At 47.3% G+C, this 71221-nt stretch overlaps 1 protein-coding gene across 1 annotated transcript; it reads left to right on the top strand.

Annotated features, from left to right (window-relative positions):
• The first annotated feature begins 41979 nt into the window (after nucleotides 1-41979).
• On the top strand, nucleotides 41980-48810 carry LOC136996727 (ankyrin repeat domain-containing protein 7-like). The gene is made up of 11 exons (XM_067317561.1): nucleotides 41980-42194; nucleotides 43552-43666; nucleotides 43913-44086; nucleotides 44179-44285; nucleotides 45032-45169; nucleotides 45466-45722; nucleotides 46771-46789; nucleotides 46965-47037; nucleotides 47625-47708; nucleotides 48203-48287; nucleotides 48731-48810. The coding sequence occupies exons 1-11, from the start codon at nucleotides 41980-41982 to the stop codon at nucleotides 48808-48810; spliced, it is 1347 nt and encodes a 448-aa protein (XP_067173662.1).
• Nucleotides 48811-71221: the final 22411 nt, after the last annotated feature.

The following is a 71221-nucleotide window of genomic DNA, read 5'->3' as shown; positions in this document are numbered from 1 at the left end:
TGTCATATTTTGCCCTGATATCCCATATACACTGATAGTCAATTTTGGGATCTTAGACTTTACTACACCGTATCAGGCTTAGCTCTAAGGGATGTGGCACAAAATGCGGACGTGCACAAGACACACAATCCTTTTGCGCCTGAGGTGCAAGTAAGCAAATCAGCTGATCCTACTACAGAATATTTTCAAATGGAAATCAAAATGTTTAGGTTTTCAAGCCAATTCCTATACTGCAGAATTGGAGCAAACCACTAGAAGTTGGTAAACTAGTAATCACAGAGCCAGAAGGGAAGAAAATAAGGGGGAGCAGGGGACAACACAAAATATCTAAGTGGGGATATACAACAGAATTTTTTTTTTCCCCTCCTTTTCACTACTCAGTGCTACTACTGCTACTCAGATTGGAAGAATGCTGTAGGAGAATTCCTCTAAGGTAAGACAAGCAAGCTGGAAGGAAAAGATAAATGAAGATCTGAATAATCATTCCTTAATAAAAACTGGAGAAAAGTGAAAACTGAAGCTCAGCACATATCTTGGTTAACAGCTAACTTTCTAAAAGATGCAACATCAGGAAAACCAAAGCTATCCCAGACTCAGGTCAAATAAGATGAAATTAAAACATTTTGTTTCACACCTTTGAAACAAAGAGTTATTATTTTGGAATTATGTTTTTGATTTGAAAACTGCCATGCAATTAAAAGCAAATGGTCCAATGAGCATCAGAACTAATGAAGCTTCGAAATACCGGATTTTATATTTGGTGCCGAATAAAAACACAATACAAAGACGAGAGGTCTTGCTGATGATACATAATAAAAAGAATCTTGTGATCAAGGCAATTCTCTGCCCCCGCAATCATTCTTTAAGAAAGTCCAACTGATCATTTTCAAGTTACAACTATTCATATACATATATACCTACTTATATATGACTATTATATATAAGTATACATATATTTATATACTTGTAAAAGTACAAAAGTGCATACATACCACATACAGAATACAATTCCATTTTCACAACAGAAGCATATTATAATTACAAATTAAAATGAATCATTATCTTAACTAATATACTGTAATATAATAAAAAATACTGTTATCAGTTTTATAGAAGGGTTTGTTATTCAGTAATTTAAACGCTTGCACAAGATGGTATTGTTCAGTTCATTAACGCATGGATAAGTGTGTAGCTGCTGTTTCTTGAATGCAGATTATCTACGAAAAACTTTAATATTAATATGTTCATGTAGGCTGGAAGAAATGTCTCTAATTCTTCATTATCAACTGTAAGAACCTGCTATTAAAAATACATGCTTTTAGACATTACGCATTATGAGATGTTTATTCCTTTTATAGCTTCATGGTGGTACATTGCTTCCTCTATAAAAATCACAGGCCTCAGTGAAAAGCATTCTACTTGATTTTTTTGTGTGTCTGATGAGGTGAACTGTTCCCTACGTTTTGGCCAAAAGATAAGATACGTGTGTTTGCTAGTAACATTAAATATTCCTTAGAGTACGGGGAAAAAAAGTTCAATCTCCTCACTTTCAGCACGCAGTGAAAGACACGCAGCAATTTCTTTGAAGTAAAGGTAACCTAGTAAAGCTAAGTAAATGATGAGAACACCAAAAAAGCTGCTATTCTAAGGAGACAATATTGGCTAAATTTCACAAGCTCTGTGTATTGAACTGCTGTTATTTTACTTCATACTTAAGAATAACATGAAAAAGTCGCTCCTTCTCTTACACGTGCCCTCCCGTAACACAACGTTAGCAGAACAAAATGACAAGATTATTACACTAGATAATTAAAGCATAGTCCGCCCTCAGCCAACCATAATTATTGTCTGTTTATTAATCTTTAGCAGAGGATGACGACTAATTAATCTAGCAGATAGGACACTCACCGGACAGTAGAGTGTCCGCGGTTCTGCTCCTCGCCTACAGGTCTCCGCCGTACGTCACGTGAAATGCGCCGGGCCAAGCACCGAGTGCCCGATCCTTCCGCCTCCCCAGCCGTAACTGACTCCCTCCAGCCTTCTGAATTCCCACGTCTTTGCATCACAGCAGCCAGGTTCCGAGGGGGAGCCCAAGGGCAGCCATGGGCAGGCGGGAGCAGTGCCGGCGGGCGGGGGCACCTCTAGCCGGGAAACTTTGTCCTGCGCGATGTTTTAGAAGAAGGACCCCCCCACACATAAAGGCACTGAAATAATGAGCGCAAATGCCCGTTCTCAAGAGCATCCCACCAGCCCTTTCGGGCCCGGAAGGAGAGCGGACCATAGGCACACCCCTGTTTTCAGCCTGTCCAGCAGCTGCCCGTTGCTCGGGGAACACGATGCTTTCCAGGGTGTCTGGCTCTGCTGCTGGACGGCAGAAGGGAACCTAGAGAACCAAGAAGTCTGGGTTGTCCGTTGGGAGCCAACTAACTTAGATCTTTTCCTTCCTAGCTTCAGTGCCGGATTCGGCAACTTCAGAATTACACTTATCCTTACGATATATGAGATTCCCCCCATTTGTAAAAAAACACTGCAACTCAAATTCAATTCAACAGAACTACTACATATATACTACTCCAAAACGGAGCCTTAAAATGCATTTATTAGAGCCAATGTTTGCTTTCTGCTCAGTTCAATGGGATAGTGACTTGACTTTAATTATTGTAGAAGATCTCCTCAAAAAAACCCCAAACAATGCAAGTAATTTTTCTGGACTTCCTGGTATTGTTATTAACATCCTTATTTTCTATTTAAGTATCCTTTTATTATTGAAAACCTCATCACCATACTCATTACGATCATACTCACAATCTTTAGAATAAGCAAATAACTAGAAAGGGTCACTGTCAGTGTACTGCACTTCTGCCTGAAACATCTTCACCGACTAATGCTACAAAGTAACACCTAAAGCTATTATAACACATAGAAATAATAATAATAAAAAAAATCTGTATTATTTGTTTTGTACACCTCACCGCTTTGTATATATTCAGTCAGATATCCTTACAAATTGTGATTTTTTTTTTCCCCTAGAGAAACATTTTTTAAAAGGGTTGTGAAGTTACTTGAACTTGAGAGGTTGAGGTAGCAGGTTAAGGAAGTTAAGTCTGGTACCTGAAACCACCTTAATTAAAAAAGAAGAGAAAATAATATTTGATTTCCAATCGACTGTGCATCTTAAGAAACTCTGAAATAAGAATGTTGCTTCAGTTGTCTGAACAAAGAGCAAAATGCAAGAAGACAGCACGAAGAATAGCACAAAAAGCATGTTTTCTATTCTATCAATCAATTTTAATACAGCAGGGTGCTGCTAGCGACCCAGCAATGGAGTTTTTGAATAAAATTTATTCTTGATATTCAGTATTGATATTCAAAATACTAAATAACTTAGAAAACATTACAACCAAGTAACAACTATAAACACATGTATAACACAAGTTTTTAAAGTATGAAAAAAATATTTTTAAAAGAACCAGTAGATGTTGTTGGAAGCATTACCCCTATGGACAGAAAAATCCCTATACTTAACATAGTTCGAAAACCTCCTTTGCTGCAATAAAACCTTGTTTTCCTTCAGTAAAGTAGAAGATGCATTCTACAATAATGAACTCCGGCTGAATGGAGAAAAACTATGGAAGAAAAGTAGAACTGTAAGACTTTTTGAAATTTTAATACTTCTAATACAGTGCAGGAAAATAGCCAAGGCGTGACCTCTTCTCACTCCTTTTACTTGGGTCAGAAGAGCTAGCCACTAAATCGCTCTTCAAAGGTGACTAGCATTGCTAAGACCACATCCAGCTCTGTGTGTGAGTGACAGTAGTTCCCCAGGTAAGACACTATTCCTAAGAGAGGAGACATGCGGTATTAGAGAGTAAAAACTAAGGGTGAAAGTGGAGAGAAGGCAGATGGCAGCAAGGACACAACTTTATTAGTTGCTGAAGGAAATTATAGTTGCGGTTGACGGAGCAGAAATCGTTAAATCTACGAAAGATACTGGTGGAGCAGGCACACGATTAAAGAAAAAGAATGTTTCGTGATAGAAAGGGAAACTGGGCTTGCTCAGGAAAGGTTATTGGATCTGTAATAGAGCAGGAAAGGAAGTGTTTGGAAGATGAGTCAGAGGGTAGGAGACGCAGCTGCTCATGCTGCTTCTCAGCGGAACTTCCCAGAAGGGCAACAAACGCAGTCCTACACACCCTCCGTGCGAGGGTGATCCAGTTCCTGTGGTCAGAGGGCAGCAGGAAGAGGAGCTTTAATTCCTGATCACTTCAAGCTGGGGCTAGTTTCTGAGAGGTATAGTGCTGTCTTTTGTGAACTTTGACAGGAGCATAAATAGTTGACCGGTACTCTGTTCTTTAAAATACTTTAAACTGTTTTTAAGCAAGGAGGGAGAATTTTGAATTTTGCTGTTTTATGTCTGTGCTGATACAAAAGAGGTTGGTAGGAAACGTCAGTCAGTACTATCTATCATAACTAAAAATTACTACATTACACCTTTTTCACAGAGTTAGGATTTGGTTCTTAGAGAGGAAGGGTAAAGACCTTGGCAGGGAGGGTCATGACGAGACATTTTATTGCTTAGTGCCTGGGCTTTCTTAGAAAATCCTAGCTGGAGGATCCATAACAGGACTAGCAGAGCCTTCCTTCCTCCTCTCCTGTGAGATAAGAATAATAAATGGAAAGAAAGGAGCAAAATTAAAATTGCACGAAAACTGTGGGAATTTGCTTTCCCCAGAAAATATTTATGATCGTTCATCTTCTCTCTCTGTTTCCAGGTGAAAATTGGTGACATGCTGGATCTTATAGCAGGTGAAGACAAAGAAACAGGAACTGCTGCAGTTATGCGTGTTGTCTTAAAAATATGTATCTAACAAGACTGAAAGTGAAAAATACCAAGTAATTTTGAGGCATTGGAAAAACTTAAAAGCGCCCAAACAGGATGTACTTAAGTAACAGGAGTTTGCATGTGGCAGCATGAGATGTTTTGTAGAAAACCATATCATTTGTTGTTAAATATGAATTTTGGTTAAACAGAATTACAGTACCCTTTTTAAGGGCTTGTGCTAGAATGTAATTTCCCTCTGCTGTGTGCATCAATATTCCTGTGCTAAGTCTGTCACTTTTTGCTGTTAGTTCTGTTTCATGGCATTGCAGGAGACAAGACCCAACTTTTACATTTCCAGGCAGTTTCTCCATACAGAAGTTATATATAATGAATGAATGAAGACTAATTTGATCACGGTTTAATTGCTGTCTGATTTTGTTAATTAACATTAAAGTTGGCATCATAACAAGTAGGATAAATTTCTTAGCTTTATCTCTAGACTCATAAAATACTTATGTAAAATTCTGATTATGTAAAACTACTTTTTCTTTTAATTATTAATTTGATCTTGGTTAACAATACCAACTGTGTGTTTATCTACACTGCTGCTGTAACAAAAATACAAAAAGATACTGGTTGCAGCTGTGCATTTCTAAGTGGGAAACAGTGACAGAGAATGAAGGCAGAGATACTCTCTCCTGTCATAGAGCGAGCACATCAGTGAGGACAAGTGTGCAGTATTGCTTTTTTTTACTGTTACTGAACAAAATCGAATCTCAGTTTCTGTCATAAATGCCACACTGAAATGAGTATAAGAGAATATTTAATACTTATGTTCAGTGGCTACAGAGATCTGAGCAAAGGTCAGGCAATACTGCCATAAAAAGCTCATGTCTGTATTACTACAAGAACAGGCATCTCGGGATTAATCACCCACACTTGTAGTATTGAACATATGCTTCTGCCAACACAAAAAACTTTTGGGGATGAATTGTGGTTCTACAGCATTTTTATTCTGCTCATGTGTATTTAAACAGCTGCACAGAGATGTGTGTATGGAGGAAAGCTGGCCAGTCGGAGCAGGTAGCGACTGTTCATCCAGTCTGTGGGCTGTTCCCTACCTGGCCTGAAGAGCCCGGAGGGAAGAAGACAGCCCGGAAGAGGCAGCAGCAGCATGCTCCAGACCACTTGTTCTTGCACGTTCCTCAAATCTAAGTGAGCAGGGAACTAGGCAAGAAATTACTGCTCATAAAGTGAACCTGACACTCTGGTGAAGTGCTGAACTGTCAGGTACACATAAAAGCTCTGGTCATATAACGACTGGGCTTTCACTGCAGAAATGTCCCTGACAGGAGAGGAAGCAATGGTGCGCACTTAGCGAAGAGTTAATGGGAACCATTGGTTTAAACTACCAATAGCTATACTATGGCTGTCTTCAGCCAAGCTACACCTGCCACTGCCCATTGCCTCCGAAGTGCTGCTGCTGACTGCGTTATTTAAAATGTTGAGGAGGGAAGGCAGGATTGAATATAGCATATTGAAACATAGCATATTGAATTCTTCTCAGAGGCTCAAGCTAGGAGAAACAATTTTAGCACTGCAGCTTTGGGTTTTTCTTTTTTTTAAAAAACCTCTTGATCAATATAGCTCTTGTTTGTGCTGCTTCTGCAAATGCATCTAAGGGGAAAAACATTCTGGAGGAGAGGACTTGCACAGAACTTAAACATGGTTATTATGGGTTTGTTTTATAGTTGCAGCTCAGGGCCCCATTATACCTAACTCTGTACAATGCCCTTGTCTTCTGATGCAACAGGCTTCCAGTGCAACAGGCAAAGGATTTCAGTGGGGCCTGTGTAAGACATTTTATTGTTGTCTGTGTGGACAGGAATTTCATCTACATGTTTTTTTGCTAACTTTCACTGTTACCTTTTGTTCAAGATATTTATTACACTTACCAGAACAAATGTGCAGACGTTAACAATTCAAACAGAGTGACCAGAAGGATTTATGATCTCATGTACAATGATATTGCAACAGAAAAAAATTAAAAAAAAAAAAAAAGGGAAAAGGATCATCATGCCTCCATTTTACAGAAACGGGTATTAAAGGCAATGTTCAGTTGCTGGAATAAAAGGGTTGAGTAGTTTCAAATCTCTGCACTGTAACACCCAATAACCCTCAGATGTGTGAGGCCAGAAGGCAGAACAGAGCCAGTGTGTTTTGTGTTGTCCATTATCTTTCTATATTTCAACCCTCTAAGCTCTCCTATTGTCATCTCTAAATTAAATAGCTTCGATTTCAAGGCTTTGAACAACTTCACCTCAGCTCACATCTGTGTTAGAAAATTAACTCCTCTGCTTCTCTAACTGGCAGTCTTATTTTTCTTTTCCCCCTATTTTTTAAAGTGGAAGTACCGCCTGCTTTTTCCTCAAAACCCACCCACAACTCTGATGTCTGCACTTTTTGCAGAACAGACTATCTTTGAAAACCTAAACGAGATGTAAATAGTTAGATGTAAAAGGACTCTAGTCCCATCCCGCCCCCATACTGCTAAAGGCTACTGTATTATGTTTACCCCCATATTTTGTGAGAAACAGAGCTACCATTACAGTGCAGAGATGTTGCAGATGTCATCCCCTGGAACAGATTTCAGCATCCCTTTCCAAGCATATGAAGGATAAGAAGGTGATCAGGAGTAGTCAGCATGGCTTCACCAAGGGGAAATCATGCCTAACCAATCTGATAGCCTTCTCTGGTGGAATGGCTGGCTGGGTAGATGAGGGGAGAGCAGTGGATGTTGTCTACCTTGACTTCAGCCAGGCTTTTGACACTGTCTCCCAGAACATCCTCATAGGCAAGCTCAGGAAGTGTGGGTTAGACGAACAGACAGTGAGGTGGTTTGAGAACTGGCTGAATGGCAGAGCTCAGAGGGTTGTGATCAGTGGCACAGAGCCTAGTCGGAGGCCTGTAGCTAGCGGTGTCCCCCAGGGGTCAGTACTGGGTCCAGTCTTGTTCAACTTCTTCATCAATGACCTGGATGAAGGGACAGAGTGCACCCTCAGCAAGTTTGCTGACAATACAAAACTGGGAGGAGTGGCCGATACACCAGAGGGCTGTGCTGCCATTCAGAAGGACCTGGACAGGCAGGAGAGGTGGGCGGAGAGGAACCTCAGAAGTTCAAAGAAGGGAAGCGCAGGGTCTTGCAGCAGCAGCGTGGCATTGCTGCAGCTCCTGGCTGACAAGGTAATCTCCTTGCAGGATACATCAGGAGCTGCAAAATATTGATCTGTAATTTAAAACTAAGACTAATGTTTGTTATTGGACACACGTGCTAAGGTCTGTAATTACATTATGTCTATTTTCAGATGATCGTTTCAGCTGTTTATCCTATTTTGCAAAACAGTATACAGTTTCTAATGCTACTTGCCGCCTTTGTTATTTTAGCATATAATTACACTGATCATAAACACTGCAAAACAGACGTGGGGTTTTGGTCTCTCCTCAGTATAGCTGGCACTGTACACGGTGTCTGTAAATAATGCCTACAGCAACTGTCTTCGCCTTCCAAGCCTTGACTTTAAGGTTGAAAAGATATGTTTAATCCCTAACCTCCTTCCATTTTCTAGCTGCTTTCTCTCACTGAAAGAATTTGCACAGCACATGAGATCTTCAGCCTTATGCATAGAAACACCCATTATGATTTGGAAGGGTTTTCCTAACATCATTTAAATTGTTTGCCTAGTCAAGTTTAGATTAAAACTATAATATACAAGTAGACACTGGGAAAAAGGTTCAGGGAGAAAAATGAGCCAGACCATTCCTGCCATGTAAACAGAGAGGAATTCTCAAAAGTTCACAAGATCCTGAAATTACAGGAGAGAGTCTTGCAAAGCATCAGATATTATAGCGCTTATTAAAACAAACAAACAAACCAAACAAAAAAAATCATGAAGTGATATACTGAGGACATTTAGAATATGAAACTGATTTCTGATTCAGCAGTATAAGAGATGGGAATAAATTAAAAGAGGGTGGTCGATCATCTTTTGCAGGAAAGATGCGATGGTGATGGAGTTGCATAATGAGATAGAGATTGAGTAATATGATTATAGGTATAATCCAGGTTAGGAACAGAACTCTTTTTCCTGCTCTGACACTGTGGGGCATCATTTTTCTTTGGAGCCTTTAATATTTTCAGAAGAGAAATGAACATTCAGAAATAAACTTCCAGCATTGAAATCCAACCATCATGCAAATTCTGCAAATCAAAAGCTGAGCTGGTAGCGTGTGCAGTCTGAAGTCACACACCCCTTTCAATTCTAACACTGAGTTCTCACATTGCTATTAGAACTTTACATATAATAATTGCCTACTTATACACATCGGTCATTTTTGCCTCCCATCACTCTGCATATGTTGTACTTTGAGAACCAACACACCGTAAGCTCAGACTTCTGGATATTGTGAATGAAATACCTGTAAATTAAGGCATTTTACCTCTATGCAAGACCTCATAAGTGCTTTGGGTGGTAAGCTCCATTATTTCTAGCTACTTTGCTACAAAAGCCACCTTCATGATTTCTTGCCAACTTCAGAAGTATACTAATAATGCAGAAACCTTACAAGGTATGGGATTGTCTTTGTATAAAAAGTTGAATTGATAGCAACATTGGTACCTTCCTGCAAACCAAAACCTTGAGCGTAGCAGAATGCTGGAATATGCAATCCAGGAAAACTTGATTTCCAAATGCTAAACGGTGCTGGGATTCCTTTGAAGGTGTCTTTCAAACTGCTGTCAGAGAAAAAAAGATGAAATCTTACTTTTAGAATATATTACATTTCCAGAATCGGGCTGAAAGGCGAGACAGGCACTGATTGCATTAGCAATTCTGTGTGATGGCAGCAGAGTCTTTCCAGGTCCAGCCTCTCCTTAAAAGCAAATGAGCCACTCTCTTCACACGTTGTTGCTCCTTACCCCCATGCTGACAAGAACGCTGTGAAATATTTGTGCTGATGAAATACAAAATCCACCTAAAATTTATTTTTGTCTCCCTTTACAACCTCTAAATGTGAACATTTCCGTAAACATCTTTACCAAGGTACACATAATTTCTAAAGGAAAGACCACCATTTTTGAAAAGAGGCATACTTTTACGCAAATATCTTTTGATGTGGAAATAGCCATTTAGAGTGACATTTTTGCTTAAAAGGCAATTTCAGCAGCAGCAGGAAGTCATATAAAATTGGGAAAATGGACATTTAGAGTCTGAGAAAATGGAAGAGTGGCACATACCACACTGATCTACAATAAGCTATGTACCTCTGGCCCTAGAAAAAGGTGACTACCATACTAGAAGATCACTGTTGTTCAGAGAGTTTTGGTTAAAACAAACAAGAAACAAACCCTTAGAAACCTTTTTCGCTAGCTGAGGATCACAATCACAGCTGAATTAGCAAAACATAATATTAAACAGTATTTTCTAGGCTGTAATTCCTTCATGTGCAAGAAAGAATACATTAAAAAAAAAAAAGAAAAAATCTCAGGAGAATGTTCTTGTTGCTTTGGCTAGTCCCTCTGAAGGACCTCAAATCCTCTTTGTGGAGAGTGGCAGAGCTCGTCCCACAAACCACACAGAGAAGGTAAGGATCACGGCAGGAACATGTATGGTCCTGACAAACCAACCAGCTACAGCTCCTGTAGCATGAAATATCTGTATGTGCACATCAACATTTCCTTCAGAGCAATAACATCACGATCAGGCAATGCTTGCCGTCGAGGAGCTTGCTCCTCCAGACATCCCTCTGCTCCAGGCTTGCTGCCAGAGGCTCCTCGGGGAATTTTCCAGGAGCATCCAGCAAAGCAGGTTGCCCCAGCACCCACCGAACAAAGGTACGAGCCCATGCCATTTTCTTCAGCCAGAGTTTCTCATCATCCCGTGCAGCCGTTTCACCAGCACTGCACGCCCACGTATCCCTAATGACATCCAGGGCGGCTCAGCTCAGGAAGCCACCGTAAAACTTTATTGCACGAGTGGAAGCGAGAGCAGATTCAAAGCACCCATTAACATTACCCTCTGCAGCAAACACACACTTCCAAATCCCCTAGTTGGTTCACAGCCAGTCCTGCGTGTCTGCTGTATTAGATGACGGGGAACTCATTTTCTGATAAAACAGAACTTGCCAGTTGTTTTTAAAAAGGGTAAGCGCAACAGCTTCATTAGAGCATCTGGCATTTTGATGCTACTTCTCATAGCTCACCTAGGCTGTCACATCCTCCCTCTGATAGGAAAAGGAACAGCAGCCATTTTATTTATTTATTTTGAGAGGCAGCATTTTTCTGTAATCAAGTATTACATTTTAAGAAGCTGATTTTCTGAAGCATGAAATGGGTATATAAATACAATTCCATGACCTGTAACATCCAATTTCAAAATCTTTTATCGAGCAGCAGCTATCTAACAGGAAACTAAAGATTCTCATTTCTTGGAAAGTTAACCGTAAATTATTCAAAAGCATTAATCATGCAAAGTGAATTTTGGAACCTTACATTTATTTCAGATGTTTTGGTTTACTTAAAAATCCAAAATGCATTTTTTTTTCCCAAAGCCAGGGCATGCATACCAAATCACTTTTTCACCCCTTTTCTTCATGTATCATACACAAACATAACAACAGATCAAAGACACAGCTGATAGCCTGCACCCATGGAGCACGCAGCCTGGCATTCCTGGCATCAAGCAAGAACAAGACAGACTCTGTGGCATTGCATGTCCTAAATCTTTGCTGAACTGCATCAGACCTTCCAGAAAACCATAGTCTATTTGAGGTGAATTCCTGCCTCTGCTGACACCATTGACAGAACTCCTGCTGGGTTCGGGGAGGCCGGGATCGTGCCAAGGGTGAGAGGTGCTGAGGCATGAGAGATGGATTTCAGTCTGTGCAGAGCCTGTGTGGGGACTTGGACGAAGCTCCAGATCCTAGCTGGCCTGGACTCCCAACATCCAGAGCTCTCTTTCCTACAGTCAGCTTATTGCTTCAGTCCTAGATGGAATATATCTTTGTTTTATATTTTTCACCAAAACTGCACATCTTTTTTCTCCAGCTAAATGGTGCATTGTTTTTTCTCCATCTTGAATCTCAAAAGAGCCTCCTTTTCTATGAGCAGACTGACTACCTGGGCCTTTACTGCTGGTGATTATTACTTGGATTACAGTGGCATGTAGCAGTCCCAGATGGCAATAAGGATCTCAGTGAACCGGGTTACTTTGCATCCTTAAATACAGGAGATAAAGCACTTGTTTCTGCATATTCTTCCTCATAAGCAGAGATGCACATTTGCTAACCCAAATCTTGGCAAGAGTTTCAGGTTTTAATGTTTCTCTTCACTGAACAGCACCATTGAAATTACTTTAACAACTAGTGGCATTTTCCAGCCCAGCTCTGCAGGGAAATCATTACTCTCCCATCCTGCCATGAGGCATCCTCCCCAAACCTAGCCATGAGGCAAGGGATGCGCCCAAGTGAGGGTCAACCATTTGATTATGAACAAAACTTCCCGTGAAGACAGGTGGTGGAGCATATTCCTCAGAAATATCTTTTTTACTTGCTGACGTCCAGCTCCCTGCCCCCGAGAGGAAGGATTCAGCCTTCCCACTGCCATCTTGGCCCTGGAAGAGGGGAGGGAAGAGAAGAACCCGTCAGGTTGCCTTCGGTTTTGGTTTCCAGAGCATTTCTGCTGGTAGCACAGCTTTTACCTCTGTACGCTCAACTATTTGTGCAGTCGCAGGATGAACTGGACTGCAAGACAGTTCTGGATTATACCAATCACTTTTCTTGGGTTAAAGCTGATCTCAGGTTGGTAGTTCCCCAATCTTGTTTATCTGCTGATACTACTGCTACTACCGGGTACTGCAAGAGAGGGAACAACAGGGAGGGGAGAAGGTCTTCATCTCCTCAAATCAGTTTTGTTGCTGAAGAAGCGTCTGCAAAACTACATCCTGTAGCCTCTTATGTAGCTTAATTGGCAAATGAGAGTTACAGAATACTGACCTAAGCATAGAAAGATAAAAACATCCACAAGGTATTGAGACGGGATTTGCTTTGTCACTCCTCAACAACACAGCACTTTGCATGAGGTCACATTTAAAAGGGAAAGGGTCATATTTTCTTCCTTTGGTTCTCCAGCATCTGTCCGTTTTTATAATTCAAGCCAAAATTAGCAAGGGAAATTTCTGGAAAGGTTAAGCTGGAGTTTAGTGTATTGTGGTCCCATTAAGAACTCAATGGCAATAATCCCACTGATTTCAATAGGCTCCAAATTTCACCCAGTTGATTACTTTATGCAAAGCCGAAAAAGTTTGGGCTGCTACCTGTGTGACTGCATTGGGCACCGGTGTGGTAAACACCCAGCCAGGTGCGAATGACTTCAGCCAGACGGGAAAAATATGTATGCTCTTTGCCCCCATGATAAAGCATCCAGTCCAAGTTCAACAAAGTGTGTTGTAGAAATGCATTCTTCAAAAATACCGGTGAGGATGCATGTATGACAGCCACGTTTCCAGAACACATGAAAAATCATCAAGCACCAGATGTTCTGCAACTCTGAGTATATTCCTTTTGGGTGAGCAAAACCAGAAGACCTGTTATAAGCATTCTTCGTGAGGCCTGCAGTAATGGGAGAAAATGCTAATTCGGCAGCTCATATTTCTGAAACGACTTGTCTTTTCCCCCCTGCCGCTTTAGTGTTGGATTTATGCAGTTCCCAGGAGAACAGGACTGTGCCTAGGAAAGACTGAATCATAACAGGAGATGCTTCCTTTGCATGACAATTTGAAGAACTTTCTTCCTTTCATAAACTCTCTGTGAAGAAAAAGCCTCCACATACGAAGGAATATTTTCATTGATTTTTCTGTAGGAGATACTGGGAAAACAGACACATAAAATCTCTTTTGCTTTGAAAAAGCAGGGAAAGAAATGTGTTTGTGCTCAGTTAAAATAAGTTGATATAGTAATCCCATATCCACATGGCAAGCTTTCTCCACAGAGCTCCTCTCTCTTGCTACCATGGAATAGGAATTGCTAGAATTAGATGCATGGGGTATATACAATCATTTTCTAATATTTTGGGTATTTTAGCCTATGATACTAGCACCCTAGCGCATAGTGGGGAACTAGAATGTTAACTTACACATTTACACAGTTTACACATCTAGTTTGCATTCAAGTAAATAGCTCATCAAGTCAGGAATCATCATCAGCGCCACTTTGCACAAGAAGAAACCATGGTAGTGAGGAGTCACGTCCCTGGTCTGAGCTCAGACAGGAGGGTGGTGGCACAAGTGGGAACATCACTCTGTCCTCCGACCCCTGGTGCAAAGCCTTCATCTCCTAGGTTAGAGTATGGACCACTTCCCTTGCTTCCCTTGCCAATCCAAAACTGTGTTCCAGAAAAGGAAATTACCATCTTTCATACGCAAAGATTTCAAGCATAACTATAGAAAAAGTGAAAATGTTTGAATCAAGTTTTTATCACTATCATAAAATGCCTTGTACTGGAAGGATTACACAGAAAAGGAGCTTCACATCTGCCCGCACTGCTGCTATAACAGGAAAAGGAAGGTTTTGTAGGAACCAGGCAGACCAATCAAATCTTTCCCTGAGAAAAATGTGATCTATGTCATGCTACTTTCTTTCCGTGCTAGCTTTCTTTCCGGCACTACCAGTCATCTTATCACACTGATGAGAGGAGGAGAGAAGAACATCAGGGACTGATTTCCAGACTGAAGTGGTGGTCCAGGAGAGACCCCAAGCGAGCCTGAGGAGGCTGCCTGATGGCATCCTTCTTCCAAGGGCTCTGCAGGAGGAAAGTTGAAGCCTGCTTGGAATCACTGCGGCACGAAATGAGCAGGCAAAATATTTTTGACAGGTAGCCAAACCAATCAGTAGTTGCAAGAAATTCAAAACCATGTTGGTGCAAAGTGTTTTTTTTGTTTGTTTGTTTTTAAATAACAACTGATGCCAAAACACAGAGGTCCAAGACTCTTTGGCAACTGAACTTCATTATAGTGAAACATTGTCCATTTTGATGGATGCTATATTTTATAGAGGACAGAAACTACAAGCTTTGGTAATTTGTATTTGCTGCTTGCGTGTGATGCACCTTAACCTTAAAAGTCTGAACAGCAACTGGGGATTTCAGAAGTGCTTTTCCCTCAACCAGCTCTACTTATACTCAGTCAAAGGCAAAAATTCCCGCAAAGATCCTACCTCTTATTCTGCAGCACTAATAAAACCACCTTAGCTAAGCAAACAGCACAGTGACCGGACTGTTTAAAATTCAAGCCACAGCTTAGTCAAAAAGCTGTTGATGGAGAAAAATTTTAGTGCAAGGTAATGAGGCATAAGGAGACACTCTCTTCCTCAACCCTATTCACACACTCTCTATTAAAAACTTACACTTTGAAGAAGTGGAAGACAGAGTAGCCTGGGACAGACTTTCTGTGATCACACCAGCTTGTAGAAAAGGCATATAGGTTTTATTTAAAACTAGGTTTTCAAAAAGGCTGAAAAATAATAATAATAAAAAAAACCCCAAACACTCCCATCATTTAAGCATGTGCAAATCAAGAGTAAGCCCTGCTGTTTCTTCATGCTCGCATTAATGTCGTACAGAATAGAATTTGATATGCAACTTATTATTGTTAAACAGGGAAACTAGAGAGCTTTAGAGGGGCCCTCCCATCACACGCAGTGCGGTACACATTGCGGCAGCGCAGAGGGTCACCACGACAAGGGGCATGCTGCTCCAGAAGCCCACAGCCTTTCGGCAGAGCCCTTTCTCTGCTGAAAGATGCCATTTTGACAAAATCCAGGTGTCTGTACAGAAGGCACAGACATCTGTTGATGGAAAGCAGGTATGGGATCTTTCCTGCTTGCTGCCAGCTCTTCCTGGGAATGCCCAGGGTCACTGCAAAGAAAGGAGCCTGTGCAGGGGCAGTTGCCCAAGGACACCACTAGCTCTGTGATTCCCGCAGAAGGAGATTGCAAACTTACAGGCCTCAGGCTGCAAGAAGCCCTTTCACTGATTTCAGAGCCCTTTTCCACTGATTTTCATAAACAAAAAAATTCCTCTTGCCCACCTGGGATAGCTAGAAGAACAGGTATCTGAAGGAAGACAACACTAGCCAGACAAATGCAAGAGGACCACTGATTACACAGATTCATAGACCATCAGGTCAAAAGAACTATTAAAATAACTGCATGACATGCCATAGAGTTGTAACATTTCACTATACATCCAAACTGTAGATTGAGAGCAGAGCAGTCTTAATGAGCTAGTCCAGGCATAGGAGAAACTTACCTTGGTGGCATCTCAGCCTGGGTAAACAGCTGCAGCACCTGCACCCCCAAAGTAATTTGCTTTGAATTAACTTAGGAATCTACATCACCTGCTACCAGCCTACCCTAAAGAAACCACCTGCAGTTGCAAGCATTAGTTTACTGGGGATGAGGAAGGTCTGGAAAGTCTGTTATCCTTTCTTCTGCACTTATGCTGAAGGCAGGTGTGCTCCCAGCCACCTGATTGTGAAGGGACTTTGCAGGCCTTGAGAGCCCCTTCCACTCCAATTGAGGCTGCATCTACCAAATTGAATTCATAATTCTGGGTTGAACAACATTTGGAGATAATGTCATCTGTGTGAGGGAGTCCTTTATGCACTTGAATGGGGCTGTTTATCTGATAAAATTAAACCAGACAATAAAAAATATATCTTGTTCAGTGTTTGCCTGAATGCCTGTAAGAGAAAAAGAGGAAAGGGGGAAAAAAAGGGAAGGGAGCTCTTTTCTCCCAGGGTACACAAAGTAAAATTCAGGAAAAACTAATGAATGGGAAATTAAAGCATTTTACAGTCAGATTACAGGATTTTATTGCCTGGCCAGAGACAATAATGATCTTAGGTAACACGGGGAGGGATCCTGCCAAAAGTATAATGAATCTAAGCCAAGACCCAGAATTTACAGGGCTGTCAGGATTATTGTTCTGCCTCGAATTTGCCAGTTATCTTAAAATAATACATTAGCTTTCTTCTGCATCACTACTAAGGCCTGATGCTGTTTTTTTCTTTCACTGATTTCAATAGCATTGAACTACTGCTTTACACCAATGTAAATGAAACTAGACTGAGGACCAAAGAATCTCATGGTACGAAATGTGTTTTTACGTGATAATAGTTGCTGAGAGAAAGATCTCTAATACCTGCTCAGGAAGTTGTTTTTTTTTTTTTTTAAATACTCAACCACAGTGCATGTTAAAATGTTGGAAATTTTTGGATTCATGTACAGGGAAGCAGGTTTTAATGTTGCAGAATTTCTCTACCCTTTCACATGGACTGTGATTCTCTCCTTTGGCCTAGAAGCACATAGTTGGGTTATTGAAAAGAGAAACATGAAGGCTATATTGCCCAAAATGCAGGGTGTCACCACCATTTCTGCACATCCTCTGTCTGATACGGATCTTGGATCAAGTATTCTTCTGTGGTCTAATCCTGATTTAAAAGAATCAGAAGGAATCAGAATTTATCCAAAAACACAAGCCTCATTTAAATGAAATTCAGGAGATTCTCTATTTTTGAAGGAAAGTATGCTCGACTGGTCTGTATTTTTCAGTTTGGAGATATATTTGTCAATAAAGAGAGTGGGGTTTTTTAAATTGTTTTATTCTTGAAGAATTTTTCTTCTCCAGTGTTTAAATACTTCTGAATGTCAACCCTGAATATTATATTAGACTGTTTATTAATAGGCATTTATCTTTAAGAGAAACACACATTGAAAACAACTCAAAGAACCTTTCATAGGTCTGAAACAGAAAGTGATGAATTAGGTAAGAATGGAAGAACGAACTGCCTCTGAGCACCTACGAAAGTGCATAATAGTGTCCGGCTGCCTGTAGAGCATTAATAACAAGGAAGAAGAGAGGGGCTGTTTCGTACGCAGGAATGTAACTCAGAAAGAATGAGTTGAAATAAGAGAGGGAGACCTGAGGCTGAATACCCTAAAAGCGCCAACCCTACCTTGGCAGAGGGAAGGACTGAACGAGCTGATGGGTCTGAGCCACATCTATCCACAATTACCCTGTAGCTTTAGATAAAGAGGGGACCAATTATTTTGCCTAGTTGAGGTGAAGCTTTGCTTTGCTTTGAAGCAATATGCACAATATTATGAACATCTGAGGAAATGCAAAGTTGTTCAGACTAAACTATTTCGCTTTGGTTTAAATATAGACTAAACCGTTTGGCTGAACTACGTTAGCTGCAATTAACATGGTATGGTAGAGCCTACCGGTATAAGTTATTACTTCATTTAGACAGAGAAGTCAACATGTCGGTTTTTATTAAAATAATAGCAACAAAACCAGTAACGGCTTCCTGGTGGCATTCATTTAACCCTGTCGCCAGTGCTCTGTAGCCAGGGTGTTTCAGAATGTGTCTGCTTTTGCACTCTTTGATCTGCAGCTATTGAAGAAGTCCAATTTTTTTTTACCAATCTGTTTCTTTTTCCCTTTTATTCCTTGATAATCAAGTGATCAAATGACTAACCGCCAGCCAAGACACGAGCAGATGAGAAGGGACGCATCGTACTGAAATAGGGAAGCCGGACTGGTAAACAGAGGCTTTCGACAACTGGGACTGGCCCAGAGGAGTGCCGGGGAGAAAATATTAACTAAGAACACACAAGCACTCATTCTTTGCTTCTGTCCATCATGGCAAATCCTCATCCCCAGCTTCATGTGCAAGTGGCACGCGAAGACGTTCCCGAGCGTTGTGCCTGTACAGGGGAAACTAAATGGCACAAATAAGTAACTTCCACGCGGCCCTCACTGAGTTGTTCCAGTAAGCGGATGGGCAACGGGACTGGGGTTTCGAGGCAGCAATAGCAGGCTGCTGGTGTGAGCGAGGATCGTGCACATGGAGGTAATGCATCTCTGCTGATGTGCAGCAGGAGGGGGATCGGGGCCCTTCGCTGCCAAAAGGCAGAATAAAGAGCACTAGATGCATCTAGTTTGCTGTTCCCGCTAGTCCTCCTTCCCCCCCAGCACCCAGGCTGGAGAAGCAACTCACATTTCCCTTTCAAATTTGGGCTGATTCCCCTGCGCAGGGCTCGAACACTGCGGTGCTCCTTCGCGACAGCTTGTGGAAGTCAATACCCTCCCACGACGGCGCTGACCTTCCTGGCATTCGGTGATTTGATTAGCTGACTATTCATGTTCTGCTCTTTCACAACCTTGATATCCCTCTTTGGAACAAAACGGGGAGAGGCAGGAAAATGCAGCATGGGCAGCTAGTTAAAAGGCACAGAGAAAAGGTCAGGAGAGCCGCGCTGCTGAGTTTCAGGTGCCCCCTTGTAACACCTGTGCGCTCCACATGCAGCGGCTCCATGCACCCATTAAACAGCTCTTACAGCCAAGACTTTTTTTCTCTTCCAAGAAGTGGCCAGCACAGTAATCGCTGGTTTATTGCAGTTTAATCATTGTAGGGTTCAGCCTCCTTGAGATCAATGCATATATCCAAATGCATTTTAGATTTCTCATATATTATATTTGTATATGGGTAGAATTTGGGTCCAGTCTTGCCATTTACTTGGACTGAAGCACATTGTACTATATACAGACATTATTATTAATATTATATACATTATTATATATTATTATATACAGACAGCCCAATATGGCAAATGTCTCTTTGCCTATAAAGTATCATTAATATATTCTCTGGTAATATATTGGCATGGCAGTACACACAAGTTACATGTCATTTATTATAAGAATTCAGGATGAGAGTCTAAACAGAAAGTGTTAAAAGAATCATGCAGTAGCCATATTGAGAAGGCTGTTGGGAAAATTGTCATTAAAGGAATCTCCCAAGGGGCAGCTTTATCTCATTGAAGTTCATTTGGTCTCTGTTAACCCTACCTAATTTCAGATATCTAGTGCTATGCTTTATTTCAGAGCACAGTCACCCATGTACAGTAAGCGGGGAGAGCTGATGATTCCAGAGTGACTCAAATCTTAGGTGGCCTGAACTTAAATGTGCCTGCTGCTGACAATTTTCAGTGTACAAAGATGGCCACAGTCCTACATCCTGGTCCTCAGCAAGGTGCTGGAAGGTAGGTGTGGTGGAGCTGGACCTTGACATTGCAGAAAGGTTTCACAGATCAATAGTTTTTTCAGCCAGAACTAGAGTTCTTGGCTCCATGGCAAAAACCTGGAAAACCAGATAGGAATCTGGGAGCTCTGGTGCACTTAGTGCCATTGCAACTGGGAGGAGGAAGTTGCTTCCAAGCCAGTGGGCAGGGATGTAACAGTAACAGACAGCAAATTGAAGTAACAGACAGCAAATTACCTCCCAGCAGTCAGGTGAGCTGGTTGAAAAGCAGACATTTCCCACAGGCTCCTGCCTGTGAATTAGTGGAAGTTCCATCAAAACTGATATATTTTCTACAAAATATTTTCATTTCAATGAATCAGTATTTGTCAATGAAATCTGGCCAAGCAACTGTAGTCTGTATTCCATCCCCACAAGGCTCTGGAAAAGGATTACATTCAAAGGTCAGATCCACCTACTTTGCAAGTCTTCTAGATTAATGAAAAATTGAGATTCAGACCAGCATCTACCCTGAGCCAAGCTAAAAGCTGACAGCTGAGCACATCTCTCAGATCTGGAATCTCACTTCATGGATGGACTGCCTGAAGAGATCAGATGGAAGAAAAATCAATGCAACATGATGCGACAGGGCAGCCCCTGTAACTAATGTTTATCTGCTGTATGCCCATCAAACGTTATATTAGTCTCCAAAATTTTAGTCAACATCAACAAGAATTTTACCTGCTTGTGTGCAAGGAATATAGACCTTGCTGTAGTTATGCACTGTAGGCAGGAACATAAGGGGATTTAGGCTCCCAAATTTAGCATAAAGCATTGGCTGCTGAGTTCCCAAATGTCACAAGAATCTGAGGCTATAACTTTCATCAGTTGGACTTAACTCCTATTATCTCACTCTAATCAGCTGGATAAAAGCTCAGCTTTTGCTAAACCCTTGCTTGTTCTTTCGCCAAACTTTCAGCACTTGTCATCCAGCCAGAGGCCTATCCTGCCTCTCCTCTTTTCAATATGAGCAGGTTCTAGTAACTTCTAAAGAAAATTTCAATCTGTAGGTGGATTAGTGACTGTGAATGGCAACTTCAGTTTAATAAAGTTGGTGACATTTTTAAAGGAATGGCATTTTGTTAATTATTAAGAATCCTTGCCCATTTTTCTTAGAATCAGGTTAAGTGATATACTTCTTGACAAAAGTAATTGTATTATTATAATAAAAAGTCCAAAGCAGAATAGGTACTTCATAGCTCTCTGGCAAATGGTGTGTGCGTATGTGTGTGTGTGTGTGTGTGCAGAAGATTAGTTCCTGTGCTAGATTTTTCTCTTGGTACTATATGGTGAAATGCAAATTCCATAGATTTTCCCTCCACCCACAATTAGTAGATTCTGTCCCCACCATTCCTGATTGCATGACGGAGGTCTGTGAAAATGATATGGTTGCTTCTTTAAGAGAACTCACTGTCCTCAAAGTGTTCAGAGGTCTGCGAAATGCAGTGCAAAGAGTATGATAGGACATGTTTGAACCTGTTAAACAGTCTAAGAGATTGCCTAGGGAGAAGGTAGATTATCCATCATTAGAGGCTTTAAGAAGAGATCAAATATTAGTCAGGAACCACACAGGTGTAGTTAATCTGCCTAAGGTTAGTAGAACTGATGAAATGACCTCTCAAAGCCTCTTCCAATCCTATTTTTCTGTGTATGCGTATGTGTATGTGTGTTTGTAAAGATCAGGGCAAATCTGCCTTGAATTCTCCTTCCCGTCAAAACCCCACACTGCAAATAGGGTCTGCAGCAACCTGCACATCTCTTTCACAAGAGCTTCATACAAATCCTTTCCTGAAGACTCCCAGGGTAGCCATAGGTGGACACATTGCTTAATGAAGGGTCATGTTAGGAACTTAGAACCAAACTTCTGTGTGCAAACACGAAAGTGAATCCAGACTGTGGTGCTGCTGCACAACTTCTGAGAAGCTGTCGTTCTAGCCTACAAGCTAAAACAGCAGCCGGTTATCCAGGGGATGGTCCATTTCTGTAGGCCTCACGTTCTTTATGGAAGACCTGCCCAGAGGGAAGCAGACGTCTCAGAGACGCTCAGAAGTCTCCTCTAATGCGCTTCTCTGCAGAGCTTATTGCTTCCATTAGCATAAACAAAAAAATGGCATGCTAGAGTGGGCAGAACGAAGAAAAATGGCAAAGAGGGATTTCCATTTCTAAAATATTCATAGCACTCAAAAGCATGCTATAAATGCAATAAAAATGCACCTTTGCATCCTCATCTCAGAGATTACCACTAAATGTTAGATGTGGGACAACAACTAATGGTGACGAATGTCAAGGAGAATATGGTAATGTGAGGGTTACAACAACTGTGATGTGAGCATTTAGCTATCTGAGTGTGGAAAATTGGTGTTTGAAACCCTAATTTCTGTTGCTGTCACAAAGCTTTATAGCGTGTTTGCGGCAGTGAGACTTGCATTTACTCAGGGAGCCAATTCCAGCAGCATCTAATGGCTCTGCTCTGGAGTACCATGGAGGAGATGAGGCAAAGATGACTCTCTTATACCCAGAGGGAGACAGACGACTGTAGCTTCACTCTGCCTGACATCTCAGCTGGCTGGATGAAGGCCAGTTCTTGTCCAGATGTTATGTGGCAGTCATGCAGGCTGTATCCAGCCTTCCAGAGCCTGGCTGGCTTGTGGCATGGATGGATGCTGCTGCCCAGTTAAACACTGGGTGGGAGGAGGATTGGAAGAAGACACAACATTTCTTATAGTGCTCTCCTCTTCTCCTGCTTACCTAAAAATGTCTTTATGTGGCACTGTGTCAAATACTTCAATAAATTCTGCGTAGTCTGAACCTAAGGTTCTTCTCTTCTGTAAAAAAAATCATTTTTTGCTTACAGAACAACTACCTGTTTCTTTTTCAGACAGTCTGTCTCAGAAAAACTGTGTTTAATTTTAAAAAACCATCTTTTCCATTTATGTCCCCTCTCTTCATTTATTCTTTCCTTCAATATTTGCTGTACAGCATCACATACTACTAAGGTCTCGTGGGCCTGTCATTGACCGCATCATTTTTTCTCCTTTTCCTAAATGTAGATATTCTGCTTGACGCTCCTCACTCACACTGTCCCACCTTCGGTTTAGAGTCCTAATATTGATGTTCCAATTCAGACCATATAGTTACATGGAATAAAGGCAAATCATGAGGTATTAGAAGATATCCTAGGCAGTGACTAATAAAAATCTGTTTGTATTAGATGCTATCTCATACTTTCTGTTCTGCACAATATGCATTACCTGTGCAGGAGGTCCGACAAAATCTATTGCCCTTATTCTGAGACAACATGGGAGCTTTTTGCCTTCATTCTTCCTGCCAAACAATCCCCAGTGGTGTGTGCATATTTTCCCCCCAAAAAGTTACTCTCTTTTCCATTAGGAATCATACCTCTGTAACAAGAAATCATTTTGTCCCATTGAGCCCCAAACGTCATATGTTAGCAAAGAGCAAAACCAAAACATTGTCCCTTTTAGTTGTCTCCCTCTTGACTAAAGTGCATAAAGCTTGAGCTGTTTGGATTTGGTTCGGTTTAGTTCATTTAGGTATTCATTAGGCTATGATTTTTTTATTTCCTCATTGAACTAGACAGATTTTGTTTTCTTCTTAGTTCAGAGAATTTGGAATAGGGCTAGATCAACAAAGTAATCACAGATCTTTCTAGAATTCATTTATCACCATCAAAATAAATGAATACTCCAGTCATTTTGAAATGACACATAATATAGATAATGGGCTTCACAAAATCTGGCATGTAACTAAACCATTATCACTGAACGTACAAGGACTTTACTTTGCTTCCCAACACAAACGAGAACTGCTCCTCAAGAGATTTGCTAATAAATTACTGTGTTGAAAGGAGGTGATTAAGCACAAAGATAGAGCACAGCTATGAATTCCTCTCTGTGTAGTTAAAGAGAGTTTCTAATGAAATACTCTTGCTTGAGTTACTTCTTTAACAACCATATAAATACATTTGAGATTAATACTTTGGATGGAAGGGTTATTTTGGATAAAATAATAACAACAAAAATGTCTAAACTTTTTCAAAAACTCTTAATGAACAAGAAGTTTTAGATGGCTTTTGTTTGTTCGCTTGTATGAAATTTGGATTTTGAGTGAACAAGCTTTTAGATTTGGATGTGTACAGCTCTGATGTAAATCAATTAATTTTTACCATTTTAATCTCTGGGTAAACAGGAGTGTGTCATTAAAGACAGGCCTGAGTCAGCAAGCGCTTGCGGGAATGCTTATTTCCACAGGGCCACGGGCAAGACAGACGAAGAAATGTGAGTTAAAGATCAAAGAGCGAGTCAGTAGCTGAGCAGTTTGGTGGTGCTGTGTGCATGCTCTCTATCAAAAAAATACAGCTTTCCAGGAAATTGATGCATGAATATATCAAAAGCTGGAGAACCTCTAAGATGAGGTGGCTGAGAAGTCAGGAGGTTAGAGAATCTACATTTTACACCTGTGCAGCTGCACACTGGATAGCTGCGTCCCTATAGGGATCCAGCTGTAAGACCTCTTCTACCTACTAAAGGGAAACACTGCATGTAGCTATATAAAAATAGCCAGTGACAGCTATAGCTCCTCATAGCATAATAGCTGTGAGGAACAACATTGCCTTTGTGTCTTCTTCCTCACACTTGACTGTTGATCTTCAATTTGAAACAACCAACATGCTGATTTTCATGAAACTAATCCCAGGAATTAAAGCATGAGAATATGTCTCCTGAGAAGAGAGTTGCTTTTTTGGGTGGGACACTAACCTGGACATTGTACTGCAAGTGTAGCCAGAATATCTAGAACTCATGTTTCTGTAGTCCTTCTGATGCTGTCATGAACAAAGACCATCCACCAGATCCTCTCACCCCTCCAGTCTTCATCAGGCTTTTGAGGGCCGTGCTGACAGACTGGGAATCTTCCTTTGCTATTTCTCATAACATCCGTCTATTCTTCATAAGATCTGTCTGTTTCTCATAATATCTGTCTTCATAATGTCTGTGTTCCCTTTTCCGCTCTCCATGGTACCACTTGACATTGAAGTCTTATTTGTAGTATTTTGAAGCACACCTTGAATATGCCCTTTTCCTTCTACAATTCTTATCTTCTGCTACCACCACAGCCTTCACTTTGAAACTCACCACTACAGTTAACAACTAAAGCTTCAGCAATTACTCCAGTTCTTCCCTTCACATGGCCCTGTCAGTTAGCTTCAGCACAAACAGCACTTTGTATTGCAACAAGTATTCTGGCCTCTTTTTTTTTTTTTTCTGAAATTTAAGAAATGTTGTTAAAATTACAAAAAGAAGAGAAGCTCTGGAAAAGCCTTTTTTCCACATTTCTGTAAAAGTAACAGTATAGTTTTTCAAAACAGTCTAGGGAATTTTGACACATCTTAATAGTATCTCACTGATTCTTAATAATTTAGACATATTCCTAAATTCCCAAGACTGATCTGAAAAATGTCAGCTTAAGAAAACCTGCAAATGAGTAAACAAAATTATAATGCCTCTTGCCTTTATTCTATATGACAAAATAATCAACTTCAGTCATTACACAGGCATTAAACAGAAGGATAATGATTTCTCAACTATCCCGTCATTTCCACAGACTGCAATTTCCTTTGTTCCACTGTAATATTTTCATTAAACAGCAGAATAAAAGTGTTCTGTTTTTACATAAAAGAGTGACCATTTCTGTAATGACGGTCAAACTCCATTAATTCTTTAGAAATTTTTTTAGCTTAATTTTTTCCAAACAAATAAGATATTTCCCAATGAGGTCATCATGCTCTGAGGCAGACAGAAGCATTACAAAACACAGTTCTGCCGAGGCAGCTTTCTTATTGCTATACCTGCCTATGATGTATTTATATGGATGTCTACCATAAGGTGATAAATACATTAAAGATGATGCACCTTTTTAATGTGTTTCCTTTTTTTATCAGGCACCCAAACATCATACACACACACACACACACACCCCTATACACACACACAAATATATACGTACATGGAGGATAAGACAGTCCTCTTGGCAATGGGGAAACCAGCTGAGCAGCACATACCTGCTGCAAAACAGCACAGTGCGGATCTTGGAAAGGAGAAGGGAAAGTCAGTGAAGTGCCCTAGTCAAAACAACCTTGCTCGAGTTCTAGCATAAAGGTGATGCCTAAAGCTCCCATCCCTACCCTTTACACCATGGACTGGCTTGCTTCATCCGCTGGAGCATGGGTGACTGCCAATCCACCCTCTGTACTCAAAGTCACTAAGATCAAAATCCCTGGCAATAACAGCGTTAGCAGCAAAAGGCAGCACAGCTGCTGTAAATCAAATGTAAAGCAGGAGCTGAAGGTATTATTGAGTATGGTATATTTCATGGGTAGAGAAATATTAGGGATGCTAGATGAGTACAAGTGATACAAGTGAGGTTGTCTCATCTGACCCTGGAACTACAGGCTTTCTGACCTGCCTTCACAGATTATATTGATGTGGCTTTGATGTTCTTGAACCTGATTTCCTCTGTATAGAAGATATTACAGCACTTCCCAACCTGAAAGGATTTTTGAGGAGAAACGCACTACAGATGCGGTAGTGATTTGGAGCTCTCCTTGACTGTAGATCTGTCTGCTTGCAGTTCCTGCTGGCCAGACTCTAACAAGGTGAGGGCTGAAGCTGGATGGGTCTCACCAAGACAGCCTGGGTAATATCTCACACTCTGCGCTGTGCCAAGATGGGCTTCCAAAGCACATTGGGCGTTCGGCTGGCTAACCTGGAGCCTGGTTAGAGCATTTACAGGACAACATGCCCTTCAATGATTTATATACATCAAAGAAGTGAGGATTAGTGTCAAGATACCATGATGAATTATTTAATTTCCCTACTGTGCTAATGTCTTCTCTTTGCTCCCTCTTGTCTCTACTGACTGAAGTTAGCTGTGACTATATGACTACTATATGCAAGTGTATCAGAGCTCTGTTAATGTTGGTGGGTGCTACTGTAAGAAAAAATAACAATTGTGCTGTATCTTCGGAATATATTTCATATTTTCTTTTTCCTTCTAAATGCAGCTAATCTATCCATCACAGCTTACCTGAGAAAGCCTGACATATCTTGGAGTGTTTTTATTGTATGCAAAATGCACAGGAGAAAGGTATTTGAGGGTCTGAACACTAAAATCAAACACAGAAAAAGATGAAGAATGTTGATAGTGTCTCTTGTAGATTGAGAAGACAAGAACACTTACAGCAGCTGAATTGGTTGCAAAACCCAAGAGCTGCAAAGAATGGAAAAGCACAGGTGTATTGGGGCAGAATTCAAGCGGAAAGAGTTTTAAGAATACCCTGAGGTCAAAGTTCAAATACATGCTCCAGAGAATAAACTACATTCAAATACAGGAATGGGCATTTTGTCCAGGGGCAGATATAACAGCATTTCCATTCACACTATCCACAGGGAGCTGTCCTCCCTGGTTACCTGTACGGTGATGGATTTGCTCAATCACTGTCATACAAATGGTGTCTGAGTGCAGTCATCTGCATCCAGCCTAGATGTGCAACTACTGTGTAAGTCAGATTTATATCTAAAATCTGCTATATTCACAAGTGAAACATGAAGACTGAATAATCACTGCAGCTGACTGAAGCAGAGGAAAGCATTCAATTGCACTAGTCTGAATCTAGTATCTCCCTTTAGCTAATATTTAGTTTTAAATTAGTCTAAATCTAGAACAATTCCTCCTGACTTACTCTGAAATCACAGCGATATAACCCAGAGAGAATTTGGCCAAGGGAAAAAAAACAACAAAACAGAACTAAATAAAGATTTTCTACTGAAAACACTGAGTTAAGAACTGAAACTAGCAAGCAATGGGAGAAAAAGGGTGGGGAAAAAAATGAAATAAATTAAATATTGAAAAGGCACTTTAAAGTAGGCTAACATTCTTTTTTCTTGTTGAAAGTCAAACATCTGATTTGGTTCCATTCCAGCAGTAATGTTTGAAAACAGGGGTACTGCATTCTGCAACAGTCCCATGACTGCAGAGGTACTAACCTTATGTGACTGCACTGCTTAATCTTTATTCAGGAGATGTAAAAGAATGTGTAATCTCTGGTGCTTTCCTGTGATCCCAGCCTTCTCTTGAATATATACAGTATGTCCTATGACAATATAAGTCATGACCTTCCTCCATGAGGAGGACTGAAGGAAGATAGGTCAAGAAAACTGCGGTAGCCCACATTGGGGAATTCTTTTGCTAGGTACAGCCGTAGAAGGAAACAGTGCTTGTCTGGCATGCCGGTCAGGTCTAGAGAGTCTGAATTGGACAAAACAAGAATGAAATATGAATTTCCACTTACTTTCTGATCCAAAACCATTGCTGAGACAGAAAGAGTAGTCAGTGTCTGGTCAGTGATTTTAAAAAACAAACTTCCTGTCAGCACCCATAATTTACAACCTAGCATAGCCTGATGACAGAAACTATTTGCTGATGTAAATGGAGAGGCGCTGCTTGTGCTCCAGATTGACTTGGACACAAGCCCACTCTGAACTGAAAACTCGGCACTCCCGGTGGTGCAGCAGCATACCCAGGCTCCTACACCTTGCTGAAGGGCTCATCTGCTTTGCTCAAGCACAGCCCCACACGAATTGAGCTGTGAGGCTCCTTAGGAGGGACCTTAGCTCTCAGTAGCTCTGAAGTCAGGCAGAGGTTCAGGTCTGCTTCTGTCTGGGTAGCTAGGCCTATAATCGAATCCAAGGAGAAATTACACTCTGTTATTAAGTAACTGTTTTGTCTTGGTAGGCGTGTTCTGACACTTTGCCTGTACCCACTGTATCGTGGATACACAGTTTTCAGTTTACATCCTGTTTACACGTGTTAGTTTGCATAGATAGAGAGTTATTAGTTCCACAGCAGCCTATTCTACATGCCTCAATATTCTCATGCAAACCTCCTTTTCAGCAGCACGCAGGAAGCCCAGAGGACAGCACCAACTATCTTTTATACTCCGCATGGCCGTTTAGAGTGGGGGGCTCTTGGAGTCTCACGGGAAGCTACATTTACTACATTTTTACAGCACAGTCCAGCATAGGCACCAGTTCTGGTGCTTGCAACATCAGATGTACGTCATGCAAATCTCCCCAAGGAGCTCTTCCATTGGTAGTTTTCCTTTTTCAGTTTCAGATTCATTTATGGATCTCTTAAGCACCTGAATGCTGTGCTTTCCCAAGCAAATGCATACTGATACCACTAGGACACCCTGCCTGAATCTCCTAAAATTTCCTTGGGCAGAAGACAATACTGAGAACACTTGTCTAAACTGTTTTCTGACTCAAGAGGTTCACGCTGACCCAGCCTTCCCCCCCCTCCTCCCCACAGGCTTATTAGACAGATGTGTAAGTTTGCCTAGGAGAAGAATTCCCGTGACTTTGAGATAGTTACTTATATCCTCAGTCCAGTGTATGTAGTAGGTCACAGGAGAGCATGCTTTGAAACCATTTTTAAAGCCTATGGAATGCACAATTGGAGATACAACTTGAACTCATCAGTGTTTACATATGCGAGTGCCCCTTGCCTCGCCTAGGACGAGATTTGTTGTGTAAACTAAGGGCTCAGCTAACCTTTACTGATAAATTGATACAGTTGCATGTGCCAAAGGAAACGGCTTGGAGAGCTCAGCTATGTTTGAGAACTGAGAAGCAGTTGCAAAGGGCAGAAATTCCCGACAAAATCCTGGATGCTGTAATACCCTTCGTATGGGCCACAGGGAAGCCTGGACAAGCAGTGAATGCAACACCGGTAAAAACTGATTTAAAACCTGGAGCACAACCGGTGAAAATACCCAACATGCTATTAAGTTAGAGACTAGGCAAGGTTTGGAACCTTTGATAAATACCTTTGTCCAAAATGGAGTATTGCAAGAATGTCAATCTGAGTATAAGACCCCTATTTTACCAGTAAAGAGACCCCGAACCCAGGAATATCGATTAGTACAAGATTTAGGAGAAATCAACTGAATAACTGTTGATGTCCAGCCGGTAGTCCCGAATCCATATACTTTGCTGTCCTCAACACCTGAGAACAATGTCTATTTTACAGTGTTGGATTTAAAAGATGCTTTCTTTTGCATACTGTTGGAAAAGGAAAGCCAAAAAATATTTGCCTTCGAATGGGAAAGCCCTACCACAGGTCGGAAAACTCAACTTTGCTGGACTGTGCTACCACAAGGGTTTAAGAGCAGTCCAAGGCTCTTTGGTAATGTACTTGCTAAGGAGCTGGAGGACTGGCAAGGTAGGAATCCTTCTGGGACTTTGTTGCAGTATGTGGACGATATACTATTGGGATGTGAGACAAAACAAGAGTGTAAAATGGCTACTATAGACTCGCTGAATTTCTTTGGATTGGCTGGATATCAGGTGTCTCAGAAAAAGGCTTAGGTGGTGCAGCTTACGGTAACTTATCTAGGTTTTGAAATGTCTCAAGGAAAAAGAAAATTGGGGATGGAAAGAAAAGAAGCCATATGTAGAATTGCTCCACCCAACTCAAAACGAGAATTGAGAGGCTTCCTAGGAATGGCCGGATGGTGCCGGCTGTGGATACCGAATTTCAGTCTGATTGCTAAACCATGGTATGATGCTATGAAGGGACCTGGAGAGGTCTTAGAATGGACCCCTGAATGGCGTAAAAGTTTTGACACTATAAAGACTGAATTAATGAGAGCACCCGCGCTGGGCTTGCCAAACCTGACTAAACCTTTTTCATTATGTGTGCATGAGCGACAACATGTAGCATTAGGAGTTTTGACACAGGCCTTGGGAGAATGGAAGAGAGCAGTGGCCTACTTTTCTGAACAACTGGATGATGTGAGTAAAGGATGGCCGGCATGCCTCAGAGCAGTTGGTGCAAGTGTTATTGATTAAAGAGGCACGGAAATTGCCCTTAGGACAACCCATCACTGTATAGGTACCTCATGCTGTTTTAGCAGTATTGGAACAAAAAGGACATCCCTGGCTTTCACCAAGTAGATTGATTCAATATCAAGCCGCCTTCATTGAACAGGCTGATGTTTCTTTAAAAGTGTCTTCCGTTTTGAATCCTGCTACATTGCTCCCGATAAACCAGGAAGGAGAATTGGAACATGAGTGTTTGCAGGCTATTGAGGAAGTTTATTCCAGCCAGCCTGACCTGAAAGATGAGCCCCTGACAAATCCTGAATGGGAACTGTTTACGGATGGAAGCAGCTTTACAGTAAGGGGAGAACGGCAGGCCAGATATGCAGTGGTGACTTTGCAAGGAGAGATAGAATCATCCGCTTTCCCCGCAAATACGCCTGCCCAGAAAGCAGAAATTATTGCCTTAATTTGAGCCTTAGAACTGTCTAAAGGGAAAAAGTCAATACTTTTACATATTTATGCATATTTATATATTTATTCACCATTGCACTCCATTGCCCTCCTCAGCCCCCTCTACCCCCGATGACACCCCTCTGCCCCCTTTGCCCCCATGACACCTCTCTGCTCCCCTTGTGCTTCCATTGCACCCCATTGCCCCCCAAATCACTCCATTGCACCCCTCTGCCCTCTCTGCCCCCCATGGCACCCCACTGCACTCTTCTGCCCCCACTGCCCGCCACGGCACCCCTCTGCTCCCATGGCACCACTTTGCAGCCCTCAGCCCCCCATGGCACCCCTCTGCCCCTATGGTACCCCATTGCACGCTTCTGCCCCCACTGCCTCCCATTGCACCCCATTGCACCAAATGGCATCTACTGCCCCCCATGATACCCCTGTGCCCCCTCTGCCCACTTTGCACCCTGTTGCACCCTTCTGCCCCCCATGGCACTTCCCTGACCTCTCTGCCCCCCATTGCACCCCTCTGCTTCCTTTGCACACCATTGTGTGCTTCCACCCCCCAGGGTGCCCCTCTGCCCCTATGGCACCCCAAGGCACCCCTCTTTCTCTCCTCTCACCTCCCCTCTCAGCAGAAGGGAACCATGTCCATATGTGCATCTACCTGTGCATCCTAACACACAGTAAAACATGGCGCATGCACAAACATTCCCCCCAGCACGCACGTGCATGCCCCCCCAAACACACAGAGCTTCCACATCTTGCTCAAAAGGACCCTAATGCAGTCAGCATTGCAAACCATCCCACTGCACACACCCCCCGTCTTGCACAGACACACGCACACACACAATGCACTTCTCTCACAACCCCCACCACGATGCACCCACACGACCACTGCACACAAACACTTCCCCCAGACTCTACGTCCTTCCCAGAGCATGCTGTGGCATTGCACCAAGGTGGTGCTGTGCCTGGGTGGGATGTTCACTAACTTAAGGGGAACCGTACCAGAGCAAGGACTCCAGGTACAGCACGGCTCTCCATTATATGTATTTTATTGCTCACTCCTACATTGCAATCGTGCAGTGCAATTTGCTATAGCCAAACACTAAAATACTATTCTGCACATGCTTTGGGTTCGCAACCAAGTTGCTGTGTTAGGGATCCCGATCCTTCGCTGTCCCGTCAGTCATGGAGGAATCGCGGTGCAGGCGTGGTGCCTCAGGCCGTGGACACCCAAGGCAATAGCTGACTATCAGAAATCTCAACCATTTGAAACATTTTGTATTCATTTTTGCACAAACCATTTTTTGTGGTTCAAATGTCGGATACACTGGGATGGGAGAGTCACATGACACAGGCTCGGTGTGTTTGAGTCATGACAATTGTTTACTACATGACAAGCAACAGCATATTAGCACAATCAACAACAATTAGCATATTAGCACAACTATTAAACACACTAACAGAGCAGAATGATGATAACAAACATACTTTGTAAAACAAGAGAAGTTCCATGTCCAAGTATTCCCGAAAACCACAAGGACCAATTGTCACTTTGATGTCATGGGTTTATTCCAACAAGTATTTTCTGAATATCATGGCACACTTCCTCGTCATTTGGCGGTAGATAGGTACTACATTCCTTACCAATCAGGGTACAAAAAATGCCTTTGACAGCTCGGATGGTCATGATCTTCCTTTTTCATGAGCTACTTAGCCGAGTTATGTATGTATATATGCATGTGGGGAAGTTTTCAGAAGAAAGCAGCCTACAGATGGTCGGCTGCTGTTGGTCCATTCCCAGGCTTTGTGGCTCTGAGAGTTTTCGCGGGTCTGCGTCTTTCTTAACACTGTGTGAGGTAAGGGTTTGCCTCTCGCGTGCTGGTTTGAATGTTTGCTGCTTGATACCCGTCGTGGTGCTTAAGGCATTGGGCAGCAGCACTTCAGATGTTCCTGCCTGAAAGGCGTTCTGCGGGTTAGCTTGTGGAATTGCCTCGGTGCCAAGCGCTTTGTCGCCAAGCCCTAGCTGGCATCCTCAGACTGTGGCAAGAATTCCATTCCCCGGCCTCTGAGCACCTTCCCTGTTTAGTGACTGTGGATTCCTTGGCTCGAAGGTGTAAATCCATAAAGTACCTGGAAGGAGTCCCAAGATGCCAAGTTGCGACTAATAAAGGAATCCTACGTCCGTAGGCAGTATTGTTTTGGTGTGCTTGGCCTGACTTGGTGGAGAAAGTCTTCAGTGAGGGGAAACTGCTGGATCACTGGAACAGGGGGTAGACAGTAAAGGAGTAGGGAGATGGAGGAATGTTTGTGGCATTTCTTTTTGGTAATACCCCTTAAATGAGGTGTGAGCTTCAGTCTGGAAAGTGTCAGTGTGGCTTTTTTGCTTCTTTTAATGCTTCCGCAGGTTCAGAATCGCCTGGAGGACCTGATCACTGGCTTATGGACAAGATGCGTGCCTTCGGAAGAAGACCAAAATCAGCACATGCATCAATGGTTGCTGTGAATTTCTTCTTCCAGTCTTTGATTTTTTTTATTATTATTGTGTGCGTGTGTGTGTGTGTGTGTGTGTGTGCGCGTGCAGGCAGCTAAACTGTCCAGGAATTCCGTAACAGTGACCTCTTCCAAGGGCCGTTGCCCACTGATGGCTGAAGATCCCCCTGAAGCTTTAAATTAAACTCTGCTTTCCACTGATGTGGACGCATAAGTACCCCTTGCTAGTAGCAGAGGGACTGAGGAAGCTGTTCTTCAGGGTCTTTTCCACCTTTCCCCCATGGGCCCCTAGTAGCAGGTGGCCTTCACTTTTGGTGGTGGTGGGGAATGGGTCTGGCAGGCAACTGTTTCTGTCCCTCGGTATTGGCCTGCCTGGTGGGAGAACTGAAGCGCCGACCTTTATGTGGGAATTCTGTCCCCTGGAGTTCTGCGGCCCTTGGCTAGCAGAGAGAGACGTCCTGCAACATCTTTGTGAGGAACGCCATCTGCGCCCAGTGCTTATGGATGCCATTACTGAGTTGTGTGTGCCATTTCTTCTTTCTGTTTGGGAAGTGTGAGAGCAAAAGAAAGCCAGCGAAGGAGTTGGTGGAGGGGAAACAGCCAGCAGAAGCCCGACTGGAGCAAGAAATGAGAAGAAACATGGAACTGCAGAGAGAATGCGACAGGTACGTATGGGTTTTTAGTACTTGTAAGAAATATCAGCTGGGCTGGGAGTCAAGCTTCATTTAACTTGACCCTAAGACTATGAGTACGTAACAGTTTGTGAGCAACTTCAAGCCTTGCTTTAGATCTTGCAAGTGGCTTCTGTACGTGAGCGTACAGTTTTAGGTATGTGGAAGAGCAGGCTGCCCTGCAGTTGTCGTGGGGAGGGAGGGTGAGTGGGCGGGCGGGCAGGCAGGAAGAAGTCCCTTCCCTCTGTTTTCAGGCAGAGGGAGTACCTTCATGGGAGCAGCTGAAATTTTGAGCCTGCAAGTGATCTGTGGGAGGGGAATGATTTTTTTTTGCTTGGTTGGTTGGTTTGGTGTTTGGTTTGTTTTTTGGGCCCATAAGTCCTGGTCTATCAGTCAGGTTACAAATGAAGTAAGCCCCGTCCCTGGTGCTCACATAAGTGTGTACGCAAAGGCTGACTGTCCTTGGGCTTCCTATCTTACTTACTAATTTGCTGTGCAGGTCCAAGAGGCTTCTGGAAACAGCTATGAAGAAACTGAGGGCGTATGAGAGGCGAGAGAGTGAGTCCCAGTTGGATTTCCAGGGCAAAATGGAGGACATGCGTTGTGGAAGGGGCAGCGAAGTTGGTAGATTAAGAGCAAAGGTGAGCTTTGGTTGGTTTGGGTTTTTTGCTTTTTTTGGAGGTCTGTATGATTTCTTTTCCTGACTTCTGTTTCGTATTGTTAATTATCTGGTGGCTGTGTTTTGAAATGAAGGGATTTCCCTTATGATCCCTGAAAATGTCTAACTAATCCTTCCTGAAGTGAAGAAGTGTTGCGATACCAGGGTGCTGGTGTGGAAAAGGTAAATTTCTGAGGAGAGAAGACAACAGAGTTTTAGTTGACCTTTGGGGCCTACCGAAAACCTGGTACTTCCTAAAAGTTCTTGAAAACAAACTACCGCTTTGATCTAGAAGAGAATATGCCTTCTTTCTCCACTGCTTGAAAAGCTACTTTCTGGAGCACTGCTGACGAAGCTTTCGGTGTCACGGAAAGAAGAGGATGTGTTTCTTGTGATTTCTGCCTTGAAGTAATCTGACTGTGTGACAAATCTGCCACAGCCCTCGCGCCCCCCTCATCCATCCAAAACACCCCGCGTGATCTATGTTGTTCCTGATGAAAGGAGAAGGTGGCTAGCTCTGTGGATGTTTGATTTCCTGTGAGCGTATGAGGCACTCACTGTAGAATAGCCCTAGTGCTTTTCAACCTGCCCACAGGGGTGGGTGGAAAGCTGCTAGTTTGTGCTGTCTAGGTGAAGCCTCTGTTGGTTTGTGAACTGTTGGAGAAGAGCTGAGAAGGGCGGGAAACTTGAGAAAGCCTCCTGGAAATCATTTAAAAGATGTGCTTATTTTAGCAGAGGAGCATGGCTCTCATTTGGTTTAAATACTGAGTCAGCTGGTGACAAACACAGTCTCAATGGACACTCTTCACGGATTGTCACAGAACTGCGTACGGTTAGACCTCTCTGTCTGGTTAAGGGAGTCTGTCCTTTCCCTGTCTACAGGTCCGTGAACTTTCCCACTGGCTGGAGACAGAGTGGAGAAAATCGAGGCAGCTAGAAAAAGCAAATGAAGGCTTGCGAGAAGAGTTGGCTTGGATGCATGGGAGCCGTGAAAAACTGTGGAAGAGGAAGCGGCAGCTGGAAGAAGAGGTGGTTGTCCTCAGGTGTCATTTAGAGGCCAAGATGATGGATCGTAGCCACACAGAAGAACGTAAGAGGGAGATTGAACAAAAGACTGGGTAAGAGCTAAGGCAAAGACTGCAGGAAGTCAATCTCTTTCTGCAGGTAAACTTACTTCCCACTTCCCCCACTTGTGCCTTGTCATTCATTCCTTCTTTACTGTTGCCATTTTTCAGTACTTCGTGCTTCTGCCGGTCAGGGCTGTGGGGTCATGGGCTCTTGATATCTTCAGGAGGCTGTTGAAGGGTGTGAGCTGGTTGGATGGTTGTCCTCAACCATTCTGAGATTCTGTGAATAATCTTCTCTACGCACATAGGTCACTGGGGAATCTAGTAACAGCGCTAAGAGAAGAATTGCAAGGAGACTAGTGTCTTGCTGAGACAGAGGTTGCTTAGTCCTAGCTTTGATTTAAAAAAAATAAAAGTTGCGCTAAGAGCAGGTTTCTTTCTGAACAAAAAGGATTATGTAACGTGGTGCTTCTGGGTTTTGCCCTTGATTGTTGAGGGCAGTGAGGGGGCACAGTTGCCTCCCTGCGTGAGGCTGTGCTCTTCAAACTGGGTGTGTGGAAGCTGACTGGGGGGAAAGTTCTCTTCTTCTTTCCTGGGGGTTGAAATTGCATGATCTGCTTCAGACACAGGCAGCCACCCAGCACCGAGTGGAACAAATAAGAGCCGCTACTGAAGCTTCCACAGTCGGCCGACTGCAGCAGCGAATTAGGGATTTAGAATGTGAATTGGCTCTCACAAAACGCCTGCGGCGAGACTGAGCTAATGAGAGGCTTGCGGAAGCCGGCACCGCACATCGTCACGAGCGCTACAGAAGCCACTCTGCTGACGGACCCAGTGGGCAACGCTTCCTCTGTGACAGACAGAGTGGAAGCTCATATGGCTGAGGTAAGGCTCTGTAAATCCATGTTATTCTCAAATTACCTTTGAAGAATATGAATAAGCTAGGTTCAGCTTTTAAGCTGAAAATGAGCATCCATTCCTAGCTCCAGGACACCCAATCTAGTAGTCTAAACGTGATTGCTGACCCTCACAGTTCCCCAAGGACGGTCATCTGCATCACCCTGTGAGACTCCATGAGACAATGCTCAGAGCCTGCTGCAACCTCAGCAATAGCTCTGGTCCGAGTGTGCCCCGGAATTAGCAGTCTGTGTGACAGCAGAATAACAGAATATTATGCAGTTGCTTTTAAAAAACAGAGAGAAAAAACAATGTACACGCACGTACACCACCCCCCCCACTCCCCCCCCCCCCCGGAGCCCTGAATAATCCCACGTCTTTGTGATAATTGTTCCTCCAGAGTCACGGCTTTGCAGTGGCTGGGCCTGTTTCAAAGCAGGTAGCCCCTGAGAGCAATTCCTTCTGTTCCAGTAGTCTTTAATCTCCTAGCGAGTGGCCACCTCTTGCTTTCTAGCTCTTTGCATTTGCTTGGACGGACACCAGTCCGTTGCATTGAATCCGTCTGCACTGTGAATGGAGTTGCCTGTCTACTAGGAGTAATATGGTTTGTTTGGTCTGGGGACTTGTTAGCTTTTCCTACTGTAACACTAACAAAAGGCATTTTCTTCCCCCTCCCCCTCCCCCGGCTTCCTCAGCAATGGCTGAACTGAAAATTGGATCGGCTGGAGCTTCTGCCTGGGCATCTACTGAAGGATCTTCAGAAAACGTAGACCCAGGAGCCACTTCCCAGGGCAATACATGAGTGCTGCGATGTTTTGACCACAAATGATGGGATCTGATTTGAACAAAAGTGCTAGGGAGCCGCCGCTCTGGCAGAGCTGTGTTTGTCATTTCATACCCGCAAAAGTCGTTAGCGATCAGAAGATGCTGGAGCAGAGGAAGTCCCCATTCCAGAAAGCTAAGAGTGGATATGCTGAGACGAATGAAGCTTGTGGAAACGTGCCTTCTACCTCTTAATGGAGTGGTGTGGAGATAACAACGTGCTGTATTTAACTGAAAGTATCTGTTCCAACTTTGTATTTCATAAATTTTGTTGTCTAGGACGTCTCTCTGTTTTATTCCGTTCCCCTTCCTGCCTTTGCCTGCCCTGACCATACGATTGTACCCTCTTACTCCCTCTGCTCGTCTCTCTCCCAGAGTAGTGCCTGTCGGATTGCTGCCAAAGGGGTGAGTGGCAGCAAGGTTGCGGGATGATTCCAAGGGATCCAATGATACTAGCACTAGAGAAAGAGGGAAAGGGTCGAAATCTGAAAAGGTGTTGTTCCGCTTGTAGTATGGGAAAAAGGTGTTTGAAGTGTGGACAGGAGGAGGAAGAAGATTTGGAATCGGTGGTCGCTCCCCGACAGAGGTTGGGGGGGGATTTCGAGGCTATCGGTGGAGCTGGAGGTGCAGAGGGACCAGGGGAGAGGAGTTATGAACAGGGAGGAGGATTTAGAGGGGCGGAAGGATTTAGCCCGCTTGCGGGGAGAACAAGGGGACGACAAGGGGAAGCGGGGGAGGCTTTACAGGCTCCCCTTCGGCAGGCGGTTGGAAATAACGGACCAGTAACAGTTAAAGTAGCTTTTTCAATAACGGAGTTAAGGTCCTGGAAGGAAATAGCAGGGAACTCTAGAGAGGATCCAGACAGAGTGGCTAAAGCATTTGAAACTGTAATTAGGACTCAGGATCCAGATTGGAATGGTTCACAGGTCATATTAGACACACCGCTAGGTGATACTGAAAAGAAGATGGTATTAAACGCTGCTCGGAAACAAGCAGAAGGAGCACATGCTGGTGGGGATTTGCAGGGAACAATAGACCAGAATTTTCCTGCTGCAGAGCCGGGGTGGGATCCTAAGCAGCCGGGACCCCGGGGACTCTTAGCAAGATAGCAGAGATGGATAAGGTTTGGCATAAGACATGCCATGCCAAAAGCGATTAATTGGTCTAAGCTCTATGAGGTCAGACAAGAGCCAAATGAATCCCCGTCTGCTTTTATGGAACGATTAAAGGCTACTGCCGGGAAATCTACCACCCTGGATCCTGAAAAAGCAGAGGAAGCCCAGCAGTTCACTTCAATGTTTATGGGACAATCAGCCCCAGACATAAGAAGAAAACCTTCAGAAATTAGAAGAGGCGGATTCGAAAGATTTAGGAAAATGTTAGAAGTGGCATGGACGGCTTTTAATAATAGGGAAAAGGAAAAAGAGATGCAAGAGGTTTGAAGTGAAACCCTAAGAGAAGGCAGATTGACTGCTGCTTTAACCAGGGCTCCTGGAGGAGCCTACAGAGAAAGGGAAGGCCCAGGAGGGGGTTACCGAGGCGTGAAAGGGAGTAAGGGAAAGGGAACATCACCTCCTTTTGTGCAGCCCCGTCTGGTGAAAGATCAGTGCTCAATCTGCAAAGAAAGGGGGCATTGGAAAACAAAGGGCTGGCAACCTCAGGCTGGGAACCGATCCAGCCCTGCAAGCCATTAAGCTACTGGCATTAAAGGAGGAATCCGGAAGGGGACCGGGGGAAGCATCCCCAGCCGAACCCCTGGTTACACTAAGGCTGGGAAATGATGGAGTAGAAGTTTTAGTTGATACAGGAGCCGCTTACTCTGTACTTAATACTTGTAAAGGAAACTTTAGCCATGAAACTGTAAGCGTTGTTGGTGCTACAGGCAAACGAGAGAATCGGCCCTTCTTGCAGCCCTTACAACTTAAACTGGGAAAACAGGGGGTGACTCATCAATTTTTATATATGCCTGAATGTCCCATACCCTTGATGGGAAGGGATTTATTGAATAAGTTGAACACGCAGATAACCTTTAAGAATGGAGAGGTGCAGCTACTACTACCTGAATCAAAAGCTGCGGAAGCGAGAACGTTTATGTTACAGAGCACGCAAAAACCGGAGGAAGAGATTCCTGCGGAAGTAGACGATGCAGTAATAGCCTTGGTATGTGTTATAGGTAAATGCGACAAATTGACAACCACTCGGGCCGGGTTGCATAAATTCCAATTTAATAAAATAATTGAGCAAGTCACAAGTAAGCAAAACAGCGCTGGGCGGCCGGGGAGTCTCCTGCTCCACCAACGACGCGCGCGATCCCCCCCTCACAGTCTCCTTATATGCGATTCCAGTTCCAGGTATACATGGCACTTCCTGTAACTTCTGTGATTGCGCCGGCTGTTGCTAGGGGGTCTTCTTCAGCCTTCTGGTGGTCGTGGGGATGAAGGCTGGAGTCTTCCTCTGCGTTGTGTGTGGTGACCCTCAGGTCATGCATATATTTTACAACTGTGTGACCTCGCCATTGCCATATTAGGCTATCTAAACTAACATCGCGCCTCGCTGGCTCCACTCAATTATCTCAGGCGGGGTACATGCCCTCATTACAGGATGTTGTGGTTTTAGCCCGTAATTAGCGCCTAGTTTCGTCGTAAAATCACTTCCCGATTTGATGTAACAAACTAGCACCTATCACAGTATGGGCTAGCGGAATTCCAGGTTGGTCTAAATTGGCGAAACCAGTGAAGGTTGTTCTAAAATCTGGGACTAAACCGGTAAGGCAAAAGCAGTATCCTGTTAAGTGGGAGGCTAGAAAAGGGTTGGAAGAATTAACAACTACATTTTTGAATTATGGGTTATTGATAGAGTGTGAAGCAGAATATAACACCCCAGGATTATCAGTAAAGAAACAAAATGGCAAAGAATATAGGTTGTTTCAGGATTTAAGAGCCGTGAATGGGCTCTTCAGCGACCGCCAGGGACCCCCATAGAAGCCCCCCGGAGACTCAGACTCAGACTGCATGCACAATGACTCTGTAAATATGATAATTAGTTCCAGGAAATAGAATGAATATGTACAATCATTCCGGGAAATCTAATGCATGGGTATGTACCAAAGCAATAGAAGCTTTGGCTAATGCAACACGCGGCATGCACGTTGGGCGGAGCGATCCCCCGTGCACCCGGCGCCGTAATAAAGAGAATGCCTGCTTCTCAGTGCTACACTGGTGCTAAGGAGTTTTTCTCCCCATTTCGGTGACAACGGGGCGGACGGGAGCGAGTGACTTAGGTGGCAGCCTCCGGAGGCAGCCCTCGGGCCATAGCGGCCCCCGTGTCTGTGGTGCGGGCACCAGCGCCTTTCTGTTTCCCCTGAGCTGCTGGGTGCCCGCGGGGGTGCGCGCAGTTCGCTAGCGAACGGCAAGCTGGGCTAGCCGGCGCGTAGCAGGCGCCTGGGCACGGACGGCGGGCAGGCTGAGAGGCCGAGCTGATATTCGAGGGAGCCGCGAGTGCGCAGGGGCTTGGGAGGCTGCGGAGTCTCATGAGGGAGGGCGTTTTCACTGGTGAACTTCTACCTCCCTGAAAGGAGGCTGCATCTCCTCTCCTCCTGGCGAGTCGCCTGGATGCAAGCAAAGGCGCTGCCTTTGGGGAGGGAAACCCCAGCCCCGGCCCCGGCCCCGGCAGTACTGCGCAGGCGCGCAGCGGCCCCCCCGCTCCGCGCGGCCTCTGGAGGCGGTTGCTCTCAGTGCTGTGGCCACCGCTGCCGGAGCGAGGGCGCGTGCCTCGCTGGGAGCCTTGCTGCGTCCCTGCTCTCGGCCCGCGCCTCTGCCCCCGGCCCGGGGGCTCCGAGCCCGCGGCCCCGCAGCCCGCCGGGGCGCAGCCCCGCAGCAGCTGTCCCGGGCCGCGGCCACTGGCCGGCGCTCGGCTCCTCTGCCCCTGCGCGAGGCAGGGCCGTGTCCGCGGGGCCGTGCCCGTGCCGGGCCGCGTCCCGTCCCCACCGCAGCATGAAGAGGCTCTTCGGGCTCTTCAGCAAGGGGCAGGGGCCGCCGCCGTCGCTGTCCGGCGGCGCTTCCCTGCCCTGCGTCGGCGCCGCCTCCGAGCTCTGTGAGAAGGAGCTGGGCAAGCTGCACCGCGCGGCCGCCAGCGGCGACCTGGCGCGGGTGCGGCGGCCGTGGTGGCTGCCGAGACTCGGCATCAACAGGCGGGACAAGGCGAAGCGGTGAGGGGGGCGGCGCTGCGCGCGCCTGCGCCCGCCCGGCCGGGCTCTGGGCCACACCGCGAGCGTGGGGGGAAGCGCGAGGGGCGGCTGCAAGGGCCGGGCTGCGGCAGCGGTGGCGGCGGCTGCGTCTGTGGCTGCGGTGCGGCCCCGCAGCGGCAGGCGGAGGGGGCGGCGGTGGCGCAGCTGGGAGGCTCCAGTGGGCCCTTGCTGCGAGCAGAGAGGTCTCCTTGCCTGGTGGCAGCCCGCGAGGCTCAGCTCGGCTCGGCTCGGCTCGGCTCGGCTCGGCTCGGCTGAGGAGGGCGAAACGAGGGGCAGGTTTTGTGAGCGGCTTCTCCCGCAGCGTCACCTGTACTGCGTGCGTGGCAGCAGCCCTTCGGAGGTGGTCACGTGTTCCTTCGTAGCCGCATCGGCTGCAGTGGTTTGATTGGAGATGCTGGGCAGTTTGAAGGGCCGCCTTTCTTCCAGGTGCGGCGCGGCGCGGCAGGGCAGGGCAGGGCAGGGCAGGGCCCTTCCTGGAAGGGAGGGCGGAAGGAAGGGAGGGAGTGCCGTTTTCTTCAGCTGGCGAGGGCTGTTGGAAAGGCAGCTCTGCTGCCTTGGAGAGGGCTTCCTCCGTGGTTGAGCTTGTAGGAGAAGGGTAGCTACAACTGCCGGCAAGACAGAGTGCTGCTTTGTTGCTGTGGGCATGGAAGTGTTGTGGGGGAAGGTTTCTGCTGGCTGGTTTGCTAGGTGTTACCGAGGGCGCTTTGGAGCGAGCGTGTCCTCGCGTTTGCTGCAGTAGTGAGCTCGGGGAAAGGACAGAAGGCACGAATTCCCGAAAAGCACAGCACAAAGCTGATGCGATGGTGTTCTAAAAGCCACCTCCTTAGCCTCTGGCATGCTGTTGTCACGCGAGCGATGCTGGTGAAAGCTAGAGGGTCCCTTGCCGTAGGCTTAAGGTGCCCAAGGCTTGGTCGTCCTTGCTGGGCTGTGTGTGTCGTGCTGTTGGAGGCAGTGGCCAGTTGCCTGGGCAGAGGCGTGGAGGGCAGCAGTTTCCCACCGGAAGCCTGAGGCTGTGCGGGAAGAGTCCTGTGGCTGGGCGCAGGAATCCATTTGCAGGGAACGAGGCGGGGAGCTGAGTGACCGTCGTCTTCATAAATGGGTGCTGGGGTGGGGTGGGGTGGGGTGGGGGGCATTTTTCCTAGCCCGCCCCAGGCTTTGGGTGTGCAACTGCTGTCATGGCTGAAGGAATGAGAAACTTTTTCTAAGTTTGTTTTTTGGAACCGGAAACGGGTGGCCCTACCCACGTGCCATAGGCAGGAGCGGTGTCTTCAGCTGTGTGCGTGTCTGTCGGTGTTAACGTCGTATATTTAAATTTTAGGACACCTCTGCATCTTGCTTGCGCTAACGGGCATTCGGAGGTTGTTTCCTATTTAGTAGGAAACAAGTGCAAGCTGGATCCTCGTGACAATTTCAAGAGATCGCCGCTGATGAAGGTACGTGGAGTATGTGATGCTGCTGTAGGTAGGGCTTATAAGTTATGCACTGAGCGATCCCTCCCTTGGGTGATTCTTGACCTAGGTGTGGGTGGCGATTGTGTCGTGCTTGGTGCCGAATAGGCGCCTAACGTTACCTAATCTTTGAACGCGTTATTGTTTTCCAAGGTTGGCAAGCTGTGGGAGTTGTGGCAGAGGGAAACGTAGTTGCTGGAAAGGTTTCCTTTTTTCCTGTGTTGTTTCCAGGCAGTACAGTGCCAGCAAGAAGAATGCGTTGCTATTCTGCTAGCACACGGTGCCGACCCTAATCTGGCCGATGTTAACGGCAGCACTGCCCTTCACCTCGCTGCCATTGCTCCTAACACCTCTCTAGCAGGGCAGTTACTGGAGCACAATGCCGGTATTGATGCACGGAATGAGGTAAGCGTAGAGTTTGGGTAAGGCCGCTCTTGGAAAGAAAAGGTTGCTTCACTTCTCTGTGTTTTTCTAACTAAGGGGATTTATGCTTTCAGATGGGATACACTCCCCTTGCTCTTGCTGTGTCCGAACATCACGAAGAGATGGTGGAGTTCCTGCTTAAAAAGGGAGCTGACGTGCACGCTCGAGATCAGTCTGAAAGGTGAAGGGCTTGTCCAAACAGGGCGTGGGTCTCCTGAGTATTCTTAAAGCTTGACTGATGAGAGGCGTGGGCGTGAGCCTCTAAAAGGCCTAAGTAAGTAGCCACACGGAAGCAGTTGCTTCTGCGTGACTTTGGAAAAGTGATCTGCGCTTGGCTGCTGTTGCGCCTCACTGGCTGGCTTCTGCCTTCAGGACTGCCAGAAAGCATTGTGTCTGGTTGCCGCAAGGCAGGGGAGTTGCCGTTAGTTCTCCAGCATTGCTGCTGGGCAGGAGCAGGTTTTTAGAACCCAGGCACGGTTGGTAGGTAAGTGTTGTCTCGCGGGCAGCGTTGTCTCTCTGTCCTGACACTTGCTTTGACAACGGGCACACGTTGAAACGAGAGAGGTTCCAGCTGGATGTGAGGAGAACCTTGCTGGCTGTGAGGACAGTGACGCGTCGGAACGGGTTGCCCGAGGAGGTTGTGCAGCCTCCCTCCTTGGCAGCTTTGAAGAACCGACCGAGTAAAGCCGTGAGCAACCCGGTCTGGCCTCGTAGCTGAGCGTGCTTTGGGGAGGTGTTAGGCGGAGAGACCTCCTGAGGCCCCTTCCGACCTGAGTTCTCCTGTGCTTCCGTGTAGTTGGCTCTGCTTTCCTTCTGCCTGTGGGAAAGGGGGAAGTAATTGTTTTGGGAGCAAATAGGGCTGCAAATAATGCCAGTGAGATGTCTGTATCGGCCGATAGATTTCCTGTCGTCTTTTGGATGCTCTAGGACCCCTCTTATGCTTGCTGCTTCTGCTGGGGACATGAGCATGATAGAAGTTCTTCTTCGCTATGGTGCTGATCTTTCCCAGGAAGACGTTCTTGGATGGACAGCGGAGGATTGCGCTAGAACTTCTGGACGTGCTCGGTAGGTGCTTTGGGTCACCGTTAGAGTTGCTAAGTTGTCCGAACGTCCGTGTTGGTTTATGGGCATGCTTGGTAACAGCAGCAAGGTTTAATGGTGTGTGGAGACCTTTGTTGCAGCTGGGCGAAAAGGACTCTTCTGGTACGTATTGTTCCCGTGTCAAGTGCAAACTGGGAAATTGTCCTCGACTTCCACCCAAATGCTCCGTTAGGTTTCATGTTTGTGGTGCTGAGCTCGCATCAAATTGCTCGCAATGCAAAGTCTGAAAATCAGTGTGTTTCCTTTCTTTCTGTATACAGTGTTAGTCAACACCTGGTAGACTCTGCAGTCGGGGAAAAGGCGGGAGAAGCTTCTGCAGGCGGCGCAAAGGGCGTGCCAGCGCTTAGCACGCCTCCCGGAGCAGGAGCTGCTGGCTTTGCATTGGGTGCCTGCGCTCTGGCCAGCGGAGGTAGGATCCTTAACCGTGGAGGAGCTGATGAGGAAAATCCCTACGGCCTTTTCTTTTGGTGGCTTGTATTGTTGAAGCTTACCGTGTTCACCACTGACTTCAGTGGAGGTCTCGGATGGAGTAGCGCACACAGTTTTGTAAAATGCGCTTCTGTGTTGCCAACTGGACACGTGTCTTGCAAGGCCGTGAGGGCGCTTCTATAATTAGCGTGTTAGCCGTCAGTTCGGAGGGTTGTTGCCTATTGCATCCCCCATGTTTATAGATGGGGGCTTTCCTTTTTTCTTAAAAAAAAAAAAAGAAAAAAAAAAGGAAAGAAAAGAAAAAAAAAAAAATTACAAATACTGTGCAGTACCTGGCATTTTCAACCACAGGTTGGTGGAGGGGGACGGGACAAAGAGAGAATGAGAGAGAGAGAGAGAACAATCTCTGCCTGTGGCGTATGCTCGCATGTGTGGTATGAAGAGTTCAGCAGTTGAGTCATTTCTTATCCTGTTCAGCCCGCGCCAGCATTTGCTAACTGTCTGCTCACATAGCATCTTGGCGCCATGCTAGTTTTTCAGTTAGGAATGTTAGAAGGAAATATGAGTGTCGGAGTGGGGGGAACGGGCCCGGAGTAACGATGAGTCTCAATATGAGTATGGTCGTTCTCCCTTTATTAGAGCTTACACAAAGTATATATATCGACAAGCAATACGCATGCGCTAGCAATAGTTACATGATTGGTTACAGTTTCTGTCCATACGTATAAAACGGATACATGATTGGTGCAAGGTTGCTGTCCGCGCTCCATCGACATTTATGGAACCTAGTTCCGTCCAGACTTGTTTACCAGTTTTGTGAATACCTTCTTTTGTAGTGCTCAAGGCCGCTGCAAGGCTTGCTCGGCCGCTGCAAGGCTCGCTCGCCTTGGCCTACATTCCTTCCCTTACCCTGAGAACGGGATTGCTCATCCCAATCAGATCATGCCCTCTCTCACTTAACCATTCCTCCACATATGAGGACAGTGTTGAATTTGCTTGCTTACTTAGTTTGGGGGGGGAGAATTCAGTATGATGAGAAAAATCAGTGGTTTGGGGCATACTTTTGTTCGTGCTGTCTCGCCTGAATGTTCCACTCCAGTGTGGCCTGTAGAACTGTCCGTGTTGCACGCTTGTAGGCATTGTTGACATTGGAAGGTCTGACATGCTAAGAATTAATCATGTCAATTAATATTTGAACAGTGAGAGACGACATTTCCCACGGATACTTTGTAAGGTGAGACTTGAACAATACCTTTTCCCAAATCCTTTAACCTGCCTAAAAAGAGGAAAGACTGGAGAGACAGGGTCCTTCTTGCCTTTGCTTTTCAAGAATGTTGGAGGAAGAGGAGAGTGATGACAGCTGTCCTGCTTCTGAGGAAGAAAACCACAGTTCAGCTGCCAAGGTAAAGTGCCTCAACAGGCAACGCTTGCCATGGGATGACTCATTTGCAGGAAAGACCTGTCTGGACTTCAGTCTCCAGGCAGGTGGTTTTCTCCTGCAGAGCGGTCTCCTGCCTGCCACCCTTTCTGCTGCTGTGAGCTGTTTCCTCAAAGACTTGTAGCCGTGGCAGAGCATGCAGCAGCCTTGTGGTCGGGGGGGGGTGAAAGAGCAGTAGGTGACAAGATAAATGGCCACGTGGTTTTCTTCCTGTGAGTCAGATCTCGAGACCATAAAAGTTGATCAGCTCCTGGGTTGCCTATTCTTTTGTCCTCCAGAGCTTGCTCTTTGTTTCCAGTGACTTTGGCAATAGAATTCTGACTGATATGGAGGAAGGGCGTTTATTGTTCAAAATCTGCTGAAATGCTTCATTCCCTGGCTCTCCTTTCCTCCTTGTCAGGTTCCTCAAGTGTGCTTGGCGGGGAGTTGCTCAAGCGGGTCTTTTTTTCTCATGCCGGATGCGGATGACATTCCAGGCTTGCATGTGATCTCACGCTGCCTGTTTCAACTCTGTGGGGGGTTTTTTTGTTTTTTTTGGTTTTTTTTCCCCAGTTGCGGTGTATGGCGTTGGGACTGCGCTGTGATGAAGACTGCAAGTGTGGTGCTGGAACCCAGGCTGTACTGCTGGAGATGCAGGCATGTTTGATTTTTAAGCTGGTTCCGTTTTTTTTTCAGTGACCTTTGAGAGATTGTCGCAAATGTTGCTGCAGTAGCTCTTCAGAGACATAGTAAGATGTGATTGTGGTTTGAAGAGTGAAAGCGAGGAAAGAGAAGGAGGTTTGACTAAGGTTGTTTGAGAAGCAGGCAGCTGTTGGTTTTCCTTGGCGCAAAGGAGGGGGAAAGGGTGCGTGCGCTCCTGGATGTTGTAACGTAGGTGAAGCCAGGGTCAGCCTGTGTGCAGGCAGTGCTTCTCAGGAGCTTTGCAGAAGCAGAGCCGGGCGTTTGTGACGTTAGGTATTGCTGTCTGCTCAAAGACGTTCCCGAGGAAAAACTGCAGGCCTGGTAGAAGAGAAGTGAGAACGTTTCCCTGTGTGGGTACAGAGGAGAGAAGTACTTTGCGAGGTGTCGCCTGCCTGTGCAGAGGCTGCTTGTTTCTGTTCTTTCCAACGCTTTTGGCTGGCCTCTTTTAGGAAGAATCACCTGAACAGAAGGGAGAGGAGGCTACCGGTGGTCCTCAAGTTGCGGATGCTGCAGAAGCCCCTGCTGGTGTGAGAGGTGAGTTAATAAACATTGATCCGCTTTGTTTCTTTGCTAGTTGTGCCGAGTCAATGACCGGAAATGGTGATCTGCTTGTGAGACGGTACGGCACCCCCTTTTGCCCTTGCCAGCAAATGCCAGGGGGGAAGGTTGAGGGTAGCGAGTGTCAGTTGAGGGAGCTGTTTTGTGGTAGTGCTAGGTAAGGAGCGTTGTTTCCTGGTGACTTGCTGCGCGTGTGAGGATGTTTTGGCTAGCGCTTTGAGGGTTCCTCCTCTACCATGCAAAGTGCTCGTGAGTGCCAAACTCTGGAGCCCTACTTTGGAGGGGAGATGCCCCCGAAACCTCCCTACTCCGTGACTCTGGCCTGCCTGAGCCTGGTTTGCATGCTACCTGACCATCTGTTGGGCATTTGTTGTAGCCGTGTGAGCTGCCGTGCTGGGCTTGGGCATCTTCTGCTGCAGAGAAGGCCACGGGAAGTGGCGAGAACACGGCGGTGCGGCTGGGGCTGAACAACACGGCTTTGTTTTTCCTCTGTAGTTGAACTGTTCTCTGTCTCTTGGCTGCAGGGCTTGCCTGATGGAGGAGAACAGCAGAGTGAAAGAAGGACTCAGGGCATGTCGTTTCTTACTTCCTTTGTAGGTGTTACGTCAGCAGCAGGAGTGGAGCGGGAGGAAGACAGCGACTCTCCCTGGGACTCCGAGGTGCTTTCAGTGAGGAGCGCAGCAGGGTCCCCGTGGGGGGGAGCGCTCGGGAGCTTGCTTTGGACATGGGCCCCATCAGTGGCCCTTCCAAGGTCCCAAGGCCCCAGGGCCCAGGACACAGCGCGGGCCGTCATGCAGCTACAGGATTTGAGGGATGCTGCTGAGGAAAGAAGCCATCTCTCGGGCACCCAACAGGACAAGAAGAGTTACTTTGCCTTGAAAAATGCCTGTTAGTTATTCTCGTGCACTTGCAGTGACTGGCCCCACACCACACTCCTTTTTCCTTTCCGAAATGCAGGTGTGGGCAGCAAGCAGCACGACACCCACGCATGATGACCCCAGCGCTGGGGGGCTTCTGCCACGTCAGCATGAGCAGGACACAAAAGGCATCTCTGGGAGTCACCGTGGCCCTCGCCACCTCCCACCCAGGTCCAGGAGAGCTGCAGAGCTCCTCCAAGCCCTCCCTGCACACTCCCCCAGACAGCCGGGAGCTGCCTGGCACAAAGCCTTCCTGGCGGTGGGCGAGGGGAGGGAGCTGCTGGCGCCCAGCTCTGGGCTCCAGGGAACAGGCCAGGGCTCAGAGCGGGGAGCTGGCAGCTGGCTCCCGCGAGGCTGCTGCTGGCAGCGCAGCCCCAGTCTGGTCCTTGCCCTGGGGACGTGTGCTGGTGGGAAGGGCCTGGCCAGGAGGGAGCCACGTGCCTGGGGAGGCAGCAGCAGCAGCATTGCCCAGCTCGGTGCAGGAGGGCAGAGCAGGGGCTGCTCTTGCGCTGACTTCAGGAAGGCACCACGCTGTCTCCCGCAAGGTCTTTCTACTGTTTTTATTATTTCTTTTTTTAGGGAAAGCTGATTGAGTGTTTTCAACCGTAACTGTTTGCTCTCTTCCGAGTATGTTGTTGAGTAAAGAATGCTCTGTGGTGCCAGCTGTTTTTCCCAGGGGGAGGGGGGGCCTTCTTCAACAAACGGTGCTTTGACAGAGGTCTCCTGCTGTCGTTTCTTTTGTGGCTGTGGCATTCAGGGCACTCCACTCTATGCTGTTTTCATTCTTTCCCTCTTGCCTGTGGGGTAACGCTTGAAAGCGCACAGTTCACCAGCTTAGTTGACTCCCAGTGCAAGGTTGCAACACGTGTTTAGTCTGCTCTTCCGTGTGTTGTGAGATATGTGGTGCATCTCTTGGATTTTCAGCTGTGATAAGGACTGAGATGAGAAATACAAGCTTAACCGTGGAAATGAGAACTATCATGAGAACTCAGTCTCAGCTGAAGAGCTATATAGGAGGCTTTGCTGAGCTTCTTAATGCTTGTGTAAACTCAGCCAGCGCTGTGGCTTTCTTGGCTCTAGCTGGCTTTGGATTCAGTAGCAGACGGGTGCACAGTTTGAAAGCGGCCATCCCTAAAAAGGCACTTGGGAGTTTGGAAAGGGAGGAATTGGCTGGCTGATTGGTTGTGTGTACAAAATATCCTTCTTGCACTTTTATGCATGAGCAAGACTTTTGTCGTTGTGTGCTAGTTGAGCAGTCTGTCCTTACTTGCTCCAATCTGGCTTGGAAAGGACTAGCAAAACAAGGGTTTACTGAAGCCTGCAGAGTAATGCTACAATCTGAGGGAAAAGGGTGGTTTCTGAATTTTGTGAACCCAGCCTCAAGCAAGAAGGAGGTGCTATTGCAGATCAGAGTATTTTATGCTAACAGGCCCATGGTTTCTTTGCCTTCCTTAAGCAGACTTGGATGCCAGCAGCCCTACTGCAGCGAGTCAGACGCCCAGCGTGGACTTCTGATTGCCTGAACTCCCATGTAGTGACGTCCATTTGCCCTTGTGTTGTCAGCTCCGTTCCCTTTGAAGCTCACCACCTTCAAGTTCTTCCAGGCTCCTGTGTTAGGTGCCTTAGTGTGGAGAATGCCTGCTGCGGTAAGGTTAAAGCTCAGTGTTGTGAGGGCTGCAGCCTGATGTGGGAGAGGAGGCTCTTGCTGTTCTTGTGTTCGTTCCTCAGCCGTTTCCTTGTGTTTGCTAGCGCTCATGTTTTCTGTCAGCTTCCTCTCTTGCACCTGTCAGCACTGATATGAAAACAGATTGAAACAACCCTGCCCTTCCAAATTAGGACTCTGAAAGGAAAAAAAAATCCCAGGCTGCTGTTGCTAACTGAGCAGCAAACTGAGGAAGCCAGTGATCCGGTGCTCCGAAGCACTCCTGCTGTTTCCAAGCTGTAGCTTGACAGGCTTTGCAAGGCCTTGTTTCAGCTGACTGCTGCGCACAGGTGGTTGTGCTGAGGACTTTGTCTCCTGAGCCCTTTCCCCTGTACCTGTGCTTTTTGCAGGAATGGCGAGAGGGGTCCTTGCTGCATTGGAGGAAGGCAAACCAGAGGAGATGATGAGCAGTGCTGTCAACCTCAGGGTCACCTGTGAGCACATCCACAGGCTAAAGGAGCTTGGCTGGCTGAAGGGTGAGGTAAAACTTGCTGCAGCGCAGTGGTGTTCTCCACCAGTATATATTGAAAAATACCCCTTGAGGGTGTATGTGAGTTTCCTTTTCCCAATTCGCTACTGACCCCCCCTCCCACTGCAGATCTCCAAAGTATCTGCGTTCAGGTTCTGTTTTTCAGCCTCGAAGGGCACAGTATTTCTGAAAGCACCTGTCCTTCTTGTCTGGTGCTGCTTCCTGGAGTTAGTCCTACTCAAGTCCAGATTGACTGGAGTGGGTGACAAGTGTTCCTAGCAAACTCTGAAGCGGTAACCATGCGCTAACGTCTGGGAAAAGAAGCTACGCCTGGAGTTCTCTCAGGCAGCTGCCTGCTGCAGGGTGGCCAGCAGAGAAGTGTTGGTGTACTTTTCCTTTGGTAAAGCAGTGTTGCATTTTTCACCTCAAGCTTTCTTTTTGTTATACAGATCACCAATTGCTACGTGAATCTTGTGGTGTAAAGAAAGAAGAAGGAAGGCTAGCCAGTGGTTCATGCTTTGGGTACTTTGTTCTATCGCAAACTAATTTGTGGGGGCTCTGGAGCAGTAGGAAGATGGAGGGGAGGAGTTTACGTCTTCCAAGAGGACCGCATCTTAGTGCCCATTCACTTGAGAAAGCCCTGGGCGCTGGTGGTGAGTCAAACTGGCTTTTCTTTAGAGTTGGGTGAGGAGCACCAGCAAGTAAGGATAGTCCATTTTGGTTTTATTGTGTGCAGCCCAAGGCTGTGCTGTGTCTCCTTTAACCAGTGTATCTTAATAACGGGTCAGAAAGAAGGCCAGGAAATGCTTTGATGCAGTGGGACCAAAAGGCAGCAAGCTTTGTGAAGCTTTGCTGTAAGTAACTGCTGAGTCAGTGCTTTTCTGCTTTGACTCAGCAGAAGGATTTGTCAGGTTCTCTCTGTTTAACGCAGGATTAGATGTTGTTGCTTTTCTCTTAGTAGATGCAGACCGTCAATCTTTGTGATTGACTTGCTGCAAGTTGGAGGGAGTGGGACCCGAGTTATTGATCTCGTGTGGCATTGTGCCCTCCGTGCGGGGTCTTGGATGCCGGGGTTCTGCCACCTTCCCAGTATATTCAGAGCCACAACTTTGCTGTCAAATCCATGGTAGCCTCTGGCACAAATGTGCTAACTTTACAGAGCAATCAGTAAAGCTAGGCTTTTGAGCAGAGGGAAGAATGTCAAGGAAGTGCTTCCTAGTAGCAGCCTGAGTGTAAGAGGAAGCGTGCTATGCATGGGAGGCATTGCATTCTTCCAAGAGCTTTGTAACTGCTGCTGGCCCCCGCTCTCCCCACTTCAAGAGCTTCCAAATTATCGCAGCTCTTCAGTGTTAGCAAACATTTCTGCGTGTGTTAGCTGGCATAGCACAAATCTCTAGCTGAGCTGACACCCTTAGACGTCTTGGCCCCTGATGCAGAGGTAGTGAAGATGATTACTCCAACAGCTTTAGAGAGCAGGAGCAGAGGGGCCACTGGGTTGAACGAGATGTTGTTTCAGCCTGATACTCTCTTGGCTAGTGTTGAACAGCAGCTGTCGAGGAAGCAGGACCAGAAGAGGGCAGTATATAGTGACTTTTTTTTTTTCTCCTTAGAGTATTCTTCCAGCAGGCTGTGACGGACCTGGGAGCTTCATCAGGCAGAGGTAGTAGCCCGACGGCCTTGGCTGTATTTGTTCTTCCAGAGGTGCACCCAGTCTTTGGGCTGAAGGCCTACCATGAGTCCTTGGAAGGGCCTAATGCAATTTCTTGCTTGGGTTCTCTGTTCCTTTTCTAATACCGTTTGCTCTGCTTCTTTTGACCTCTGCAGAGCAAGGAGCATGTCTTTTCCTGGCCATCTCTGTTTGAGTGGTTGGGTCTTCTTGACCAATAACCATTAGGTCACAGCCTGTCGCTGTGCATGTAAAGTTAAGATTTGGGGGTTTTCTCCCCCAGATGCTTTACTTGTCCTGCAGTGACTATCCTCGGACACTTTATTGCCCAGCCAGGCAGTGTCCTTTGATTCTTTCTGTTGGCCTACCATACGGAGATGAGTGAGTGGGTTTTTTTGTGTTTGTTTTTTGTTTTAAGCAGCTGGAGTCACGTGTATGTGAGCATTGCTTGGCTTGGGAAAGGGAATGGAATTCCTCCTCGTAAGGCCTGAACCCGTACTAATGAGCGCAAGCCATTAGAGAAGGGCCAAAGGCATCTTGTCCTCTTCTTAATGGACCAGTTGAGAGGGCAAGTGGGCCAGGCAGCCAAGAGAGAGGCAAATTCTCCCTCTCTTTTCCATTCATTAGGAGATTCCACGACACCTGAATGGAAGTGCCTGTGAGGATTTTTCTGTGCATGTGGGCAGATTGTGTGTCCAGAGACAAAGCAGGTGAAGGAAAGCAGAGACTCGCAGAGGTGAGTGCAGCTCCTCATCAGCTGCAGATGTCTTGCCCAAATGGCAGAAGTGGGGAAGTGGTGTAGGTGTGAAGTGTCTGGGGCAGGGGCTGGGGTTTTGCAGCTCTCTCCATATTTGGTGTGTAGGACGAGGGCTGGGACTTCCAGAGGCCTCTGCAGGTCAGAGCTGTGTTGTCTGTCTGGATTTCTGACACGTACTTGCCAGCAGAAGCTGTGCACTTCCTCTTGGGCAAAGGCCTGCAGACAATGGCTTTGTAATGTATGTGGTCTTTGTGTCTTTGGGGGAGAAATGTGTTTAACCCGTTGACCTGTTAAAACAGGAGTTGTTTCGAGGAGCAGCTTTTGCTCAGGGGCTTGCAAGCTGTTGTTAGTGAAGTCGATGTGGTTTTGCTGGGTTGTCCTGTCTTGCACGCATGTAGGAGGGGGATGGGCGAAGCCATGCTGCCCCCAAAGTGGCAGGTGTGGCGTGTTCTTCAGATGAACTTTGTCACCTGAAAGAACTGGCAGCTGAATGCTTAAGTTGATTGGAGAGCTAGGGAGGGAGGAGGAGAGAAAAAAAAAAAGCAAAGGCTTTACTGGCCATCTTCCTGCTCTGATTCTGAATGTGTTTAGATTGTATTTCTTTGTTGGGGCAAACATCAAGAGGAACAGAAAACTGATTTTCACTAATAATTTTTCAGCCTAAGTATTTAAGGCAGCACTCAACTACGTGCCCTGGTTCCCTTTTTAGAAATCATTTTGAAGTGAGAACTCTTGTGGCTGGGCAGATGTAGTGGGGTCCCGAAAGACCCAATCTTCCCTCCCTTTCTTCCCTCTCTGCCCCCTGGTCCTTCACTCATAATCTTCCTGAAGTAAGATCAAGTCACAGAGTAAGTAAGTCATTTTATTTCCCTTATGGTGATTCAAATATGCTGCAAGGAAGGAAGGGCTTGAAAGCCATTTCAGAAGATGACATCTCCAACTACCTCTAACTGCTGAAGGCCAATCCTGGACAAGCAGGACAGGCTTTTCCCTTGCCTTGACTCGCAGTTTGATCTTGCGAGGGCAATGATCAGTCATTTCTGTGGACAGGATAAGGGAGGTCTCTCATCACTCCTTTTGAGATGTTAGATGAGAGGGTAGTGACTAGGGTATTCTTCTTTCCGCCCAGTTGTTTCTGCGCTGTCCAGACTGGGAGGAAATACCCACTCATCTTTACAGCACCCGTTCCCTAAAGGAATATAACACGCCCTAGAAGGTTTGTACAGGACCCTTCTCTTGCTATCATGTGTCTGTCCTGCGGTGTCTGCGTGACAGTCGTGGAGTACAGGCCTCTCTCAAAGCGAGGAGATTCGTTCTTCTTTTTGAATTGCTTTCCCTTCTCCCCGTCTTTGGATCCAGAGCCCAACGTTATTCCTGTTCCTTCATATCACTGACTGCAGTGCAGACTGTCTTTTCTCTCTTGACAATACCGACAGTCTGGAAAGCCATCAGAGCCCTCCTCATGGCTGGGGTTTCTGCTTAAGCGTAGAAGGCGGTCAGAAAAGCTGGACTTGTGCTGCAGGAAAGCAGGTTTGAGCGTGTTCCCTGTGAAACCTCGGCCGGGGTGGAAGCAAGCAATGAACAGGCTTCAGTTGTGTCCTCCTGCCACTCTGGGGTACTAGCAAAAATGTTCATGGAGGCCTCTAATCAGAAGGGGAAAACCAGAAAAGAGCAGCACTCCTGACCTTTCTGTGCTGGATAGTTTGTCCTTCCCATGACTTTTTGCCTGCTTTCCGTAATTTAGGGTGTAGAGAGGATGGGGCCAGACTCTTTTCAGTGGTGCCCAGCGATAGGAGGAGAGGCAACAGGCACAAACTGAAACATAGGAAGTTCCGGCTGAACACGAGGAAAAACTTCTTTCCTGTGAGGGTAACAGAGCACTGGAAGAGGTTGCCCAGAGAGGTTTGTGGAGTCTCCTTCCTTGGAGATATTCAGAAGCCGTCTGGACACAATCCTGGGCAGCGTGCTCTAGGGGACCCTGCTTGAGCGGGGAGTTGGACAGGAGGATCTCCAGAGGTCCCTTCCAACCTCAGCCATTCTGCGATTCTGTACTCCAGCGAGAGTGGGTGAGGCTTACGTAGGTTTGCTACTCTCTGTAAGGAAGGATGCTTTCTCCTTTCCTGCTGGGTTTGAGGATGATGCTAGTCAGTGAAGCTGCCTGTGCTCTCTCTGCTCCGTGTAGGCAACCTGCAACATGTTTGGTCAGTCACTGCAGAGTCGCACGTAGATGTCTGGGAGCCTGGCGTGTCAGCATCTCTGAAGTACGGATGTGCTTCTTGGCAAGAGCCTGATCTTCCTGGTAGCAGAAAGTCAGCAGGTACTGTGTTACCTTTCAGGGGGATTTCCCCTCAAGTTATGGCAAGGAAGCTTTGTCAGACCTCAGAAATGACAGTGCCATTGCAAGATCCCACAGGGACAAGTTGGCATATACACCTTATGCTGCATTCTCTGAAGGCCCTTTCTGTGATTTTCTTTTTTTTCTTTTTTTTTTTTTTTGGAATGGACACTCTGTTTACAAACAGCTGTTCCAGGGCCTGCCTTTTTACTCTAAAACTTATCAAAATGATGGCTGGGGTTGAAATGTGCTAAGAGATGGCCTGATGCCTTCCGTTGCATGGGCACAACCAGCTGTTAATGTGTCGTGATTTTCCTCCGCAGTTACTGACTCTTATTGTTCGTCATGCACTGAAGAACGATGTGCGCTTGGGAAGTGTGGTTAGCCTACAGGCTAAAAAGGCAGTGTATTGTTTCCTGTGCTTCTCACTGAAACTCAGGTTTGGATTCCCATTTGCCTGTTTTTCCTTGACATCTCATCACCTCCCAAAGAATCTCCTGTGTCCGGTAGTTTAGTCACCCGTTACAGGGCAAATGTATCCTAGAATCATTTTCAGAAATGGACTTAAGCTCCCTCGTGAGATTCCCTTGATTGCGAGCTACTTCCAGAATTTTCTTTTCAGGGATTTGAAGCCTTCTCAAATCCAACTACATTTATTGGTGGCAACTTTATGGATGTTTGTTCTTGTGCCAGCATTTCCCGTGAGCTTAAGCGGTTCTCTGTGCCTAGAGCACCTTCGGTTATATGTAACAATCATGTTTCCTCTGTCTTCACTGTGCTCTTCACTGTTAAATTCTCCTAGTGTCCTTTTGAATGACAGGCACTTCATTTCTGGAGCATATTCACAGCCTGCCTTTGTTGCTTTTTGTTTGAATATAAATTCCCTTTTTTTTCCTTCCAGAAGAGCCCAGAATTATCCACAATGCTTCATATGATACCTGTCAAGTGCCAGTATTCTGTATCCGCTGGTTAAATATGGCTTTTTTTCATGATTCTACTGGTGGATTATTAGTGTGTGATTAGCTGGTGCACTCAGTTTTGTATCTGGATAAGAAATGCATGGTAGCTTCCCCATTTACTGAACGCCAGTTTAGAGCAGAAATTCTTGTGGTCAATTCTGGATGCCAGAATGATGTTCCTGTTCTCTCCTCCTGGGTGCTCCCTGCGGGGATCACTGCCCTCTTCTTTGAGAACTCTAGGATAAAAAGGAAAGAGAGATTCATATACTCCAGGAATCTCTGTGGATGTCCTGCTTTTTGTTTTGCTAATCATTTCTTTTATTAAAATACGCTTCCAACTTCTCACCACTATTAGATGGAAGGCTACAAGCCTAAACTGGAATTTGCCTACTGTGAAAATAAGTAAAACTAGATGGTTGGTTTCCAGGGATTCTTTCTTGCTTTCTGCATGGTGGAACTGTATGCTAATCTTTTGTGTATATGCAGAGCCTTGATAAAGTTCCTATGTAGGCACCAAGTGTGCGTGTCAGATTTTCTGCATGTTTGTGTCTGAGCCTTCTTGTTTCTTGCAATTAGGAAAACCTTGGTACGTACTCCCGAGGAGGAAAGAACAAGAAAGAAACTTAAAGAACGGATGAGGAAATCGCTGACACTCAGGCTGGCAGTGTAGGTTTGTTCCGGCTTTCAGTTTTCTTTACCATGTTCCAGCCAGAACCTCATCTTAAAGAAATGAGCTGAACTACTGGATACTCTTCATCTCTTCATACTTCTGTATAGTCAAAGAGCTTAAAAGCCATAGTCATGGACTCCAAGGTGCCGCTAGTAAGCTCAGGACCTAGAGTCCTCAAAAAAAAACCAGTCCTTTTCCAAAATGCTTACAACCTAACACAAGAGAAAAGGCTTGTCTGAGGGCAGGTGGGAATACAAGGAAATGGAGAGTACTACTCTGAATGATAAGCACTGCTCTCACTACAGCAGCAGCCTGACAGTTCTTGTGGGTTGTGAGCAGCCCAGCCAGAATATTCAGAAGGTGAGGTAAACTGCCAGATGCATACGAAAAGCTCCTGTGAAGCGTGAAGATGACAGGGGAGAAGAGAACGTGCTTCTGCATTTGTGTGTTGAGCAGGCAGGCAGTTGGAGCTGCTGTCAGGGCCGGCTTGGAATTCAGAGCTGTCCTCTGGGTACTCCGTAGGAAATAATGTAGGAATGAGGCTAAATCGTGAAAAGCCTTAGCAAATTTATGTTTGCTGTGAGAGAAGAAACTTGAAGGGTTTGGGGAGAATGCTCTTTGTGATTAAGGCACTAAGCTCAGAATATGAGCTTTGCAGCACCTTTCTGAAAGGATGCGAGTGGGGCAAGGCTGTATTTCAGGAGAGAAGAGCAGGTTGCAGTAGCTGAGCTGATCAGGCCTTGAGGGAGAGATGTAATTATGCAATACCTCGTGAAGGCGGTTCCTCGCACATGTTCCGCAGGCTGTGCAAAACTTTGAATGAGGGGAACGAAAACCTACCAAAAAGTTCAAGGCAAACGTGCAGGTATGAGGTCTTAGTTAGCCCTGGGGTAATCTTGTTATTAGTCATTAACAGGCCAGGGAAGAGTGCACAGCCATTTTTTATGCGTTAGTTTAGCCATAGCCTGGGCCACCCAAAGAAGCACGTTGGCATCAGGACTCCTTGTAGAACAGTGAGAGACCACTGAGAGGGAAGGAGGAAGCTAGGGAGGGTGGCGGAAAGAAATGGAGGTAGGATAAGAGATGCCTATAAAGAAGCATGGTGAAATGTGCCAAAGGCAGTAGACTAGTAAGGAAGAATGAGAGTTGACTAATGGTCTGGAAGTCTAATTCAGAAAAGTTACCCTATGATTTTAAGCAGAGTGGCTTCAATACAAGGCCTGGGAGATCTAGAGAGTGGAGCGGTGTGACTTGGTTCAAGTGTGTGGATTTCAGGGAGGTGGATGGGAGAAAGTTGCATAAAGGCACTATAAATAGTGTGTCAAATGGGAGAAAAGAGTACGGGGCGGCATTCCGTTAAGGTGCAAAGTGAAAACTGTGGAATTTGAAATGGGGAGAAAACCTGAAGTATGCTTTCCTAGTGGGAAGAGTGCCAGAAGAGAATGCGTGATTACAGGGAAGCATGTGTGAGTGTTGGTGTGAAGGAAGTTAGATGGCATCACTGGACCAAGTGGAGGGATTCAAGGAACAGGAGAGTAAAGAACAGAAGAGGAGAGAAGTTCATGCCGTTGTGATCAAAGAGAAGAGTGCTGGAGGAGTGAGGCGCGGGCTTGGCAGTGCTCACAGACTCATTTCTCAGTTTTCCATGTGCTCTGTCTCTATACTCCATATCATTTATCTTGCATTCAGAAAGCAGGACCGATTTTCTTTTTTTGAGAATTTTTTTTTTTTAACTGAGAAATAATATGAAATTATTCTTAGTTGGCAGGTACGTAAAGAGAGCATGTATGTTCCTTTGCTGTCATCTGGCTGCTTACTTGAGAAGGTATTATTAAAAGCTGTCTAGACAAGTACACTCAGTGTTTTGCATTCTTGATGTCATTCCTGAAAGAATTTCAAGTTACTTTGCAGAAGCTAATGGCAAAAGCCTTTCCTGTATGCATCATAATTAATTGAAGCTGTCTCAGGAGCTCCCTTCTTTCCTTTTCCTGCTGTTTTTGGTAACCGCCTTGAACATTAAGTTCAGTGGAAATCAGGGGAATAGATTCGCAAGCACAATACAGGGCCTTTGCACAGCTCTGGCCTACTGTATGCAAAAGTCAGACTGAATAGAAGTGCAATGTTCTTTTCTGATCCCTCAGCTGCCAATCCTAGTTTCTTCTTGGACTGTTTCTCTGTGGAAGCCTACTTAAACAAGAACAAGTCCAAAAAGAAGCGGTAATGGTGAGTGTGGTGACAGAGGTTGTTTTGCATTCTGTAAGCACTTGGAACTAGGAAAATGCTCTCTGTTGCATGATATGAGCACTTTGTTTAGCATTCTTGAGAGCAGTCCGTTTAGGAAAGAAGAGGGGGCCTCAGTTTTGGAAGACAGACTGGTATGTGCAAGTGGCTTATGTTTCAGAGAGTGGATACTTCATGCTCAGTGAAACTGGGTGCTTTCCGTGTCAGTTGCGTTGGAGAAAATGAGCAATTTGTAGCTGAATTTTGGTTGTAAACTAGTTAGGCCTTTTGCCTTCCCAGCAAAGACTGAATTTTGCTCTCACAAGGAAAAACATGTAATGCTTTTGGAAATCACATGCCTGAGGAACATAGTGAGCTGGACAATTCGTAGATCTCTCTCACAGTGCGTTCCAAGGTAGACTTCTCTTGATTTTTGACATAGTGTGTTCTTAATCTTGTTTGTGTTGTTGTTCTTGACAAGCCTGCAGATGGAAACATGCAGTCTCCTACAGTGATTCGCCCTCCTCCTCCTCTGAAGATGAGGAAGATTTTGTGAGGCGCAGGAAGCGCAGCCCTAGCAGAGCTTTCAGAAGGTGAGTGCGGTTAGAGAAGAGGGGAGGGAGGAATCTGCGCAAGTGGAGGAGCAACTGCGTGGCTGTGAAGTGCTCTCCTCCCTGCTCTTGTACAGATTCTAAATGGTGTCAGCATTGAATCTCTTGGCATAATATTTAATCTCTTGGGACCGGTGACTCTAGCTGGGCTGTCTACCCCTGGCCTTTTAGAAGTGATTCTTTAAGAGCAATTGGACTTTGCTGGAGGGGCTGGGAGTAAACTCTAAATGTTTGAATGTAAAATTGTACTGCCCCTCTGCTTTACAGTAGTTTATTCAGAAAGAATACTCCCATAACCCCCAAATTATAAATAGAGGCAATGATGGAGTTTCTTTACCTTTCTTTAACCTATGGTATGTGTTCTGTTGAATTGATCTTTAGGTGCGGGTGGCCTCTCTGACCAAAGTTCAGATGTAGAAAGAGAGATGGTCATTTTTCCGTTGCTTTATCCAGAGGTCCTATGACAGATCCAAAGTGTGACGTCCAAGGTAACAGAGACTGTATTACCACTATCCATGCAAACTCAGCTGTTTGCAGGAGAATATTAAATTGAGGAATCAGTACATTTGCGTGCTTAGAAAACTTCTATCAGTATTGAGCTTTTATGGTAGTAATTCCTTAAAGGTGGATAAAAGCTGGAATATATGTAGAATCAAACCGTATACAATGCTTTCTCATAGTTAAGGGCTTACAAGGAGACTGTACTCCAAAAGTGTCCTGGTTTAAAAAGGTGAGTTTGGCGATGTGGGGATTTTTTGAGCATTTTAGGTACACTTGATTAGTTTATGAGCACGACAGGTTTAACTGCTGGAAGTCAATTCTAATTTGCTGCTTGAAAGACCAGGTGTTTCCTTGTATGGGCACAATATCTGCAGATGTAATGATTACCTGTATCTGTTCTCTGTCAGCAAAACTCAACTCACAGTATGATGAAATATGACTTTAAGTTCTTTGCTTTCAGCAAGTTTAAAGGAATCGCAAAGAAAAGAACAAAACCAAAAGCTTTGAATGATTTTTCTTCTTTATTCCTTGTAATTCTTTTCTAAACACCAGCAGGCTAGCTTTTCTTATTGGTACTTAGGTATTATCTGGAGATGCAGAATACCTTTTTCTTTCCCCCAGCTTTAGACTTTCTGCTCAACTCTTGCTGACAAATTCCAGGAGAGAAAATCCAAGAACTTGCATCTTCTTAAAGAGTAACCAAAGGCTTTACTATCAAGTCTTGCCTGTCTGTCTAGAGAGAGATCAGATACGTGGCTGAGGGCTGACTTGTGAATGAGTTCAATGAACTGTTAAAGACAGGAAATGGAAATGGGAGGAGGCAGATGGACCACTAGGGGGAAACAGCAGTAGTTTGGGGAGAAGCTGCAAAGTTTTGCCTAGCAGGACGGCATTAGCTTCATGCTATCATTTGAAGGAACTGCAAGAATGGCTTCCGGTAGAGACTCCAAGATGTCAATGTTTGAGGTAGTGCTACTAGGGCTGAAGCGCTTTGCACTCTTTGAGGAGGCCGATATTAACTCTTGTATCCTAACACCATTTTTTGTCATCGTCTTTGGAAAAATAAGGTAGAAACTTAGCACCCTGGCTGCTGGAGTATTCCATGGGAGAGCGACCTGGCTTCTGCAGTGCTGAGGAAACGGAGGACTGTTTCCAGGGACAGCACTGAGCCCTGACCTGGGGGCTTAGGCCTGAACTGCTGGAGCCTTCTGTGAGAAAAGGGAGCTGCCTTGATGCCAGCAACTGTTGACATGGCTGGAAGTGCAGTGTTCAATTTAGAAGGAATTTATTAACAGTGGGACAAATTTGTAGAAATTCCAAGTTCTGCTCTTTCAAAGTATTGGACGGTAAGCACACCTAGTCGAGATTTTTGTTTCTGTATTCAGGAGGAAATCGTCAGCATGAGAGTAACCTGTTCGACGTTTTTATCGCCTTCCTTGAACGTGAACTCTCAGAAGTCTAGAAGGTGAAGGATGCATTCCTACTGAAGTCTGCTGATGGGCATTGGTGTAGTTGTCTTGCTAAAGTCCCTGAAACACAGGGTGGAATTGAGCTTCCCAATTTTTCAAGCCTTGGCCTTCATGAAGAAAGAACTGACATCTTGGTAAAGGCATTGAAATGCTAACCGGATTTCTCTTATGAACAATGTATCAACTATATTTTGCAATGGCAGACTGTCAGAAGGTAGGCTTTTGGTGAACGTACCTTGCTTGCCTTTTACATTGCGCATATTACATACACTGGACTGAGGATATAAGTAACTATCTCAAAGTCACGGGAATTATTCTCCTAGGCAAACTTATACATCTGTCTAATAAGCCTGTGGGGAGGAGGGGGGAAGGCTGGGTCAGCATGAATCTCTTGAGTCAGAAAACAGTTTAGACCAGTGTTTTCAGTATTGTCTTCTGCCTAAGGAAATTTTAGGAGATTCAGGCAGGGTGTCCTAGTGGTATCAGTATGCATTTGCTTGGGAAAGCACAGCATTCAGGTGCTTAAGAGATCCATAAATGAATCTGAAACTGAAAAAGGAAAACTACCAATGGAAGAGCTCCTTGGGGAGATTTGCATGACGTACATCTGATGTTGCAAGCACCAGAACTGGTGCCTATGCTGGACTGTGCTGTAAAAATGTAGTAAATGTAGCTTCCCGTGAGACTCCAAGAGCCCCCCACTCTACACGGCCATGCAGAGTATAAAAGATAGTTGGTGCTGTCCTCTGGGCTTCCTGCGTGCTGCTGAAAAGGAGGTTTGCATGAGAATATTGAGGCATGTAGAATAGGCTGCTGTGGAACTAATAACTCTCTATCTATGCAAACTAACACGTGTAAACAGGATGTAAACAGGATGTAAACTGAAAACTGTGTATCAACCATACAGCGGGTACAGGCAAAGTGTCAGAACACGCCTACCAAGACAAAACAGTTACTTAATAACAGAGTGTAATTTCTCCTTGGATTCGATTATAGGCCTAGCTACCCAGACAGAAGCAGACCTGAACCTCTGCCTGACTTCAGAGCTACTGAGAGCTAAGGTCCCTCCTAAGGAGCCTCACAGCTCGATTCGTGTGGGGCTGTGCTTGAGCAAAGCAGATGAGCCCTTCAGCAAGGTGTAGGAGCCTGGGTACGCTGCTGCACCGCCGGGACTGCCGAGTTTTCAGTTCAGAGTGGGCTTGTGTCCAAGCCAGTCTGGAGCACAAGCAGCGCCACAACATAGGCAGGAAAGGTGAGGGCAGGCCCTGTCAAAGAAGCCCGGTTGTGAATCGAAATTTCCAAGTTCATTTTATAGGAGGTGACCAACGTTCAGCCTGTCCGAGGAGCTCGCCAGCTCACGGCCTGCTGTCTTATTTCCAGAGGCTCCTTTGGACCAGGTTACTTGCTCGGGAAGACCACAAGCCATTGCCTGCGGGTGGTACCTCAAGCACATAAGCAGACAAGCCGCTGCCTCATGACCAAAGCGGCAAGCATGCCTTCACAGGATGCTTCTCAAATGCTTCTACTAAAGGTCCAGATGCTGTAATACAGGGAGGCCCAACAACAGAATGGATTTCCTGCCTAAAAGTAAAAAGGAACAGAACAGCACTAAGTCTATTTGTGCTTTACCTTTCTCATTAAGAAAAAGACACAGATGTAGAAATAGAAGTGTTCTGCGAGTCAAAATGCCATTAGTGCCTACAGTGCAGCGTTACAGGCTGCAGGATTGTTTACTTTTGGTAAATGTACCCAACTAAAGGAAATGTTTATATTAATCAACAAATGTATTATAACTGTTCCTCTTAAGTTAAATGAAAGAAAAGAAACACATTTCTTTCCACAAAAACACCTAGGTTGCATTCCACCATTATTATTAAAAAAACAAAACAAAACAGTAGGCTAGAAAAAGTGCAGGGCCTGCAGTCAGGCTGATGCAGGGCCATGCAGTGGTGGGAGCTACAGTGTTGTACGAGGCGATGGAAACCACGATCTGAATCCCCCTGAGATCAGCAGAAGCTCTTTCCATGGAGAGAGGTTTATGAGCAGTGTCTTCCAGCTCCCTGAGCTGCCAGCAACATCCTGCCTTTTAATTTGGAGTGGAAGATACTGTGTGTGTGTGTGTGTGTGTGTGTGTGTGTGTGTGTGTGTGTGTGTATGCATATATATGCACATATATATATATATATACACACACACACACACACACACACACACACACACCCCTATATTTATTTTGTGGTAGAGTGCTTGTGTAGAACAACAGAGTCACCTCACAACCGCATGAACTGTGTTGTTGTAGTTCTGTGCTGTGCGCGGTTCTTTTGAATAGGATAATAAATCTTTGTTTTTAAATGCAACAGCAGTCTCTTGCTTTCAGTGTGCAAATAGTCCCAAACAAACCAACCAAATCCCTGCTTGTGTGAACTCGGTGATGAGTGTCTTCAGCGGACTCCACGCACCCTGCTGGATCCACGGCAGCAGAAGCCCGGCACGAGCCCCCCTGCCCAATGCCGCCTGGGGGCAGCTTACTCCTCCCTGCAGATCCCAGCCCAGCAGGGAAGAGCCCTGCAAGGCCAGCACGCTTCTGGCCTAGCGTCTTCAGCGACAGAAGTGCCCTCACAAGCCATTTCACAGCCATGTTCCTGCTGCTCAGCTGCTCAGACTGAAGTGACCTCACAGCCGCTGTGCTGATGCTGTTCCTGCTGCTGGGCTATCCAGGTGGCTTTACAAGAAACTACAGCAAGCAAGAGCCTGCCGATGGCCTAACAGGTCCTGAGGCAGAAGTGACCTCAGAATGAGCGGTGAAGCCATGTGCCTGGTCCTTGTCTGTCAGGTCCTGAGGCAGCAGTGACCATACAGCTCCGTGTCTGAGCCATGTGCCTGCTGCTGCCCTACCATTTCCTCAGGCAGCAGCGCCCGCACAAGCACAAACTCCAGCCCTGTCCCTGCTGCTGGCCTGTAAATGTTCTCACACAGGAGTGACCCTGCCATTGCCTCCCATGAATGCGGAGAATTTTTTTTTTTTTTTTTTTTTTTTTTTTTTTCCCCTCCCCTGGATTTGCTTTCTTCTGCAGTGGCTTCCAAGGAGCTGAGAGAGGGCCTAGGAGGTAGCAGGGCCACGGCCTCAGGCACATGTCAGCATCTTCCCCTTGCAAGCCTTGGGACCTGTCCCTCCTCCCTCCAGTCCTCTGAGCAGCCAGCTGCTCTCCAACAAGGTGGCAAGAGCCTGAGGTCTCCTTGCCCATCTGGAGGGCATGGTCCACAGCAGCTCCAGGAAGACCTGGCCCGACCAAGGCCCACTCTTTCTCTGCCTTCTCCCTATACCTGACACTGACCACCTCTCCTTTGGACTCCCTAGCACCGTGGAGAAGATGCCCTTGGAGCAGCGGAGGGGAAGGCGCTAGGAACTGCTGCCGCGCAAAGGGGAGATCACCTTGTACCTGAGATGGACTCCTCTGCAGGGAATAAAAAGAGAGGTGCTGCTGTGAACCCCTGGCTTTGCTGGCCAGGCAGTGGTCCGCTGGGTGGGGAAGGCTTGGCCTCTCAGCCTCCTTGACATAGGCTGATCCCCTGCACTCCTGGGGGGGCAGATGGGTGCCATGGGGGGCAAAGGAGGTAGAGGGGTGCAATAGGAGTCAATGTGGGCAGTGGGGTGCAATGTGGGGGCAGGGAGGGCAGAGAGGTGCCATGGGGGAGGGGGAAAGAGGGGTGCCTTGGGGTGCCATAGGGGCAGAGGGGCACCCTGGGGGGGGAGGCAGAAGTGTGCAATGGGGTGCAATGGGGGCAGGGCTGTGCAATGTGGTACAATGTGGGCAGAAGGGTACCGTGGGGGGTCAGAGAGGGGAGTGGGGGGCAATTGGTGCAATGGGGGCAGAGGGGTGCAATGGGAAGCAGAGAGGGCAGGGAGGTGCCATGGGGGGCAGAAGGGTGCAACGGGGTGCACATGTGGCAGAGAGGGCAGAGGGGTGCCATGGTGGGCAGAGGGGGGCACAGGGGTGTCATGGGGGGCAGTAGATGCCATTTGGTGCAATGGGGTGCAATGGGAGGCAGTGGGGGCAGAAGGGTGCAATGTGGTGGTTTGGGGACAGAGGGGTGCCATGGGGGGCAGAGGGGCCAGAGGGGTGCAATGAGGCGCAGTGAGTTAAGGGATGTAATGGTGTGATATGGGGGGCAGAAGGGTGCAATGGTGTGCCATGGAGGGCAGAAAGGTGCTGTGGGGGATGCCATGGGGGGGGGGCAGAAGGATGCAATAGGGGCAGAAGGGTGCAATGTGGTGCCTTGGGGACAGAGGGGTACAATGGTGGGCGATGGGGCAGAAGGGTGCCATGGGGGGCAAAGGGGTGTAGTGGGGGGTCTGAATGGTGCAACGTGGTGCCATGGGGGCTGAGGGGTGCCATGGGGTGCAACGGGGGCAAAAGGCTGCCATGGGGTGTTATTGGGGGACAGAGGGTTGCCATGTGGGGCAGAGGGGTGCCATGGCATGCAGTGGGAGCAGAGGGGAGGCAGAGGGGTTAAATGGGGGCATTGGGAGCAGAGGGGTAAAATGGGGTGCAGTGGGGGCCGAGGGTGCCATGGGGGGTGGAGGGGTGCCATAGGGGGGCAAAGGGGTGCAGTGGGGGTACCATTAGGGGCAGAGGGGTGCAATGGGGTCATAGGGGTCAGAGAGGTTAAATGGGGAGCAGAAGGATGCCATGGGGTTCAGCAGGGTGCCATGGGGGGCAGAGGGGACAGAAGGGTGCAGTGGGGGCAGGGGGGTGCCATAGGGGGCAGAGGGAACAGAGAGGTGCCATGGGGGGCAGAGGGGGTGCCTTGGGGGCAGAGATGGCAGCAGGGTGCAATGGGGTGCAAGGAGGGCAGAGGGGTGCCTTGGGATCAGAAGTGCTCAATGGGGTGCAATGGGTGCAATGTGAGCAGAGGGGCAGAAGGGTGCAAAGTGATGCCATGGGGGCCGAGGGGCACAATGGGGGCAAAGGGGGGGCCTGGGAGGGCAGAGTGGGCAGCGGCCTGCAGGGGGGTGCAAGGAGGGCAGAGGAGTGTCATGGGGGGGCAGATGGTGCAGGGGGGGTGCAACAGGGGGGGCAGAGGAGGCAGAGGGGTGCAATGGGGGCAGAGTGCTGCCATAAGGAGCAGAGGGGTGCCATGGGGGGCAGAGAGGGCTGAGGGTTGCCATGGGGGGCAGACGAGGCTGAAGGCTGCTATGGGGAGCAGTGGGGGCAGAGGGGTGCAATGGGGTGCAATGAGGAGCAGAGGGGTGCCATGGGGGGCAGAGAGGTCACAGCAGTGCAATTGGTTGCCAGGGGGGCAGGGGGGTGCAGTGGGGGGGCAGTGAGGCCATTGGGGTGCAATGGGGTGCAATGGGGTGCTATGGGAGGTGGGGGGGGGGGTTCCATGCAGGGCAGAGGTAGCAGAAGGGTGCATGGGGTGCAATAGGGGCAGAGGGGTGCCATGGGGGGCAGAGGGGGCTGTGGGTGGCATTTGGGGGCAGTGGGGACAGACATGACCCCCCCATGTCCCCATGTCCGCCTGCCCTGTGCCAGCCCCTTGTCTCCATTCCCCCCCCCCAGCCCCTGTGTCATCCCCCCCCCCATGTCCCCATTCCTCCCCAGCCCCACAGGAAGCTGGGGGGGAGGAGGGGGGTGGCTCTGGGGTTTGCGGTGGGACACGGGGACATGACTGCCAGGAACTGGGGGGCTGGGATGTCCCTGTCCTCTGTCCCCACAGGCCTCCATGGCCTCCTGAGCCCCCCCCCACCATGTCCCCATACACTTCCCCCCTGCCCCAGTGCCCTCAGGTCCCCTGTGTCCCCCCCAGGTCTCCCCCTGTCCCCCCAGTTCCCCCTAAGCCCCCCCCATCCTCCCAGTTCTCCTGGTGCCCCCAAGCTCCCCTTGTCCCTCCCGTCTCCCCTTCTCCCTCCTCAGGCCCCCCAGGTCCCCAAAGTCACCCCAAGTCCCCCCCAAGCCCCTCTTGTCCCCCCCAGTTTCCCCAGTCCTCCCAGTTTCCCCAGGTCGCCCCAGGTCCTGCCAGCCCCCCAGCGCCTCCTTTGCCTCCCCCTTATCTCCCCCAGGTCCCCCCTTGCCCCCTCCTTGTCACCCCCTGTCCCCCCAACTCCTCCCACCTCCCCCAAGTCCCCTTGTTCCCCCAGTCTCCCCAGGTGCCTCCAGCCCCCCGGCTCCCATCCTACCCCCCTTATCCCCCCCAGGTCCCCAAAGTCCCCCCCAGGTCCCCCCTTGCCTCCTCCTTGTCCACTCAGGTCACCCCAAGCTCCCCAAGTCCTCCTTGTCACCCCAAGTCCCTCCTGTCCCCTCCAAGGCCCTCTTGTCCCCCCAAGTCCTCCCAAACCTCCTCGTCCCCCCCACCACCCTGATCAGGTCACTGTTGGGGGGAAGCTCGCAGCCCCCCCCAGTGGGGGGACGTGACATGTGGCCACCCTGCCCGGATGCCTGGGTCCCCCCAGCCCCCCACTGTGGCCACTGTGGTTTCCGGGGAGGGGGGAGGCCCTTCCTGCCCTCAGCCCCACAGTGTGCCCCCCACCCCCCCGAGGGTACATAAGGCACCCTGGGGCACGGGGACAGCCAGCCATGGCCCCACCGCTGCTGGCCCTGCTGCCTGCTGTCACCGGTGGGGACTGGGACGGGGACATGGGGACTTGGGGAGGTGGAGGGACGGGAAGGGCCAGGGACATGGGGACAAGGGGGGACGGGACAGACGGGACGGACAGGGGGGACAGGGGGCCACAGAGGACAGTGGTGGAGGTGTGGAGAGACAGGAGGGATGGGGATGTGGGGGGACAGGGGGACACGGAGGACAGGGACGGAGATGTGGAGAGGTGGGAGGGATGGGGATGTGGGGAATGGGGGGACACAGAGGACAGGGATGGGGACATGGGACGGGAGGGGACGGGAAGGATGGGGACACCAGCAGATGGGGACATGTGGGGATACGGAGGGATGGAGACAAGAGGGAACGGGGACATGGGAGGAAGGAGGGCTGGGGATACCAAGGGACATGGGGGGGACAGGGATGGGGGGACAGGGATGGGGACACGGGGGTACGGGAGAATCTGGGATACCGGAGGGTCGGGGACATGGAGGGGTGGGGACACAGGGTGGTGGGGACGCGGGAGGTTTGGGGACGGTGCGGGTGCCAGCGGCCCCTGACGCGGTGCCCAGCCCTGCTGCTGGCCGGCATGGGGGCCGAGGGGCTGCACCCCAGGGTCCGGGCCGTGCCCGCGAGGGCCGAGGGGTGCAGCCCGGACACCCCGGAGTGCCAGGTCCCCTCTGCCTCGGGGGATGGCCTGCAGCTCCTGTTCGAGGACCTGGAGATGCTGGAGAGGATGGTGAGCGGGCACGGGGTGCATGGGGGGCATCCTTGGGGGCACTGGGTGGGCATCAAGGAGGTACCCATGGGGGCACCCATGGGGACACCCTTGCAGGCACTGGGTGGACATCTATGGGGCACCCATGGGGACACTGGTGGGCACTGGGAGGGCATCAGTAGGGACACCCAGGGGGGCACTGGGTGGGCACCAGTGGGGACGACACCATGGGGGGCACTGGGTGGGCACCGGTGGGGGCTGTGGGTGGGCCCTGGCTGGGCACCGCTGGGGCACCCAGGGGGCGGGCAGGGTGCCCGGCGGGTGCTCATGGTGCTGGGCATGCAGGGGGCTGCTGGGCAGGACCCCGGCAAACTGCGCTGCGCAATCTGCAAGAAGGTCCTCAAGAAGCTCGAGAGTCTGGTGCCCAACACTCACAACACGGTAGGGGCTGGGGCGTGTGAGGGGCGTGCAAGGGGTTTGCGAGGTCCAGGCAGGGGTGTGCAAGGCTGTGTGAGGCTGTGCAAGGGGATGCCTGGTGTGCAAGGCTGTGCAAGGGGGTGCCCACCATGCAAGGCCGTGCAAGGCTGTGCAAGCTCGCGCAAGCCCATGCAAGGCAGTGCCCACCGTGCAAGGCCGTGCCAGCTTGTGCAAGCCCGTGCAAGACGGCGCCTGCCGCACAAAGCCACACGAGCGTGTGCGGGGCTATGCGAGGCGGCACCTGACGCGGGGCTGTGCCGGTGCAGACCCGTGTCACGCAGGCGGCCCGCACGGTGTGCTCCCTGCTGCCACGGGAGATATCCGAGCGCTGCCACAACCTGGTGAGCCGCTACCTGGAGCCCATCGAGGCAGGGCTGGTGCGGGATGAGGAGCCCGCCAGCATCTGCACCAACCTCCGCTGGTGCCAGCCCTGACCCCAGGTGAGGCCCCCTCCCTCTCCACCCCCCCCACCCCCTGGCTGGGGGCCCAGACGTCCGGGCAGCCCCACTCCGGGTGAAGGACCCTTGTGCCCGGCTGTGCCCACCGCAAGGGCTCGGCGGCACCAGCGGCCGCTTCAAAGCGGCGCCTGGGGTGGGGTGGCCGCCCGGGAATGCACCCGCACCCATGGGTGCTGCAGGCATGGGGCCATGGTGCCCCTCCAGGATGGGGACACAGCGACGTGGGGGCTGGTGGGCATGGGAACAGGGACATGGGGACACAGGGACATGGTACCCATGGGGGACGGGGACACAGGGACATGGGGATATGGTGCCTGTGGGGAATGGGAACACGGGGTCACGGGGGGCTGGGGGACATGGGGACAGGGACATGGTGCCCATGGG

Source organism: Apteryx mantelli, unplaced genomic scaffold (assembly GCF_036417845.1).
Source record: "Apteryx mantelli isolate bAptMan1 unplaced genomic scaffold, bAptMan1.hap1 HAP1_SCAFFOLD_77, whole genome shotgun sequence".
In the NCBI taxonomy this organism is placed as follows: domain Eukaryota; kingdom Metazoa; phylum Chordata; class Aves; order Apterygiformes; family Apterygidae; genus Apteryx; species Apteryx mantelli.
This window is presented reverse-complemented; position numbering and strand designations above follow the sequence as displayed.

Coding starts and splice junctions, on each gene's coding strand:
- LOC136996727 (XM_067317561.1), top strand. CDS start 41,980: ATGAAGAGGCTCTTCGGGCTCTTCAGCAAGGGGCAGGGGCCGCCGCCG. Junction 44,286..45,031: donor GCTCGAGATCAGTCTGAAAG/GTGAAGGGCTTG, acceptor TGGATGCTCTAG/GACCCCTCTTATGCTTGCTG. Junction 47,709..48,202: donor CTGTACTGCTGGAGATGCAG/GCATGTTTGATT, acceptor GGCCTCTTTTAG/GAAGAATCACCTGAACAGAA.